At 50.3% G+C, this 71,392-nt stretch overlaps 2 protein-coding genes and 1 non-coding gene across 3 annotated transcripts in view; 2 read left to right on the top strand and 1 right to left on the bottom strand.

The window, feature by feature from the left end:
• The first annotated feature begins 11,103 nt into the window (after positions 1 to 11,103).
• On the top strand, positions 11,104 to 42,106 carry scyl1 (SCY1-like, kinase-like 1). Its single transcript, XM_080184025.1, has 17 exons — positions 11,104 to 11,235; positions 15,988 to 16,128; positions 18,434 to 18,556; positions 20,021 to 20,247; positions 24,142 to 24,232; positions 25,654 to 25,809; positions 26,347 to 26,505; positions 28,067 to 28,174; positions 30,031 to 30,144; positions 31,050 to 31,205; positions 31,938 to 32,126; positions 32,940 to 33,015; positions 35,758 to 35,949; positions 36,494 to 36,606; positions 37,796 to 38,104; positions 39,667 to 39,748; positions 41,764 to 42,106. The coding sequence occupies exons 1-17, from the start codon at positions 11,119 to 11,121 to the stop codon at positions 41,886 to 41,888; spliced, it is 2,478 nt and encodes an 825-aa protein (XP_080040151.1). The 5' UTR covers positions 11,104 to 11,118; the 3' UTR covers positions 41,889 to 42,106.
• Positions 39,946 to 40,019, top strand: trnat-agu (transfer RNA threonine (anticodon AGU)). The gene has a single exon. It is a non-coding gene; the product is annotated as a tRNA-Thr (tRNA).
• A 26,012-nt stretch (positions 42,107 to 68,118) lies between the features above and the next one.
• The window catches only part of LOC145339548 (uncharacterized), a 13,865-nt gene continuing 10,591 nt past the window's right edge, over positions 68,119 to 71,392 (bottom strand). Inside the window, exon 6 of the mRNA XM_080184028.1 lies at positions 68,119 to 69,216. Within this exon, the coding sequence (XP_080040154.1) occupies positions 68,119 to 69,216 (1,098 nt within the window). The remainder of the gene's footprint in view (positions 69,217 to 71,392) is intronic.

The raw sequence follows: 71,392 nt of genomic DNA, 5'->3' as shown, positions 1-71,392 counted from the left end.
CTAACCCCGTGCTGTTCCTGTCCTGGGAGTGTTTGATGGGGGACAGTGTAGAGGGAGCTTTACTCTGTATCTAACCCCGTGCTGTACCTGTCCTGGGAGTGTTTGATGGGGGACAGTGTAGAGGGAGCTTTACTCTGTATCTAACCCCGTGCTGTACCTGTCCTGGGAGTGTTTGATGGGGGACAGTGTAGAGGGAGCTTTACTCTGTATCTAACCCCGTGCTGTACCTGTCCTGGGAGTGTTTGATGGGGGGGGACAGTGTAGAGGGAGCTTTACTCTGTGTCTAACCCCGTGCTGTACCTGTCCTGGGAGTGTTTGACAAATATCCCAGTTCCAAGGATTGAGATGGGAGGCAGAGCACAGGACATTAAAGCGAGGTTCGGGAGACAATCAATGGACAAATGCCAGATAATTATATTTCTCCCAGCGACCTTACACACCATGTCTGCCTCAAGTCTGGGATTGATTGTTCGAAGGGATAACTACTTAACATCAGGTCAGGGTTGCAAATAAATGCCAGTAACTGTTCCCGGTATTGATAGGAGACAAGAGTTTGTCTCTAATTGCCTTTAAAATGTTGCACCACCTTTAATTGGCACTTTACTGTTCTGGCTTTTAGGTTTTATCAGCTGCGCGTTACGGAGTGGATTTGATTTTCAAATCCCTTAAAGTGACAGCGTAACATCTGGCGACTCTCCCTCATGACTCAGTGGACAGCAAACTTTTCACAATTAAAAAGTGGCACATTAAATTTGATTTGATTTATTATTGCCACAATAGCGAACGGTAGGCTAGTGGTATTATGGCTAGACTATGAATCCAGAAACTCAGCTAATGATCTGGGGGACCCAGGATCGAATCCCCCCCCCACGGTGGAATTTGAATTCAATAAAAAAAAATCTGGGATTAAGAATCTATGGATGACCCATTGTCGGGAAAATCCATCTGGTTCCCTTTAGGGAAGGAAATCTGCCGTCCTCACCCCGGCCTGGCCTACATGTGACTCCAGGGCCACAGTAACGTGGTTGACTCTCAACTGCCCCTCCAAGGGGCAACTAGGGATGGGCAATAAATGCTGGACCAGCCAGCGACGCCCGTGTCCATTGAATTAATAAAAAACATGTATTAACATACAGTGAAAAGTATTCTTGCGTGATATACAAAGCATACTGTTCATCGAGAAGGAAAGGAGAGGGTGCAGAATGTAGTGTTACAGTCACAGCGAGGGTGTAGAAAAAGATTGACTTAATATTTGATTTGATTTATTGTTGTCACATGTATTGGGATTCAGTAAAAAGTATTGTTTCTTGCGCACTATACAGACAAAGCATACCATTCATAGAGAAGGAAAGGAAAGGGTGCAGAATGTAGTGTTCCAGTCACAGTGAGGGTGTAGAGAAAAATCAGCTTAATATTTGATTTGATTTATTATTGTCACATGTATTGGGATACAGTGAAAAGTGTTGTTTCTCGTGTGCTATACAGAGAAAGCATACTGTTCATAGAGTACATAAAGGAGAAGGAAATAAGAGGGTGCAGAGAAAGATCAGCTTAATGCGAGGTAGGTCCATTCAAAAGTCTGACAGCAGCAGGGAAGAAGCTGTTCTTGAGTCGGTCGGTACGTGACCTCAGACTTCTGTATCTCTTTCCCAAAGGAAGAAGGTGGAAGAGAGAATGCCCGGGGTGTGTGGGGGGGGTCCTTGATTATGCCGGCTGCTTTTCCCCGAGGCAGCGGGAAGTGTAGACGGAGTCAATGGATGGGAGGCTGGTTTGTGTGATGGGACTGGGCTACATTCACAACCCTTTGTAGTTCCTTGCGGTCTTGGGCAGAGCAGGAGCCCAGACCAAGCTGTGATACAACCAGAAAGGATGCTTTCTATGGTGCATCTGTAAAAGTTGGTGGGAGTCGTAGCGGACATGCCAAATTTCCTTAGTCTCCTGAGAAAGTAGAGGCGTTGGTGGGGCTTTCTTAACTATAGTGTCGGCATGGGGGGAACCAGGACAGGTTGTTGGTGATCTGGACACCTAAAAACTTGAAGCTCTCTCAACCCTTTCCACTTGGTCCCCGTTGATGTAGACAGGGACATGTTGTCCTTTACACTTCCTGAAGTCGATGACAATCTCCTTTGTTTTGTTGACATTGAGGGAGAGATTATTGTCGCCGCCCCAGTTCACCAGATTCTCTATCTCATTCCTGGACTCTGTCTCGTCACTGTTTGAGATCCAACCCACTACGGTGGGGTCGGCAAACTTGAAAATCGAACTTGGGGGGGGGGGGGTGGAGTTTGGCCGCACGGACAGAAGTGTATAAGGAGTATAGTAAGGGGCAGAGTGGGGGACATACCAGTTTATAAAGTTACAGATTGTGCTTGTATACATCTCCACTGCTACTGGTGGCCTGCACTCGGGAACAATTAAACTCTAATTGCCCTCAGTGAATATCAAAGAACAAGAACAAAGAACAGTACAGCGCAGGAAGAGGCCCTTCGGCTCATGCTGATCATATTGCCCTATCTACACCAACCGCCTGTCCCCCTCTAAACTTTACACTGTATCCCAGTACATGTCACAATAATAAATCAAATCAAAATACACCCCCTCCTTTCCTTCTCCCCTACGTACTCTATGAACAGTATGCTTTGTCTGTGTAGAAACAATACTTTTCACTGTATCCCAACACATGTGACAATAATAAATCAAATCAAATATTAAGTTGATCTTTCTCTACGCCCTCGCTGTGACTGTATCACTACATTCTGCACCCTCTCCTTTCCTTCTCTATGAGCGGTATGCTTTGTCTGTATAGCGCGCAAGAAACAATACTTTTCACTGTTTCCCAGTACATGTGACAATAATAAATCAAATCAAATATTAAGTTGATCTTTCTCTACACCCTAGCTGTGAGTGTAACACTACATTCTGCACCCTCTCCTTTCCTTCTCTATGAATGGTATGCTTTGTCTGTATCGTGCACAAGAACCAATACTTTTCGCTGTATCCCAATACATGTGGCAATAATAAATCAAATCAAATCAAATTCTCAACAAACCTTGGACTCAGTCAGAAAGAGAAAGGCCACACCAGGGACAGCACCAAGCATAGGTGTGTCTCACTCTCTTTTGTGCTGAGTTGTCCTCGGGTTATAGAGAGAGGAAGATACTCCCCCCTACGAGGAGACGGACACAGCTCGAGACAAGCTTAAAGAACAAACACAGGAGGCACAGCAGATGTTCCTGTACTTGCTGCAAATCCCTCCAATGAGAGAGAGAGAGAGTGTGAGAGAGAGAGACAGAGAGAGAGAGAATGAGAGAGACAGAGAGAGAGAGAGACAGAGAGAGAATGGGAGAGATAGAGAGAAAGAGAGACAGCGACAGAGAGACAGGGAGAGGGAGACAGAGAGGGAGAGAAGACAGAGAGAGAGAGACAGAGACAGAGAGACAGGGAGAGGGAGACTGAGAGAGAGAGAGTGAGAGAGAGAGAGAGAGACAGAGAGAGAGAAGTGGAGAGATTCAGCGAGGGAATTCCAGAGCTTAGGGCCCCTCTCAAACCCTCCCAAACACCTACTCCCCCCCCGGCAGCTGAAGGTACGGCCACCAATAGCTGAGCGATCGGAATCGGGGGATGCTCAAAAAGACAGAATTGGAAGAATGCAGAGATCTTGGAGGGGTGTAGGGGCTGGACGAGGTTACAGAGATAGGGAGGGGGGGGTGTAGGGGGCTGGAGGAGGTTACAGAGATAGGGAGGGGGTGTAGGGGCTGGAGGGGGTTACAGACATAGGGAGGGGGGTGTAGGGACTGGAGGAGGTTACAGAGATAGGGAGGGGGTGTAGGGGCTGGAGGGGGTTACAGAGATAGGGAGGGGGTGTAGGGGCTGGAGGGGGTTACAGAGATAGGGAGGGGGTGTAGGGGCTGGAGGGGGTTACAGAGATAGGGAGGGGGTGTAGGGGGCTGGAGGGGGTTACGGAGATAGGGAGGGGGGTGTCAGGACTGGAGGAGGTTACAGAGATAGGGAGGGGGTGTAGGGGCTGGAGGGGGTTACAGAGATAGGGAGTGGGGTGTAGGGACTGGAGGAGGTTACAGAGATAGGGAGGGGGTGTAGGGGGCTGGAGGGGGATACAGAGATAGGGAGGGGGTGTAGGGGGCTACAGAGATAGGGAGTGGGGTGTAGGGGCTGGAGGGGGTTACAGAGATAGGGAGGGGGTTGTAGGGGCTGGAGGGGGTTACAGAGATAGGGAGGGGGTGTAGGGGCAGGAGGGGGTTACAGAGATAGGGAGCGGGGTGTAGGGACTGGAGGAGGTTACAGAGATAGAGAGGGGGTGTAGGGGGCTGGAGGGGGTTACGGAGATAGGGAGGGGGTGTAGGGGGCTGGAGGGGGATACAGAGATAGGGAGGGGGGTGTAGGGGCTGGAGGGGGTTACAGAGATAGGGAGGGGGTGTAGGTGCTGGAGGGGGTTACAGAGATAGGGAGGGGGTGTAGGTGCTGGAGGGGGTTACAGAGATAGGGAGGGGGGTGTAGGGGCTGGAGGAGGTTACAGAGATAGGGAGGGGGTGTCAGGGGCTGGAGGGGGTTACAGAGATAGGGAGGGGTCGTAGGGACTGGAGGAGGTTACAGAGATAGGGAGGGGGTGTCGGGGCTGGAGGGGGTTACAGAGATAGGGAGGGGTGTAGGGACTGGAGGAGGTTACAGAGATAGGGAGGGGGTGTAGCAGCTGGAGGAGGTTACAGAGATAGGGAGGGGGTGTAGCAGCTGGAGGGGGTTACAGAGATAGGGAGGGGGTGTAGGGGCTGGAGGGGGTTACAGAGATAGGGAGGGGGCATCGGGGCTGGAGGAGGTTACAGAGATAGGGAGGGGGTGTAGGGGGCTGGAGGTTCTCTGCCCCAACTCTCTCTCTCTCTCCCCCTTCCCCCCAGACAAAGTGTTTGCCCCCCCCCCATCTCTCTCCATGCCTTCTCCCCCCCTCTTCACCTCCCCATCCAACAGCGAGGGATAAATTAAACCCCTCAGCCTGCGATCAGGTCCACCCACCCTGTACCTCTGCTGCCCCCCTGTGTTTGAAGCTGGTTTTGAACAGCCACAGTAAAAAGTCTGACAACACCAGGTTTTAGTCCAACCGATTTATTTGATAATAGAATAAATCGGTTGGACTAAAACCTGGTGTTGTCAGACTTTTTACTGTGTTTACGCCAGTCCAACGCCGGCATACCCACATCTGAACAGCCACACACAGGCCTTTTTTGCATTGCCCTAGCGCCTTCTGGGGACAACCCCCCCCCCACCCCGCCCCACCCCCCACCACCACCGCCGCTGCCGCCAATCTTTCTGGCCACTTTGTGAAGGCTGGTTGCCGTTACAATGTAGGAAATGCTAGTCGGAGCACAGAAAGATCCCACAAAGGAACAGCTCTTTTGCTTTTGCGTGGAAACAGAGAAACTAGAAGCAGGAGGAGGCCATTCAGCCCTTCCAGCCCTGCTCCGCCATTCATTTTGATCATGGCTGATCATCAGATTCAATATCCTGATTCCTCCCTTCCCCCCTCCCCCTATCCTTCACTCTCTCTTTGTCTCTCTGTTTCACTGCACCTGTCTCTCTCTCTTTCTTCCTATCTTTCTCTCTGTCCCTCTGACTCTGTCTGTCTCTCTTTCTATCTGTCTCTCTCTCTGTCTGTCTGTCTTTCTCTCTCTCTCTACCTCTCTCATTTTCTACATCTGTTTCTCTCTGCCTACCTCTCTCTCTCTCTGCCTCTCTGTCTCTCTATCTCTCTCTCTACATCTCTCACTCTTTACATCTGTTTCACTCTGCCTATCTCTCTCTCTGTCTCTCTCTCTCCGTCTCTCTACGTCTATCTCTCTGCCTATCTCTCTCTCTCCCTACATCTGTCTCTCTCTTTCTCTCCCTTTCTCTCTGTACATCTGTCTCTCTGCCTACCTCTCTGTCTCTCTCTCCCTCCGTCTCTCTCTCTCTACATCTATCTCTCTGTCTCTCCCTCTCTCTCTGTCTCTCTCTCTATATCTGTTTCTCTGTGCCTATCTCTCTCTCTGTCTGTCTCTTTGCCTATCTCTCTTTCTGTCTCTCTCTCTGTCTCTCTACATCCGTCTCTCTCTGCCTCTCTCTCTGTCTCTCTTTCTCTGTCCCTCAAAAAGTTAAAGTTTATTCATTAATTTCACAAGTCGGCTTACATTAACACTGCAATGAAGTTACTGTGAAAATCCCCTAGTCACCCACACTCCGGGTACAATGAGGGAGAATTTAGCACAGCCAATCCACTTAACCTGCACGTCTTTCAGACTGTGGGAGGAAACCGGAGCACCCGGAGGAAACCCACGCAGACACAGGAAGAACGTGCAGACTCCACACAGACAGTGACCCGAGCCGGGAATCGAACCCAGGTCCCTGGTGCTGCGAGGTAGTAGTAGTGCTAACCTACTGTGACCCCGTGGCAGTCCCAATTTCATCTTGAAATCACACTACATTTTAGCCTACTTTCTGTGGGAGTGAATCCCACCGCTCTCTGGGTGAAGTAATTTCTCCTCACCTCAGTCCTAAAAGGTTTACCCCTTATCCTCAAACTATGACCCCCTAGTTCTGGACTCCCCCCACCATGGGGGACATTCTTTCTGAATCTACCCTGTCTAACCCTGTTAGAATTTTATGAGTTTCTATCAGATTCCCCTCTCACTCTTCTAAACTCCCATGAATATAATCCTAACTGACTCATTCTCTCCTCATATAACAGACCTGCCATCCCAGGAATCAGCCTGCAAAACCAAAACTGAACTGGACCCAGCCATATAAACACTGTGGCTACCAGAGCAGGTCAGAGGCTGGGAATCCTGCGGGGAGTAACTCACCTCCTGACTCCCCCCTCAAAGCCTGTCCACTGGGAATCCTGCGGAGGGTAACTCACCTCCTGACTCCCCCCAAAGCCTGTCCACTGGGAATCCTGCAGAGAGTAACTCACCTCCTGACTCCCCCCTCAAAGCCTGTCCACTGGGAATCCTGCGGAGAGTAACTCACCTCCTGACTCCCCTCCACAAAGCCTGTCCACCATCTACAAGGACACAAGTCAGGAGTGTTGATGGAATACTCTCCACTTGCCTGGATGAGTGCAGCTCCCAACAACACTCGAGAAGCTCGACACCATCCAGGACAAAGCAGTCCCACTCGATCGACACGCTAACCACAAACATTCACTCCCTCCACCACCAACGCACAGTGGCAGCAGTGTGTACCATCTACAAGATGCACTGCAGCGACTCGCCAAGGCTCCTTCCACAGCACCTTCCAAACCCGCCACCTCTACCACCTAGAAGGACAAGGGGGGGTGGGCAGCAGACACATGGGGAACACCACCCCCTGCAAGGTCCCCCTCTGAGCCACTCACCATCCCGACTTGGAAATATGTCGGCCGTTCCTTCACTGTGGCTGGGGTCAAAATCCTGGAACTCCCTCCCTAACAGCGCTGTGGGTGTACCTACACCACGCGGGGACTGCAGCGATATTTGATAATGTCCCTGTGAATCGGTGGGAGGGTAGGTGGGTCAGGGGCGGTTGTTTTATTACCTACGCTAGGGTGCGGAACACAAAACATGGACTTGATCCCAATGGATCTACTCAACAAATGGACAGGAAAGCAATTGCTCTCAACAAGATCCCTTTAAATGCAACAACAACCTTCATCAACGCGGCACCTCTAAACTCACAAAGGATCGAGGACAAGCTTGCAGGTACACGATGGGAGAAGACACCGGGCTGTACATATAAGGTCTGATGACCAAAAGCTCGGTCAAAGAGGTCGGGTTTAAGGAGCATCTTAAAGAGACCTGAGTGTGGGGGCGACCCAGTTTAGGGAGCAACTTCCAGAACTTGTGGTCGGGACTCACCAAATTATTAAATTTTCTTTCAAATTATTTGTAATCAACACCAATTTTGTAATCAAGATTTAAATTTTGAAATTAAATTTGAATTCTCTTGCTTTTTTAAATTTTCAGTTAAATTATTTGTAATCAACACAAATTTTGAGATTAAATTTAAATATTCTTAATTTCTCATATTTTAAATTAAAATTTCAATTTGATCGAAAGTAATAAAATTTTTAAATTTTAATTTTCTCACTTTTGAATGTTTAATTAAAAGGACAATTGAATTGATTGAAATTAATAAAACTTTTTTAAATTATCTTTTCTCTTTGTGTTTAGGTGTAATTAAAAAATCAATTTAATTAACTAATGGCAATTTTGAATTCAAGTTTTAAATTTTGAAATTAAATTTGAATTGTCTTGCTTTTTTTTAATTTTCAGTTAAATTATTTGTAATCAATTTCAATTTTGCGAATAAATTTAAATATTTTTAAATTCTCAGATTTTAAATTAAAATTTCAATTTGATTGAAATTAATAAATTTTTTAAATTTTAATTTTCTCGCTTTTTGATATTTAATTAAAACGTCAATTTAATTATTGATATAAATCGATACAGCCTTTTTAAAATAATGAATATTAAATGACTTTATTCATGAAGTGAGCAGAAATATATAATGTTTGAATTAATAAATGTGTTAAATGTAAATTATTAAATCCCGCCGGTAGCGGGACGGGGATTCGAACCCAGAGCCATGGAGCAACCTGGAGGAGAGGGGCGGGGCTAGGAAGGGGCGGTGATAGGGGTGGGGGCAGGGACAGGGTGTGGGGGCAGGGTTAGCGTGTGGGGGCGTGGTAAGGGATTCAGGGAGGGGACAGAGAGACGGGGCAGGGTTAAGGGGTGGGGGCGTGGTTAGGAAGTGGGGGCGGGGTTAGAATTAGGGCAGGGTTATGGGGTGAGGGTGGGGATAGGGAGAGGGAGAGGGGGTGGGGCCAAGGAGTACGGGAGGGGCTAGGGAGCGAGGACCGGGCTGAGGATGTGGGGGTGGGGGTGAGTCTGATGGTGGGATGGAATTTGTTGATATCATCTTATAGTTTATGATGATATCAACAAGTTCCATCCCACCATCAGACTCACCATGGACTATTCCGCAGAATCAGTTGCATTCTTGGACACACGCATCTCCATCAAGGACGGTCACCTCAGCACCTCACTGTACCGCGAGCCCACAGACAATCTCACAATGCTCCACTTCTCTAGCTACCACCCTAAACATGTTAAAGAATCCATCCCCTATGGACAAGCCCTCCGAAGACACAGGATTTGCTCAGATGAGGAGGATCGTGACAGACACCTCCAGACCCTGAAAGATGCTCTCATAAGAACAGGATATGGCGGTCGACTCATAGATCGACAGTTCCGATGCGCCGCAGTGAAAAACCGCACCGATCTCCTCAGATTACAAACATGGGACACGGTGGGCAGAGTACCCTTCGTCGTCCAGTACTTCCCCGGAGCGGAGAAGCTACGACATCTTCTCTGGAGTCTTCAACATGTCATTGATGAAGACGAACATCTCGCCAGGGCCATCCCCACACCCCCACTTCTTGCTTTCAGACAACCACACAACCTCAAACAGACCATTGTCCGCAGCAAACTACCCAGCCTTCAGGAGAACAGTGACCACGACACCACACAACCTTGCCACAGCAACCTTTGCAAGACATGCCGGATCATCGACATGGATACCATCATCACACGTGAGAACACCATCCACCAGGTACACGGTAAATACTCTTGCAACTCGGCCAACGTTGCCTACCTGATACGTTGCAGGAAAGGATGTCCCGAAGAACAGTACATTGGGGAGACCGTGCAGACGCTACGGCAGCGGATGAACGAACACCGCTCGACAATCACCAAGGCGAGACTGTTCCCCTTCCTGTTGGCGAACACTTCGGCGGGTCACGGGCACCCGGCCTCTGACCTTCGGGTCAGCGTTCTCCAAGGCGGCCTTCACGAGACACGACAGTCGCTGAGCGGAGACCGGTGGCCGAGTTCCTCGCACGCGTGAGGACGGCCTCACCCGAGACCTTGGGTTCATGTCGCACTGTCTATAACCCCCCGTGACTTGTCTGGGTTGGCCAAACCTCACTCACTGTACTGTCTGGAGACAACACACATCTCTTTAACCTGTGATCAGTGCTCCTTCCACTCACATTGTCAGCCATTTTAGGACTTGAACAGCAGGTTAGGTGTAAGGATTTGCATTCTAATCAGTAATCTGTAAACCGTCTGTGCTTCATATGCTCTGTCTGAGGCCAGAACTCTCCATTCACCTGACAAAGAGGGGAAACCTCGAAAGTTTGTGGGTTTACTATCAAATAAATCTGTTGGACTTTAACCTGGTGTTGTCAGGCTTCTCACTGCGTTTCCCCCAGGCCAAGGCCGGCATCTCCATGGCAATGGGTGGGCTCAGGGGGCGGCACCAAATGGGCGGGGGCTAAGAATGGGCGTGGTTTTGAATGGGCGGGGCTAAGAGTGGGCATGGTTTTTGAATGGGCGGGGCTAAGAGTGGGCATGGTTTTGAATGGGCGGGGACTAATAATGGGCGTGGTTTTGAATGGGCGGGGGGTTAAGAATGAGCGTGGTTTTTTGAATGGGCGGGGCTAAGAATGGGCGTGTTTTTGAATGGGCGGGGCTAAGAATGGGCGTGGTTTTTGAATCGGCACTGCTAAGAATGGGCGTGTTTCTTGAATGGGCGGGGCTAAGAATGGGCACGGTTTTTGAATGGGCGGGGCTAAGAATGGGCACGGTTTTTGAATGGGCGGGGCTAAGAATGGGCAAGGTTTTTGAATGGGCGGGGCTAAGAATGGGCGTGGTTTTTGAATGTGCGCTGCTAAGAATGGGCGTGGTTTTTGAATGGGCGGGGCTAAGGAAGGTCGACTGCGCGGTTTTAACGTACTGGGCGGGGCTAAAGGACGGGGCGTGGCTTCGAAACTGCGCAGAGAATGGTCGGTGCCAAGAATGGAGCGAGTCAAGAGGTAGGCGGAGTCTATGGATGGATGGATGGATGGGCGGGTCCAAGGACAAGTGGGCGGGGTTAGGGTCATGGACTGTCCGCCGGTTTGGGGGGCGGGGCCGAGGGAGTAGGCGGTCCCAGGACCGGAAGCGCGACCGGTTTCCGCTCCACGTGGCGGCGGTCTCCAGGAAGTGAGATCAGTGGGATGGGCGGGGCCAGGGGAATGTGGGAGGGGCCGCGATGTGGGGCTTCTTCAGCCGGGACCCGCTGAGGGATTTCTCCTTCGAGACCAGCGGTGGCGGCGGCGACCCCCAGGCCGGACCGGGCATCTGGCAGCTGCAGCAGGGCCGCAAGAAGGTAACTCAAAACCACCCGCCCCCACACCCTTGTTACTGCCCACTCCGGGGAAAGCCCGGCTGCCGACACCAGGCCCGGACCGCAGCCTCGGCCTCGGGTAGCGGGGCCGGCCGCCTCAGGGAGCCTCCTCCCCGGCAGCCCGCCCCAGGAAAGACCGAGGCTTTGGTGTCAACAATAGGCCTGGGTGGCCACGTACTGCCTCCTGTGCGAGCCTAACCCCAAGAAACCAGGCTCATTCCAATCCTCCCATCAAAAAAAATCCCCCACATATCGACTCAAGTCATAACCCCCCCAGAACTATATCAAAATTATATCATAGAGTTCCCTACAATGCAGAAGGAGGTCATTCAGCCCATGGAGTCTGCACTGACCACTTTCTCCTATCCCTATAACTCCATGCACTTACCTTAGCTAATCCCCTGGCACTATGGGCAATTTAGCATGGCCAATCCACCTAACCTGCACATCTTTGGACACTAAGGGACAGTATAGTATAGCCAGTCCCCCTAACCTACACATATCTGGACACTAAGGGGCAATTTAGCACGGCCAGTCTACCCAACCAGCACATCTTTGGACTGTGGGAGGAAACCGGAGCACCTGAAGGAAACCCATGTAGACACGGGGAGAACATGCAGACTTCACACAGATAGTGACCCAAGCCATGAATTGAACCTGGGTCCCTGGTGCTATGAGGCAGCAGCGCTAACCCACTGTGCCACTGCCTTATCTGTGTTGTTTGAAATTGTTTATTATAAAGTGGAATGGTGCCTCCACCTCTCTCTGTGCCCAGAACGGTGGAGAGAGTGAGGGGTAGTCATAGCTTGAGGATTCCTGGGGGTCTGATCCCTGGGATGGCAGGTCTGTCATGAGGAGGGGTCGCAGGGATGCTCTTGCGGAGGGTCAGTGCAGACTCTATGGGCTGAATGAGCTGTTCCTGCACTGTACGAGTTCTATGATTCCATGTCTCACTCCTGATTTGTCCTTTGTTGATGGTCTACAGGCTTTGCAGGGTGGTAGTCAGGAGGTGGGTTACTTTCTGCAGGATTCCCAGTGGACAGGCTTTGGGGGGAGTCAGGAGGTGAGTTACTCTCTGCAGGATTCCCAGTGGACAGGCTTTGGGGGGGAGTCAGGAGATGAGTTACTTTCTGCAGGATTCCCAGCCTCTGACCTGCTCTGGTAGCCACAGTGTTTATATGGCTGTGTCCAGTTTAGTTATCAGGCTGATTCCTGGGATGGCAGGTCTGTCATCTGAGGAGAGACTAAGTCGGTTAGAATTATATTCACTGGAGTTTAGAAGAGTGAGAGGGGATCTGATAGAAACTTATAAAATTCTAACAGGGTTAGACAGGGTAGATTCAGAAAGAATGTTCCCCATGGTGGGGGGAGTCCAGAGTTTGAGGATAAGGGGTAAACCTTTTAGGACTGAGGTGAGAAATTTCTTCACCCAGAGAGCGGTAGAATTCACTCCCACAGAAAGTAGTTGAGGCCAAAACGTTGTGTGATTTCAGGAAGAAATTAGATGTCGCTCTTGGGGCTAAAGGGATCGAGGGATATTGGGGGAGAATCAGGATATTGAATTTGATGATCAGACGTGATCAAAATGAATGGCGGAGCGGGACTGGAAGGGCCAAATGGCCGCCTCCTGCATCTAGTTTCTATGTTGTCAGTGTAAAATAACACTCACGCCGTAGCACAGAGATGTTTGAAACAACGCACCAATTCTGGTGTCCAAATTTTTTGAGTCACTAATGTCTTACAGTGGCACAGCAGTTAGCACTGCTGCCTCAGAACGCCAGGGACCCGCGTTCAATTCCCAGCTCGAGTGACTGTCTGTGCGGAGTCTGCACACTCTCCCTGTGTCTGCGTGGGTTTCCTCCGGGTGCTCCGGTTTCCTCCCACAGTCCCAAAGACACGCTGCTTAGGTGGATCGGCCATGCTAAATTGCCCCTTAGTGTCAGGGGGTAAATGTGTGGGGTTACGGAGATAGGGCCTGGGTGGGATTGTGGTCGGTGCGGACTCGATGGGCCGAACGGCCTCCTGCACTGTAGGGATTCTTGGATCTGAGGCAGGTGTGGCGGAGGACACCCTTTGCCCATTTCCGTGTTCCACCGGTATCAGTGCTCTGATCCAGATAACCGCAGTCCTGTGGGATAGCTTTAACTCGCCGAGAATTGCATGTCGAGAATTACAAGGTGAGCAAATTACTGGAGCCCTGTTTACAGAATTGCTGATGGAGCGTCTGGGACAATCCAAATCCCCTGTGGTTTCACTGAGCAGTGAGTAGAAAGTAGTATTGATTAGTAAATTTGCGGACGACACACAGGTTGGTGGATTTGCGGATAGTGATGAGGGCCATCGGAGGATACAGCAGGGTATAGATCGGCTGGTGGCTTGGGAGGAGAGATGGCAGATGGAATTTAATCCTGATAAATGCGAGGTAATGCATTTTGGAGGGTCTAATACAGTTAGGAAATACACAATAAATGGCAGAAGCCTTTAAGAGTATTGATAGGCAGGGGGATCTGGGTGTACGGGTACACAGGTCACTGAAAGTGGCAACACAGGTGGAGAAGGTAGTCAAGAAGGCATACGGCATGCTTGCCTTCATCGGCCAGTGCATTGAGTTTAAAAATTGGCAAGTCATGTTGCAGCTTTATAGAACCTCAGTTAGGCCGCACTTGGAATATAGTGTTCAATTCTGGTTGCCACACTACCAGAAGGATGTGGAGACTTTGTAGAGGGTACAGAAAAGATTTACCAGGATGTTGCCCTGGTATGGAGGGTATTAGCTATGAGGAGAGGTTGGAGAATCTTGGTTTGTTCTCACTGGAGTGTCGGAGGTTGAGGGGCGACCTAATAGAAGTCTACAAGATTATGAGAGGCATGGACAGAGTGGATAGTCAGAAGCTTTTTCCCCAGGGTGGAAGAGTCAATTACTAGGGGGGCACAGGCTTAAGGTGCAAGGGACAAGGTTTAAAGGAGATGTGTGAGGCAGTTTTTTTTACATAGAGGGTGGTGGGTGTCTGGAACTCCACCAACGCCTCTACTTTCTCAGAAGACTAAGCAAATTTGGCATGTCCGCTACGACTGTCACCAACTTTTACAGATGCCCCATAGAAAGCATTCTTTCTGGTTGTATCACAGCTTGGTATGGGCTCCTGCTCTGCCCCAGACCACAAGGAACTACAAAAGGTTGTGAATGTAGCCCAATCCATCACACTGTGGCCTCACCAAAGTTCAACACAACTCCATCATGATCTCTCTGCCTTTATAATCTACACCCCGATTGACAAAGGCCAGTGTGCCATATGCCTCTTTCACCACCCTGATAACCTGCCTTTCCACCTTCAGAGATTTGATTTATTATTGTCACATGTATTGGGATGCAGTGAAAAGTATTGTTTCTTGCATGTTATACAGACAAAGCATACTGTTCATAGAGAAGGAAATGAGAGAGTGCAGAATGCAGTGTTACAGTCACAGCTAGGGTGTAGAGAAAGATCAGTTTAATGCGAGGTAGGTCCATTCAAAAGTCTGACAGCAGCAGGGAAGAAGCTGTTCTTGAGTCGGTTGGTACATGACCTTAGACTTTTGTACCTTTTTCCCAATGGAAGAAGGTGGAAGAGAATGTCCGGGGTGCATGGGGTCCTTGATTATGCCGGCTGCTTTTCCTGAGGCAGCGGGAAGTGTAGACAGAGTCGATGGATGGGAGGCTGGTTTGTGTGATGGGACTGGGCTACATTCGCAACCCATTGTAGTTCCTTGCGGTCTTGGGCAGAGCAGGAGCCCAGACCGAGCTGTGATACATCCAGAAAGGATGCTTTCTATGGGGCGTCTGTAAAAGTTGGTGACAGTCGTAGCGGACATGCCAAATTTCCTTAGTCTTCTGAGAAAGTAGAGGCGTTGGTGGGGCTTTCTTAATTATAGTGTCAGTGTGGGGGGGACCAGGACAGGTTGGTGATCTGGACACCTAAAAACTTGAAGATTTCGACCATTTTCACTTCCTCCCCGTTGATGTAGACAGGGGCACGTTCTCCTTTACGCTTGCTGAAGTCGATGACAATCTCCTTCGTTTTGTTGATGTTGAGGGAGAGATTATTGTTGCCAGTATTGTTCACCAGATTCTCAGTCTCATTCCTGTACTCACTGTTTGAGTTGTTTGAGATCCGACCCACTACGGTGGTGTCACCAGCAAACCTGAAAATCAAGTTGGACGGGAATTTGACCACACAGTCATAGGTCTATGGACAAATAGGTGAATTAGACTGCGTGAGTTGGCAAGTATGTATGTTCAGTAAGTGCAGTATCAGAAAATGGTGGAGTGTCGTCATCGTTTTCCCCCCCCACTTCCCCTTTCGCCCTCTGCTCCGTCATCCACCTCCCCACCCCTGGTTCTCCTCCTCACCTTCCTCTGCTCCCCACCACCCCTAGTCCTCCCCCTTCTTACCCTCCTCCCCAATTTTCCTCTGGCTCTACCAACCCCCGGACCTCCTCCTCCTCTCTTCCTCCCTCTCTCTTGCCTCCCTCACAGCCCTCCCTCTCTGGCCCTCCATGGGAGTGAGGGGGGATTTTCACAGCCAATCCTGCCCCTGCGTTGGGTAGATAGCCCTACACATACACTGCTAGCTAGCAGGAGTCACTGGTTAAGGAGCAGGCGCCCTTGGAAAGTTTTAGGAAGCTGGACAGTTCCAACGCTGAGCGGAGCCAGGTCTGTGTCTAACATTCCCCCTCTCTCCCTCCCCTCCACAGGGTACCAATGAGCCCGTCTCGATATTCGTCTATGACATCAAACCGAACTCAGAAGAGCAGACACAAGTGGCAAAAGCAGCCTTTAAGCGACTGAAAACTCTCCGACACCCCAACATCCTGTCCTTCATTGACGGGTTAGAGGTAAGTGGGGCCGTCTGTGTGTATTCTGGAGGGAGAGAAACAAGGGACAAATCTCCAAGTGTCACATTGAATGTATCTCCTGAGGAAGGATTGTCAGACTTAGGACCAGAAGGAGGCCATTCGGCCCTTTGATCCTGCTCCCCATTCACCAACATCATGGCTGATTGTCCGACTCAATAGCCTCATCCTGCTTTCCCCCCTTTGACCCCAAGTGCTATATCCAGCCGCCTATTTAACACATTCAATGTTTTGGCATCAACTACTTCCTGTGGGAATGAATTCCACAGGCTCACCGGGTGAAGAAATGTCTCCTCACCTCCGTCCTAAATGGTCTACCCCCAATCTTCAGACTGTGACCCCCTGGTCCTGGACTCCTCTCGCCATCGGGAACATCCTCCCAGCATCTACCCTGTCTAGTCCTGTGAGAATTTTATAGATCTCTGTGAGATTCCCCCTCATTCGCCTGAACTCCAGCGAAAACAATCCTAACCTAGTCAATCTCTCCTCGTACATCAGTCCCCAGAATTAGCCTGGTAAACCTTCGCTGCACTCCCTCGAGAACCAGAACGTCCCCATAACCTTTGATCCTATTCGCCCCAAGTGCTATATCCAGCCGCCTCTTGAATGCAAATTCAATAAGATCATGGCTGATCTTTTTGTGGACTCAGCTCCACTTATCCACCCGCTCACCATAACCCTTAATTCCTTTACTGTTCAAAAATCTATCTGTCCTTGCCTTAAAAACATTCAATGAGGGACCCTCAACTGGGCAGGGAATTCCACAGATTCACAACCCTTTGGGTGAAGAAGTTCCTCCTCAACTCAGTCCTAAATCTGCTCCCCCTTATTTTGAGGCCATGCCCCCTCGTTCTAGTTTCACCTGCCAGTGGAAACAACCTCCCTGCTTCTATCTTATCTATTCCCTTCATAATCTTATCTGTTTCTCTAAGATCTCCCCCTCGTTCTTCTGAATTCCAATGAATATAGCCCCAGTCTACTCAGTGTCTCCTCAACTCTGGAATCAACCTAGTGAATCTCCTCTGCACCCCCTCCAGTGCCAGTATATCCTTTCTCAAGTAAGGAGACCAAAACTGTACACAGTACTCCAGGTGTGGCCTCACCAGCACCTTAGACAGCTGTAACATAACCTCGCTGTTTTTAAACTCCATCCCTCTCGCAATGAAGGACAAAATTCCATTTGCCTTCTTCGTTACCTGCTGCAAACCAACTCCTTGCGATTCATGCACAAAGACGCCCAGATCCCTCTGCACAGCAGCATGCTGCAATTTTTTACCATTTAAATAATCCATTTTGCTGTTATTCTTGCCAAAATGGATTACCTCACATTTACCAACATTTGTACTCCATCTGCCAGACCCTCGCCCACTCACTTAGATTATCTGTATCCCTTTGCAGACTTTCTGCGTGCTCTGCACACTTTGCTCTGCCGCTCATCTTAGTGTCATCTGTGAATTTTGACACACTACACTTGGTCCCCAACTCCACCCTCATCCAACTATATTTAATGACTCACAGCCCCCACTGTTCTCTGATGGGGAGAGAATTCCACAGGTTAAACCCTCGCGCTCTGAGATGGGAAAAGATCTCGTTCTCTCTTGTCTGAACCCTCTCCCCATCCCAGCATTTGCCCGGTCAAATCTGAGAACTGTCGCCCAGGTTGCTCTCTTAGAATTTCTGGCACTCTGCTTTAATTGGGAAACTTTTTAATTTGGGAGGACAGATTGGATCGGGCAGATTTTGTGCCTGTATTAAAGGAAAGCTGAAATAGGAGGGGTTTACATAGGGGCAGCTCAGTGGTTATCACTGTTGCCTCATGGCGCCGGAGACCCGGGTTCCATTCCCAGCTTGCGTCTGTGTGGAGTCTGCATGTTCTCCCCATATCTGCGTGGGTTTCCTCCGGGTGCTCCAGTTTCCTCCCACAGTCCAAAGATGTGCGGGTTAGGTGGATTGACCGTGCTAAATTGCCAGTCACCTATTCTGCACATCCTTGGACACTAAGGAACAACGTAGCATGGCCAATCCACCTAACACACATCTGCAGGAGGAAGCTGAAGAACCCAGAGGAAACCCACGCAGACACGGGGAGAACATGCAGACTTCACTCAGACGCCGTGCCGGGAAGGGAACCCAGGTCCCTGGCGTTGTGAGGCAGCAGTGTTAACCGCTGTGCCACCGTGCCGTTCTTGAAGAAGAATGTTGGATTTTGGGGGTGGGGTTGGGGGGAATGTTTTTGGTCGTTCTTTATACACGTCAGGAGTAACCCTTTCTTGTTTTCACATCGAAGACCGAGAGATGCATACACATCGTGACAGAGCCGATAACGCCACTCCCTGCCTACCTGAAAACAAGACAGGCAGCGGGAGAACTGAACGAACAAGAGATCTCATGGGGGCTCCATCAGATTGTGGTAAGATTGTACAGCTCTGTGACATTACTGGCTGGACACGACACTGCCTTGTATCATTGAAGGGGTTGGGGAGTGACATTGCAATATGTTAGGATCCCGGGTCCGCACCCCAAAGTATCTTACGAAGCCTAGATGCCAACATTTAAGCTTTTAGCCTCGTTTACTGGTGTCACAAGTCGGCTTGCGTTAACACCGCAATGAAGTTACTGTGAAAATTCCCTAGTCACCACACTCTAGCGCCTGCTCGGGTTACACTGAGGGAGAATTTAGCACGGCCCAAACCAGCACAGCTCTCACACTGGGGGAGGGGAAACCGGAGCACCCAGAGGAAACCCACGCAGACACGGGGAGAACGTGCAGACTCCGCACAGACAGTGACTCGAGCCGGGAATCGAACCCGGGTCCCTAGTGCCGTGAGGCAGAAGTGTTCATCACTCTGCCGCAGACGCGGATAGATTCTTGGTGAGGGGGAGGGAGGTGAAAGGTTATCGGGGTAGGTGGGGTGCAGATTTGAGGTTACCATCAGATCGGCCATAATCTTATTAAATGGCAGAGCAGGCTCGAGGGGCTGAATGGCCTCCTCACTGTTCATACAAGACAACTTGAACCTCTTTGGTTCAGGGCCAGCAAGGTGGCACAATGGGTTAATGCTGCTGCCTCACAGCGCCAGGGACCCCAGTTCGATTCCTGGCTTGGGTCACTGTCTGTGCAGAGTCTGCACATTCTCCCCGTGTCTGTATGGGTTTCCTCCCACAGTCCAAAGATGTGCAGGTTAGGGGGATTGGCCATGCTAAATTGCCCCTTATCCATTATCACCTCGATGGGAGGGGGGGGGGGGTGCGTGATGAAGGAAAAGCGGCGACATTTCGAATGGTCAGACATGACCACTTCCAGTTCAAAGTGACAGATAACGATATCTCTTGCACAGTGGGGGGGGCACGGTGGCCCAGTGATGAGCGCTGCTGCCTCACAGCACCAGGGACCTGGGTTCGCTTCCCGGCTTGGGTCACACTGTACGGAGTCTGCACATTCTCCCTGTGTCTGTGTGGGTTTCCTCTGGGTGCCCCGGTTTCCTCCTGCTGTCCGAAAGATGTACGGGCTAGGTGGATTGGCCGTGCTAAATTGCCCCTTAGTGTCTAAAGATGTGTAGGTTAGGTGGATTGGCCATGCTAAATTGCCCCTTAGTATCTAAAGATGTGCAGGTTAGGTGGATTGGCCATGCTAAATTGCCCCTTAGTATCTAAAGATGTGTAGGTTAGGTGGATTGGCCATGCTAAATTCTAAATAGACGACTAGGGGAATTTCACAGTAACTTCATTGCAGTGTTAATGTAAGCCTTACTTTTGACTAATAAGTCAACTTTAACTCTATTCTCCAACGCCCGACCATTGACTGAAGGTCCTGCCAAGGTGGCAGGTGAACGTGGGTTGATGTGGCCTGACCGTCTTTCTCCTGCCTTCGCAGAAAGCCCTGAGCTTCCTGGTCCACGACTGTGGCCTCGTCCACAACAACGTCTGCACGGCGGCGGTGTTCGTGGACCGCGCCGGCGAGTGGAAGCTCGGTGGCCTCGACTATATGTACGCGGCGCAGGGTGAGACGCCGCGGGCCTCGAAGGGTTTCCCGGAGCTCGACAAGTACGACCCGCCGGAGAAGAACGACCTGAACAGCGGCCGGAGCGGCGCGGAGAAATGGTAACCGCAGGGGGGTGGGGAGGGGGCGCCGCGTCACATTCGTACGGTGCTAGGGGGGAGTTAGCACCAAGAGCAAATGACTCAGGAAAAATCCCTAGCATCTTCGCAGCCCAGCCAAATCGACACTCAGCAGCTAATTGTGGAGCTGGGTACTGGGGTCAGAGCAGCCGAGACCAGGCCAGAGTTCCCTCCTGTCTCTTAACTGGGCCGGCAAGGTGGGTTAGCACTGCTGCCTCACAGCGCCAGGGACCTGAGTTCGATTCCCGGCTTGGGCCACTGTCTGTGCGGAGTTTGCATGTTCTCCCCGTGTCTGCGTGGGTTCTCTCCGGGTGCTCCCGTTTCTTCCCATAGTCCCAAACGTGAGGCTTAGATGGATTGGCCGTGCTAAATTGTCCCTCAGCGTCCAAAGATGTGCAGGTTAGGTGGATTGGCCATGCTAAATTGTCCCTCAGCATCCAAAGATGTGCAGGTTGGGTGGATTGGCCATGCTAAATTGTCCCTCGTGTCAGTGGGATTAGCAGGGTAAATATGAAGGGTTACAGGAATAGAGCCTGGGTGGGATTGTGGTTGGTGCAGTCTCGATGGGCCGAATGGCTGCCTTGTGCACTGTAGGGATTCAATGATTCAATGAATTACTCTACCTGCCCTGGGAGTCCCAGAGTTTTACAGCACAGCGGCCCTTCGGCCCATCCTGTTGGGCATTGATGAGGCTGCGTAGCAAGAAGATTACAGTATAGGGATGTTTTGCTGCAATTGTACAGGACGTTGGTGAGGCCACACCTGGAGTATTGGGAGCAGTTTTGGTCTCCTTATCTGAGGAAGGATGCCCTTGCTATAGAGGGAGAGCAGCGAAAGTTTCCCAGGCTGATTCCTGGGATGGCAGGTCTGTCACACGAGAAGAGACTTTTTTTATTCATTTGTGGGACATGGGTGTCGCTGGCTGGGCCAGCATTTATTGCCCATCCCTAGTTGCCCCTTGGAAAGTCAACCACATTGCTGTGGCTCTGGAGTCACATGTAGGCCAGACCGGGGTAAGGATGGCAGATTTCCTTCCCTAAAGGGAACCAGATGGGTCATCAGTAGATTCTTAATCCCAGTTTTTTTTTGAATGGAGTTCAGATTCCACCATCTGCCGTGGCGGGATTCGAACCCAGGTCCCCCAGAACATTAGCTGAGTTTCTGGATTAATAGTTTAGTGATAATACCACCCCTTACTAAATCTGCTAGGATTATATTTTATGGAGTTTAGAAGAGAGAGAGGGGATCTGATAGAAACTTATAAAATTCTAACAGGGTTAGACAGGGTAGATTCAGAAAGAATGTTCCCCATGGTGGGGGGAGTCCAGAACTAGGGGGTCAGAGTTTGAGGATAAGGGGTAAACCTTTTCGGACTGAGGTGAGGAGAAATTTCTTCACCCAGAGAGCGGTGGAATTCACTCCCACAGGTAGTAGTTGAGGCCAAAACGTTGTGTGATTTCGAGAAATTAGATATCGCTCTTGGGGCTAAAGGGATCAAGGGGGAAGGGAGGGGATCAGGATATTGAATTTAATGATCGTAATGAAGGGTGGAGCAGGTGGGTAGGGACGAATGGCCTCTTCCTGCTTCTAGTTTCTATGTCTGAGCCAGCCTGTCAAGCACAGATCTATTATAATCCCGATTCCCGGCAGTCGGTCCGTACCTGTGTCTACTGTGATGTTTCCAGCGCTCATCTCAATGTTGTGAGGGTTCGCACTTCTCCCAGCCTTTCAGGCAGTGAGCTCCAGATTTCCACCACCCTCTGGGTGAAGAAAATTCCTCCTCAAGTCTCCCGCTAAACCTCCCACCTCCTTACCTTAAATCTGTGCCTCCCCTTCCCAGTTATCGATCCCACTACGAAGGGGAGAAGTTTCTCCCTATCTTCTGTGTCCCTCATGGTTTCGTACACCTCAATCCACCACCACCACCACACCCCAGCCTTCTCTGCTCTAAGGAAAACAACCCCAGCCTAACCAACCCCTCTCCGTAGTTAGGGTTAGGAAATACTCCAGCCCAGGGAAACATAGAAGATAGGAGCAGGAGGAGGCCATTTGGCCCTTCGAGTCTGCTCCACCATCCATCACCGTCATGGCTGCTCATCCAACTCAATAGCCTAATCCTGCTTTCTCCCCATAACCTTTGATCCCGTTCGCCCCAAGCGCTATATCCAGCCGCCTCTTGAATACATTCAATGTTTCAGCATCAACTCCTTCCTGTGGGAGTGAATTCCACAGGCTCACCGGGTGAAGAAATGTCTCCTCATCTCCGTCCTAAATGGTCTACCCCCAATCCTCAGCCTGTGACCCCCTGGTTCTGGACTCCCTCCACCATCGGGAGCATCCTCCCCGCATCTACTGTCTAGTCCTGTTAGAATTTTACAAATCTCCATGAGATTCCCCCCCTCATTCGCCTGAACTCCAGTAACATGGTAGCACAGCGGGTTAGCACTGCTGCTTCACAGCTCCAGGGACCCGGGTTCGATTCCCGGCTCAGGTCACTATCTGTGTGGAGTTTGCACATTCTCCTTGTGTCTGCGTAGGTTTCCTCCGGGTGCTCCGGTTTCCTCCCACAGTCCAAAGATGTGCGGGTTAGGATTGATTGGCCATGCTAAGAAATTGCCCCCTTAGTGTCCAGGGATGTGTAGGTTAGAGGGATTAGCGGGTATAACATGTAGGGATATGGGGGTAGGGCCTGGGTGAGATTGTGTTTGGTGCAGACTCGATGGGCCGAAGGGCCTCTTTCTGCACTGTAGGGTTTCTATGGAAAACAATCCTAACCTCGTCAATCTCTCCTCATACAACAGTCTCGCCATCCCTGGAATCAGCCTGATAAACCTTCACTGCACTCCCTCGAGAGCAAGAACATCCTTCCTCCGAAAAGGAGACCAAAACTGCACACAATACTCTAACCTTTCCCCTGATTTCTGTGGCTATGACTCAGCTTTCATTCTCTCCCCCTTTCTCTGCCATTCAGCTTTGACAAAGGGTCATCTGGACTCGAAACGTCAGCTGTTTTCTGTCCTTACAGATGCTACCAGACCTGCTGAGATTTTCCAGCATTTTCTCTTTTGGTTTCAGATTCCAGCGTCCCCAGTAATTTGCTTTAATACACCGTTCCAGGTGTGGCCTCACCAAGGCCCTATATCATTGCGACAACACATTCCCTGCTCCTGTGCTCGAAACTGTTTAAAGTTTATTAATGATGAGTAAGGCTTACGTTAACATTGCAATGAAGTTACTGTGAAATTTCCCCGCGTTGCCACACTCCAGCATCTGTTTAGGTTATACTGAGGGGGAATTTAGCATGGTCAATGCACCTTAACCAGCACGTCTTTCAGACTGTGGGAGGAAACCCACGCAGACATGGGGAGAACGTGCAGATTCCACACAGACAGTGACCCAAGTAGGGAATCGAACCTGGGTCCCTAGTGCTGTGAAGCAGCAGTGCTAACCCACTGTGCCACCCCAAAACTGCACACAATACTCTAGGTGTGGCCTCACCAAGGCTCTGTATAATTGCAACAACGCAGCCCTGCTCCTGTTCTGGAAACATCTCGCAATGAAGACCAACATCCTGGTGCACCTCCTCCACGCCCCCTCCAGTGCGATCAGTTCCTATAATGTGGTGACCAGAACTGCACGCAGTACTCCAGCTGTGGCCTCACCAATGTTTTATACAACACCTTATTGTCCTTACATTCCCTGTCTTAGCTAATAAAGGCAAGTCTCCCATATTACCTTCTCGACCACCTCTCGCTGTTTGCCAAGATCTTCCCATTGGTGTCGTGCAGCGTTCCCCGAGCGTCGAATCCGAGGCGCGGGCAGGTTTGCGGGCGTGAGGGAAACTAGCCGAGACTTGACGCCTTTCCCCTGTTGCAGGTCAGCGGATATGTGGCGTCTAGGTTGCCTGATCTGGGAAGTGTTCAACGGAACAATGCAGAGATCCGCCAACCTCCGCTCCCTGGGCAAGGTTTGTTCCTGTCCTCCTAACACGGGTGTGGCTGGGGATCGAGTGGACCTCCTCTGACTGGAGGGTTTTGTTGAATTGATTTGATTTATTATTGTCACATGTACTGAGATACAGTGAAAAGTATTGTTTCTTGCATGCTATACAGACAAAGGATACTGTTCATAGAGAAGGAAAGGAGAGGGTGCAGAATGTAGTGTTACAGTCACAGCGAGGGTGTAGAGAAAGATCAACTTAATATTTGGTTTGATTTATTATTGTCACGTACTGGGATACAGTGAAAAGTATTGTTTCTTGCGCGCTACACAGACAAAGCATACTGTTCATAGAGTACATAGGGGAGAAGGAAAGGAGAGGGTGCAGAATGTAGTGTTACAGTCACAGCTAGGGTATAGAGAAAGATCAGCTTAATACAAGGTAGGTCCATTCAAAAGTCTGACGGCAGCAGGGAAGAAGCTGTTCTTGAGTCGGTCGGTACATGACCTCAGATTTTTGTATCTTTTCCCCGACGGAAGAAAGTGGAAGAGAGAATGTCTGGGGTGTGTGGGGGGGGTCCTTGATTATGCCGGCTGCTTTTCCCAAGGCAGCGGGAAGTGTAGACAGAGTCAATGGATGAGAGGCTGGTTTGTGTGATGGGACTGGGCTACATTCACAACCCTTTGTAGTTCCTTGCGGTCTTGGGCAGAGCAGGAGCCCAGACCAAGCTGTGATACAACCAGAAAGGATGCTTTCTATGGGGCATCTGTAAAAGTTGGTGAGAGTCGTAGTGAACATGTCAAATTTCCTTAGTCTTCTGAGAAAGTAGAGGTGGGGCTTTCTTAACTATAGTGTCAGCATGGGGGGGGGGGGGACCAGGACAGGTTGTTGGTGATCTGGACACCTAGAAATTTGAAGCTCTCAGCCCTTTCTACTTCATCCCCGTTGATGTAGAGCAGTCTGTGCTCAAACAGATGCTAAAGAATCCCGTGACACCTGTCGGTGGAAGAACAGAGCAGGATTCTCCTGGCTGTCAGTCTGGCCCAGTGGGTTAGCACTGCTGCTTCTCAGCGCCAGGGATCTCGGTTCGATTCCCAGCCTCGGGTCACTGTCTGTGCAGAGTCTGCATGTTCTATCCATGTCTGTGCAGGTTTCCTCCCACAGTCCAAAAGTCATGCTGGTTAGGGTACATTGGTCATGCTAAATTGTCCCTTAGTATCTAAAGATGTGCAGGTTAGGTGGATTGGCCATGCTAAATTGCCCCTTAGTATCAGGGGGACTAGCAGGGGTAAATGCATGGGGTGATGGGAGTAAGGACTAGGTGGGATTGTGGTCGGTGCAGTCTCGATGGGCCGAATGGTCGACTTCTGCGCTGCAGGGATGCTATGAAATAGAATTGCTCTCTGTCTGTTCTCAGATGCTATCACTCACCACGTTCTGTCTTTCAGATCCCTAAATCTCTCGTGCCTCATTACTGTGAGCTTGTCGGAGCCAATCCCAAAGCTCGGCCAAACCCGTCCAAGTTTCTGGAGAATTGCCGAGGCCCCAATGGCTTCATGAACAACCGGTTTATCGAGACCAACCTCTTCCTGGAGGAGATCCAGGTCAGTGCGCCAGGCGCTCGCCGCAAACCTCCCCGATCCCTGCCTGCGAGTCGCTTGGGGTTTGAGGGGTGCCCAGCCTGGGCCTCTGCCCACCTCGCTCCCATCCTGTCCCTCAATGAGAGCTCCTCTGTCTATCCCCCTTGCTGCGAATCCGTGCGAGTGTGCGCCGGGGGGGGTGGGGGGGGGTGGCGATATGGGGAACTGGGGTGTGCGTGCGCCCAGGGGGGTGAGTGTGCACGAAGGGACCCGCGGCGCTAACCTGAAGCAGCGCAGAGGTATTCTGTAGCCAGTGTTTATCCCGTCCGCTTCCCACGCTGAAAACTGTGAATGTGGTCTCTGCCCACCGCGTTTCGTTCGAGCGCCAGCGGAGGCTGTGAAGTGTTTTGGACACACTGGGATTAGACAAGGTGCTATCGGAATGCAGGTTCCAGTTCAAATAATCCCTGGGCGCTTCCCTTCTCCCCCTCCTTCTCCCCTCGCACTTCTCCCCCCTCCCTCCTCTCCCTCTTCCCTCCCCCTCCCCTCTTATATCTACAGATCAAGGAGCCACAGGAACGTCAGAACTTCTTTCTGGAGCTGAGCTCACAGTTGGACACCTTCCCGGAGAACTTTTGCAAGCACAAGATCCTGCCGCAGCTCCTGACAGCGTTCGAGTTTGGCAACGCGGGAGCTGTCATCCTGACTCCACTCTTTAAAGTAGGTTCCCCGGTGTCAGCATGTTCGTACGGTGCTGTGTGTGTGTCTGTGTGTGTGTGTCTGTGTGTGTGTGTCTGTGTGTGTGTGTCTGTGTGTGTGTGTCTGTGTGTGTGTGTCTGTGTGTGTGTGTCTGTGTGTGTGTGTCTGTGTGTGTGTGTCTGTGTGTGTGTGTCTGTGTGTGTGTGTCTGTGTGTGTGTGTCTGTCTGTGTGTGTCGCAGAGAACCAAGTGCTGGGGGGGTTTAGTATGGGAGTGTGGGGAATGTGCGGAGTTACTCTGACTTGCCTTCCTTTTGTGTGGGGGGGCAACGGAGGGGGAGCTGTCAGACATAGGAGCAGAATGAGGCCACTCGGCCCATCGAGTCTGCTCCACCATTCGATCACGGCTGATACTTTTCTCGCCCCCTCATTCTCCTGCCTTTTCCCCTGGTCCCCTTATTAATCAGGAACCTCTCTATCTCTGTCTCAGTGACCCGGCCTCCTCTGTGGCAAAGACTTCCACAGATTCCCCACTCTCTGGCTGAAGAAATTCCTCCTCATCTCTCTGTTTTAAAGGATCGTCCCTTTAGCCTGAGGTTGTGCCCTCTCTGGTTCTAGTTTTTCCCACTAGTGGAAACATCCTCTCCACGTCCACTCTATCCAGGGCCTCTCAGTATCCTGTAAGTTTCAATAAGATTCCCCCCTCAGCCTTCTAAACTCCAACGAGTACAGACCCAGAGTCCTCAACCTGTTCCTCATACGACAAGCTCCCCATTCCAGGGATCATTCTTGTGAACCTCTGGACCCTTTCCAAAGCCCGGCACATCCTTCCATAGAACATAGAAAAACTACAGCACAAACAGGCCCTTCAGCCCACAAGTTGTGCCGATGATATCCCTAACTACTATGCTTACCCATAACCCTCAATTCTATTAAATCCCATGTACTCATCCAGAAGTCTCTTAAAAGACCCCAACGAGTTTGCCTCCACCACCACCGACGGCAGCCGATTCCACTCACTCGCCACCCTCTGAGTGAAAAACTTACCCCTGACATCTCCTCTGTACCTGCTCCCCAGCACCTTAAACCTGTGTCCCTCTCGTAGCGACCATTCCAGCCCTGGGAAATAGCCTCCGAGAATCCACCTGATTTATGGGTAGACACGGGGCCCAAAACTGCTCACAATGCTCCAAATGGGGGTCTGACCAGAGCCTGATCCAGCCTCAGAAGTCCATCCCTGCTCTTGTATTCTAGCCCCTCTCGACATGAATGCTAACGTTGCATTTACCTTCCTAACTGCCGACGGAACCTGCACGTTAACCTTCAGAGAATCCTGAATCCCAACTCCCTTTGTGTTTCCAATTTCTGACGCGTTTCCCCATTTAGAAAGTAGTCTCTGCCTCCATTTCCTCCTTTGAAAGTGCGTAACCTCCCACTTTTCCACACTGTATTCCACCTGCCACTTTGCCCACTCTCCTGACCTCTCCTTCCTCAATACTACCCGCCACTCTACATACCTTTGTCGATAGGTAGATAACCGGATGAGGAGTGCTGACTTCGAGGGTTTCGCTGTTTCTCCCGCAGGTGGGGAAGTTCCTCAGCGCAGAGGAATACCAACAGAAGATTATTCCTGTTGTGGTGAAGATGTTCTCCTCCACAGACCGAGCGATGCGGATCCGCCTTCTTCAGCAGGTCTGTGCTTTCGCCTCGGTTTTGTATTTGTAGAGCTGCGCCTGTTCAAATCCCCACCGCGCCTCTGTGGCCCCCCTCCCCCCCCCCCCCCCCCTTCCAAATCTCTGCCACCCCCTGGATTTCGCTTCGCTCCCCTCCCCCCCGGTCTCTGTGCCCGCCTTCCCCTGGGGTCTCCGTGCCCCACCCTTCGCCAGGTCTCTGTGCGTCCACCATTGCCCCAGGCCTCTGCCCCTCTGTGCCCCCTTCCCCCTCTCCCCCTGGGGGTCTCTGTGCCCTCCTCCTCCTGGGGATCTGTGTCTCCCCCCCCCCCCCCCCCGGGGATCCCTGTGTCTCCCCCCGCCCCCTCCTCCTCCTCCTGGGGATCTCTGGATTTTCAAAATGAAAGCCTAATGCTGAAACTAGCCTGAAACTTATCATCAGGGTGGCACAGTGGGTTAGCACTGCTGCCTCACAGCGCCATGGACCTGGGTTCGACTCCTGGCTCAGGTCACTGTCTGTGTTGAGTTTGCACGTTCTCCCCGTGTCTGCGTGGGTTTCCTCCGGGTGCTCCGGTTTCCTCCCACAGTCTGAAAGACATGCTGGTTAGGTGGAATAGAACATAGAACATTACAGCGTGGAACAGGCCCTTCGGCCCACAATGTTGCGCCGACCAGTCTTATTTTTAAAAAAAAACATTGACCCACTAATCTAAACCAATCCCTTTTCGTCCATAAACCTATCCACCAATCTCTTAAACGCCCCCAAACTAGGCGCATTTACAACTGCAGCAGGCAGGGCATTCCAATCCCTCACCACCCTCTGGGTAAAGAACCTGCCCCTGACATCCGTCCTATAACTAACCCCCCTTAATTTAAAGCCATGCCCCCTCGTGCTAGATTTCTCCATCCGAGGAAACAGGCTATCACCATCCACCCTATCTAAACCTCTAATCATCTTATATGTTTCTATAAGATCCCCTCTTAGCCGCCTTCTTTCCAGTGAAAACAACCCCAAATCCCTCAGTCTCTCCTCATAGGACCTCCCCTGCATACCAGGCAACATCCTGGTAAACCTCCTCTGCACCCTCTCCAAAGCCTCCACATCCTTCCTGTAATGTGGGGACCAGAACTGCACACAGTACTCCAAGTGCGGCCGCACCAGAGTTGTGTACAGTTGCAACATGACGCTGCGACTCCGAAATTCAATCCCCCTACCAATCAACGCCAAGACACCGTACGCCTTCTTAACAACCTTATGTACTTGATTCCCAACTTTCAGGGATCTATGTACACATACACCTAGATCCCTCTGCTCCTCCACTCTATTCAAAGTCCTCCCGTTAGCCCTATACTCAACACATCTGTTATTCCTACCGAAATGGATTACCTCACACTTCTCCGCATTAAACTCCATCCGCCACCTCGCGGCCCAGCTCTGCAACCTGTCCAAGTCACCCTGCAAACTTCGACACCCTTCCTCACAATCTACCACACCTCCGACTTTGGTGTCATCATGGCCGTGCTAAATTGCTCCTGCGTATTGGGGGATTTATCCGAGTAAAAACGTGGGGTTAGGGGGATCGGGCCTGGGTGGGATTGTGGTCGGTGCAGACTCGATGGGCCGAATGGCCTCCTTCTGCAGTTCGGGGATTCAGTAAATGAAAATAAACCCCTGCCGACACGCGTGTGCCACACCCACGGGGAACCACGTCGGAATATAGTGTCCACAGAGGAGCCGGAATGAGGTGCCGAGTCCGTGACCCTTCGGGAATCGAGCGGCTGCTGTCTGTCAATCGGAAGATCGTCGCGGGTGGGGGGGGGGCAGCATTTTGATGCACGCACAGTGCGATCCCGCCAGTTTGACCTTTTGTTTTGTAGATGGAGCAGTTCATCCAGTACCTGAACGAGGCGACAGTCAATGCCCAGATCTTTCCTCACGTGGTCCAGGGCTTCCTGGACACCAATCCGGCCATCAGGGAGCAAACGGTCAAGGTTAGCGTCGGCGGCCATTTTGTTGACCGGGGGCAGCGGCAGTGAGTTGGGGGGGGGAGTGGGTGAGGGGGCGTGGATTTGGTAGCAGAATCTCGGAATCGTGCCACCCCTGGATGGGGGCGGGGGGGCACTTTGTCGGGGACTGCCATCAAAAATGGCTTAAAGGTTGTCATCACTGGGTGTGTGATCTCTCTACCTCATTCCCCACACTCCTTGGAGGGAACTGTGGACCTGAACGCCCAGATCCCTCTGCATAGAGCCTTCGTTTTGTGCACCTCATCAGGTTCTCCCTCTGCTCCAGGGAGAACAACCCCAATCTAACCAGCCTCTCTCCATAGCTGTAAACTTGAGAGTTTCTTCTTTCTCACCCCCCCCCCCCCCACCCCACACACACCATGGGGATGGGGTTGGGGGCCCCTTGGAACTTTATTTCGGTATCAACATAGCAGGAAGGGGTGGCAGGGAACGATACCGCACCTTTTGGCCTGCCAGACCTGCACTCGTTCCTTATTTACACCTATATTGCTCAACTTCTCCTCATCGCCAACACCCTCGAGACCGAGGCCAACATCTTGGTCAACCTTCTTTGCAATCTCTCCAAAGCTTCCTCCTGTGGAACTTCTCTTTACCTTGCTGCCCCTTCTGGAACTCAAACCAGCAGCTCCAAACAGAAAATGACAGGGAAAAGCTGTCCAAAAACGCTCTCCTAACAATGTCGGACGGTAAAACTAACCCCAGAGTAAACCACCTTAAGTAGCAATTAAAGGATGCATCATTGTCAGCCGGGCAATGTAACGATATCAGCTAAAGCGGGGAGCTGAGAAACTCTGACCGTGCAGAGATCATGATTTAAAAAATACATCTCTTTTAAAGGTACATTAACGCCTTTGCTCCTTTTCTTGCAGTCGATGCTACTGCTCGCCCCCAAGCTGAACGACAGTAACCTCAACCTTGAGTTGATGAAGCACTTTGCCCGACTCCAAGCCAAGGACGACCAGGGCCCCATTCGCTGTAACACCACCGTCTGCCTGGGCAAGATCTCCTCCTATCTCAATGCCAACGTGAGTTCCTCCGAGGGGGGGGGAAACAAACTGGTTTGCCTTTTGGTCGCGCCTCTGTTGGGGAACGCAGGGTTCCGTGTGGGGGTACTGGGGGATGCCGCTATTTGTCACATGGAGGTCAAGATAGTATCACTGGGGTGTGCAAACCCCCAGCCCCGGGGTTGGCTCATGGAAGATTAATGCTGGGATCTGGTCTCAACTCCGATGGGGCTGGAGTGCAGTACAGTCACAGGGCTGCAGTATCTGTAGGGGGATTCCCCCACACCCTGGGGAGCGTGTCAGTATCTGTAGAGGGATTCTGCCCCCCCACCCCACCCCAGGGAGTGTGTGATTTAACATTGATCCAACCACAAATTCAAATTAAATAAAGGTGCTCTCTTTTTTTTCTCCCCACCGTTTTCTCCCCTCCCCTCCTCTCCCTCTCTGTCTCCCCGCCCCCCCCGACCACTCCCTCCACCCCCGTCTTTCTCTGTCCTCCTGCTCCTCCTCCACACTCTCCCCTCTGTCCCCCTCCTCCTCCTCCACACTATCCCCCCCCCCCCACCTCTATCCCCCCCCCCTTCCCTCCTCTGTCTCTGACCCTCCCCTCCTCTCTTCTCTCCCCCCTCCACACTCGCCCCCGCCACCTGTCTGTCTTTCTCTCTGTCCTTCCCTCCCCCTCCTACACTCTCGGCCCCTCCCCTCTCCTCTCTCCCCTTCCGTCTGTGTCTGTGTCTGTGTCTCCCCCTCCAGACCCGGCACAGAGTTCTCATCTCCGCCTTCTCCCGAGCGACGAAGGATCCCTTTGCCCCCTCCAGGGCGGCCGGCATCCTGGGTTTTGCTGCCACCCACAATTACTATTCGGTCACCGACTGCGCGTACAAAATCCTCCAGGTGCTCTGTCCGCTCACAGCAGATCCTGACAAGAACGTCCGAGATCAGGTATGCGGGACGTCCGAGAGAGAGAGAGAGAGAGAGAGAGTGTCCAGCTGCCTTCTGTATTCTCCGGAGTTTAGAAGCATGAGAATGTGATCTTATTAAAAGGTTAACTTGTGCTCGATGGGGAAGCAGCTGAGTGGACCTTGCTCCTGTTTTCGGGAGTCTTGACCCTGGGAGGGGGTGGTCACAATCTCACAGTGAGGGAGTCGGCCATTTTGGGACTGGGATGGGGAGGCATTTCTTCACCTGGGGAGGGAGTCGGCCATTTTTGGGACTGGGATGGGGAGACATTTCTTCACCCGGGGAGGGAGTCGGCCATTTTTGGGACTGGGATGGGGAGGCATTTCTTCACCCGGGGAGGGAGTTGGCCATTTTGGGACTGGGATGGGGAGGCATTTCTTCACCCGGGGAGGGAGTCGGCCATTTTGGGACTGGGATGGGGAGGCATTTCTTCACCCGGGGAGGGAGTTGGCCATTTTGGGACTGAGAGGGGGAGAGATTGCTTCATTCAGAAGTCCAGCCTGACTAACATTTGAATTCAATTTTTTTTAAAAGTCTGGAATTAAAAATCGACCCATCAAACGATCATCATAAAAACCCTTCTGGGTTCACTGATGTCCCCTTTAGGGAAGGAAATCTGCCGTCCTTACCCAGTCCGGCCTACGCCCGTGACTCCAGACCCGAGGTGGGGAACCGGGAGTGTGGCGGCCACCAGCACCATCCCACGTGGCCCCCCGCCCCCCAAATCCGGCTTCCTCCTCCTCCTCCCTCCCCACAACCCAGCCATGGTTCACTTTCTCTCCCGTCTCCCCTCAGGCGTTCAAGGCCGTGCGGAGCTTCCTGACAAAGCTGGAGATGGTGTCGGAGGATCCGTCCAAACTCCCAGACGTGGGTAAGTCGGGAAGGGGGCTTTGGATTGGACTCCGGGGCCTGTACTCCATGGAGTTTCATTAGAATCATTGAACCCCTTACAGTGAAAGAGGCGACCATTCGGCCCATCGAGTCCGCACCGACCACAATCCCACCCAGACTCTATCTCCCTGACACTAAGGGGCAATTTTGCATGGCCAACCCACCTAACCTGCACATCTTTGGACACTAAGTGTCCAAAGTGTATTTGCATACACTTCCTGCAGTACAGAAGGAGGCCATTCGGCCCATCACGTCTGCACTGACCACAATCCCACCCAGGCCCTATTCCCGTAACCCCACCTATTCACACTGCTAGTCCCCCTAACTCGAGGGTCAATTTAGCGTGGCCAATCCACCTAACCCACGCATCTTTCGGACTGTGGGAGGAAACCGGAGCACCCGGAGGAAACCCACGCAGACATGGGGAGAATGTGCAGACTCCGCACAGACAGTGACCCAGGGCGGGAATCGAACCCAGGTCTCTGGCACTGAGACAACAATGCTAACCCACCGTGCCACCCTAAACTTTTATTTATTAATATCACATGTAAGGCTTACATTAACACTGCAATGAAGTTACTGTGAAAATCCCCCTAGTCGCTACACTCTGCCGCCTGATCGGGTACATGCTGAGGGAGAATTTAGCACCACCAATGCACCCTAACCTGCATGTCTTTCGGACAGTGGGAGGAAACCGGAACACCCGAAGGAAACCCATGCAGACACGGGGAGAACATGCAGACTCCACACACAACGACCCAAGCTGGGAATCGAACCCAGGTCCCTGGCAGTGAGAGGCAGCAGTGCAAACCCACTGTACCACCGCGCTGGCCAGAAGGACGAGGGGGTCCGGTGGGGGGGGGGGGGGGGGGGGGTGGTAGGAATCTCATTGAAACTTCCAGAACGCTAAAACGCCCCGGATAGAGTGGACGCGGGGAAGATGTTTCCATGAGTCGGAGAGACTGGGATCCGAGGGCACGGCCTCAGAGTGAAGGGACAACCCTTGGTGAATCTGTGGAACTCGTTGCCACAGAGGAGACCGGGTCACTGAGTGTATCGGAGACAGAGATAGAAAGGGTCCCGACTGGTGAGGGGGTCGTGGGGAAAAGGCAGGAGAATGGGGGTGAGAAACTAATCATCAGTGGTGGAGCAGATGGGCCGAATGGCCTAATTCTGCTCCGATATCTTATGGTATTGAACCCGGATCCCTGGAGCTGAGAGGCAGCAGCGTAACCTCTGTGCCACTATGCTGTCTGTAGGATTTAATACCTTTTACAAACTAGATGGTGCTTTCTCATAGATGAAGCTACGAGAACCAGTGATTATCGAGAGAGAGAAAGAGCTGAGACTGTTATTTCTGACGAGTGCTCTCCCTCTCTTGTCCCCCACCCCCTTTTTTTTATATACCCATGATGACATATCAATATCTCCCACTATACAATTGGCTCAAGGTTGTCAAAACCATCAGACTTAAATTTAGTAGGTTCTTGGTATCTCAGTGCCTGATTCAAATCGATTGGCTAAATTCAAAATCCTGTTGTCTTGGTAACACTGCTGCTTGGCCTTTCGATATAAATGTTTCAGTTTGGGCTCTCTGTCTACTTTTTTTTGTAACTCTAAGCACAGAAAAGACATCATCCCTTGCAGGGACTGTAGACAGGCATTTCCTCTCGAGGCTAAGTATTTACTGAAGCCACAACGCAGACTCAAAAGGCAGTGTACTGATCTCGGAGACGTGACTTTAAAGTTTATTTATCGGTGTCACAAGTAAGGCTAACATTAACACCGCAATGAAGTTGCTGTGAAATTCCCCCCAAGTGGCCACACTCCGGCGGCTGTTCGGGTCAATGCGTCCTAACCAGCGCGCCTTTCGGACTGTGGAAGGACACCCACGCAGACACGGAGAGAATGTGCAGGCTTCTGTTGCCCCAGCACACGTGGGACGCTGGACAGTGAAACGAACCCACGTGGCTCTCCCGTCCGACCCCGAGAAGTTCTTCCTGTTCTGCCCGGCTGCCTGAGCTATCTCCCGGAGCTGTACCACCCTGTTCGTAAGGCTGGCATTGGTAGGCGTCTGATTCCCGACCACTGCCCAACAGCATTTCACTGCTTTCCCGTGGAAGTGTATATCGTTCCTTCCCTCCCCCGCCAGGGCCTTGCCCTGTTGTGCCACTGACCCAAGTTTCACCACGTGTAGCCAAAAGCGAAACCCGTCCATCTTGTGAATTCAAAGTGCGTGTTTTAAATGAGAAATGTTTGTTAATTGCACAGAGCTGTTTTCTGTGGCAACAGGCTTAGGTCCCCGTAAGTCCAAGATCATTCGTTCTGAAGTTAGTGTTGCTAAATTGTGTTAATTAGTCCGCCCCCCCCCCCCCCCCCCACCCCCTTACCAGGACCACGCAATGCCCCCCCACTTAACATTTTAAAAATTTTACCATTCTTACAAGCACTAAGTCCTAACTTCTGACCTCCCCAATCTACAGTTACCCTACCCCAACCACACAACACTCCCAGTGGACGCCGCAATGTGGGGAGCACTGCCTTGTCTGAGGGATGGTCTTCCAGACGAGACTCTCAGTACAGGCCAGACTCTCTCGCGCCCCCCCCCCCTTCCCCCACCGCCACACGTCGATGATTCATTGTGGGACCTTTGCCCACAGTTCCAGGGTTGCTTTGCTGCCTCGTCTCAGCCTTTGTCGTCCTGTTTTGTTTCTTCCTGCAGAGAGAGATGTGAATTCAGCTTCCTCCGGGCCCGGCGGGGCTCTGTCCGGCGGCTGGGCTGGCTGGGCCGTCACGGGGGTCTCGAGCCTCACGTCCAAGTTGATGCGAGGGAGCCCGGCCCCCGGGGGGCAGCCGGCAGGAGGACAGGCCGCTGAGGGAACCGTCTCCGGAGCCAGCCCGGAGAGCAGAGAAGGTGCTGCGCTCGCTGCCTGCGTTTCCTGTCTGGTTCGGCTCTCGGTGTTTGTTCAGCTGCTTTTATATAGCCGTGTACACATAACACACATGTATGGGGAGCGGCACGTGGAGAGGCGTGTGTACACGGGGAAAGGGCATGGGGGGGGGGTTGGTGGGGAGTGGTCACGTGCAGGGGAGCAGGCGCGTGGGAGGGGGGTGCATGTGTGCAGGGGGAGGGGAGAGGGCATGGTTGGGGAGGGGGCATGGTGGCGCGCACAGGGGAGGGTGCGGGGGGGGTGCGTTTGAGTGAAGGGACGGAGTTGCGCACACGTGTTTTAAGTTTTTTGGTTTATTTATCAATGTCACAAGTAGTCGCGAGCCACGGTGGGGGCAGAGACAGAGTTGTGTGCATGACTCTCCCACGTTTAGTGGTCAAGGGGATAGCATCAGTACGTTTTAAGGGGGTGAGGGAGGGTTATGTTGACGGCGTTGTGTGAAGCAGGGTGGGAGGGCATCTCCGGGCCCGTGTGTGTCTGACCCGCTGTGCTGCCTCTATCCGACAGGTGACCAACACAGCCCCGCGGCCTTACCCATCGCAGCGACCCCCACAGAGGAGCCGGCGGAGACGGACGACGCGACAGACCGGTGGGACGATGAGGACTGGGGCAGTCTGGAGGTGGGTAGGCTGCTGGGGTCACCCAGGCACCCGCGGGGTGAGCAACAGCACTTGGGAGGGTCAGGTGGCGGGACCCTGCCCAGAGCTGGGACCTCGGGGCTGTTAGGGGTATGGGAATACCCCGTGATGGCTGTTTAACCGCAGTGTGATCTGCACTGAGGGGGTGGCCTGGCTGTGAGGCAGGGGTAAGGGGGGGGAGAGCAGGATGTGGAGTTGGCGGGGAGTTGTGGGGGGGGGGTCGCTGCTACTGACACTGACGGGAGAGTCAGCCAACGGGTGCAGAAGTATCGAACCGTCCATCTCTGGATTGAGGACGGCACAGTGGGTTAGCCCTGCTGTCTCTCAGCGCCAGGGATCCAGGTTCGATTCCTGGCTCGGGTCACTGTCTGTGTGGAGTCTGCACATTCTCCCCGTGTCTGCATGGGTTTCCTCCCACAGTCCAAAGATGTGCAGGTTAGGTGGATTGGCCATTGCTAAATTGCCCCCTTAGTGTCCAAAGATGTGCCGTTTAGGTAGATTGGCCATGCTAAATTGCCCCTGAGTGTCCAAAGATGTGTAGGTTAGGGTGGATTGGCCATGCTAAATTGCCCCTGAGTGTCCAAAGATGTGCAGGTTAGGTGGATTGGCCATGCTAAATTGCCCCTGAGTGTCCAAAGATGTGTGGGTTAGGTGGATTGGCCATGCTAAATTGTCCCTTAGTGTCCAAAGATGTGTGGGTTAGGTGGATTGGCCATGCTAAATTGCCCCCGAGTGTCGGGGGATTTGTGGGGTAAATGTGTGAGGTGACGGTGGCACAGTGGGTTAGCACTGCTGCCTCACAGCGCCAGGGATGTGGGTTCGATTTCCGGCCTCAGGTCACTGTCTGTGTGGAGCTTGCACGTAATCCCCGTGTCTGCATGGGTTTCCTCCCACAGTCCATAGTTGTGTGGGTTAGGGGGATTGGCCATGCTAAATTACCCCTTCGTGTCAGGGGCATTAGCAGGGTAAGTATGTGGGGTCATGGAGGCAGGGCCTGAGTGGGATTGTGGTCGGAGCAGATTTGATGGGCCGAACGGCCTCCTTCTGCACTGTAGGGATTCTGAATTTGGTTTGGAAAGACAGACTCTCTCTGTGTTTTAATGTGAGCCTGCCTGTGACATGAATGTACAAACTCTAAAAACAAAACTTTATTTTTAATGCACGATTTCAGAATATCTCCGGGACTGAGAACAAGGAGGCCAGCCCCGTGGCTTCGGAGTGGGACAGTGCAGGCTGGGGACTGGAAGACAGCTGGGAACCCAGGGAGAAGGCAACTTCAGCCGCCCCGGAACAGGACAACTGGAACATGGAATGGGGCAACGAACTCTCAATCGGTCAGAGCAAGACCCTGAAAGTGAAGGCATCAGTTAGCGGGCCGGAGGTACGGCCAGCCAGCGATTACAACTGGGATAGCGCAGCAGGCACCAAGAAACACGACGATTTCTTCAGCACTGTCACTCAGACACCCGCAGCAAAACAGGTACAGCACGCTGTTGGATACAGAGTAAAGCTCCCTCTACACTGTCCCCCCATCAAACACTCCCAGGACAGGTACAGCACGGGGTTAGATACAGAGTAAAGCTCCCTCTACACTGTCCCCCCCATCAAACACTCCCAGGACAGGTACAGCACAGGGTTAGATACAGAGTAAAGCTCCCTCTACACTGTCCCCCCCCCATCAAACACTCCCAGGACAGGTACAGCACGGGGTTAGATACAGAGTAAAGCTCCCTCTACACTGTCCCCCCATCAAACACGCCCAGGACAGGTACAGCACGGGGTTAGATACAGAGTAAAGCTCCCTCTACACTGTCCCCCCATCAAACACGCCCAGGACAGGTACAGCACAGGGTTAGATACAGAGTAAAGCTCCCTCTACACTGTCCCCCCCCCGCATCAAACACGCCCAGGACAGGTACAGCACAAGGTGATAGAGTAAAGGGCACTGGTGAGGCCGCAGCTGGAGTACTGTGTGCAGTTTTGGTCGCCGCACTTACGCAAGGATATTTTGGCCTTGGAGGGAGTGCAGAGGAGGTTTACTAGGCTGATACCGGAGTTGAGGGGGTTGAACTATGAGGAGAGGCTGAATAAACTAGGCTTGTACTCGTTAGAGTTTAGAAGAATGAGGGGAGATCTCATTGCGACATATAAGATGATGAATGGGATGGATAGGATAGAGGTGGAGAGGCTCTGCCCGCTCAAAGGACAGTAGGACTAGGGGGCACAGCCTCAAGATAAAGGGGGGACGGTTTAGAACGGAGTTGAGGAGGAACTTCTTCACTCAAAGGGTGGTGAATCTCTGGAATTCTCTGCCCGTTGAAGTGGTGGAGGCTACCTCGCTAAATATATTTAAGTCGCGGGTAGATAGGTTTTTGATAGGTGAGGGGATTAAGGGTTATGGGGAGGAAGTGGGAAAGTGGAACTGATCCACTATCAGATCAGCCATGATCTTATTGAATGGCAGGGCAGGCTCGAGGGGCTAGATGGCCTACTCCTGCTCCTATTTCTTATGTTCTTATTAAAGCTCCCTCTACACTGTCCCCTATCAAATACTCCCAGGACAGGTACAGCACGGGGTTAGATGGTGTTTATCGGGGTTAATGGAATTTAAATCTCGCCATATCCTGTGCTGCGCTCTCCAAGGTGCCGTCTTTCAGATGGGTCCGGAGAGGTTCTTTACCCACCCCAAGCCCCATCGATCCACCCGCAGCAGTGCAGGGAAGTTACACCAGAGGCCAGTTGTGCACCATCTTGTGCATGTCAGCCCAAGGACATTCAGCCGGGTGGGTGGGGGGCAGTGGGGTGGGGGAGGGAAGTTGCTCCATTCAATCTCTCCTTTTACCCAACGTCCGTTTCAAAAGAAACACAAAAATCCCCGTGATTACGAGTGTCGCTGTCTGTGGGGATCTTGCTGTGCACAAACCTTTTTACCACCCCACCAAGGCGGGAACCCCCTGAAAAAATCCACCTGCGTACATCAGTAGAGATTTATTCACACGGGTTTGTGGTGAGTTGTCTAATTGTCTGTGACTCTTTCCCTAGAAAAGCGAGGATGCGTGGGATGCGGACAGCACAGCTGGCTGGGACACGGAGGATAACTGGGAGTCGGTAGAGGCTGAGCGAGGTGAGTCGTCCCCTCTGGAGCAGGGAAGGCGCAAGGCAGATGGTTTTACGGATGTAGAGAGACGCGCGCTCAGTCACGCCCTGAGCTCCTGTGTCTGTCGGTGGAACGCCTTGTTCGCAAAGTCTCAAACTGCAGGCATCCAGCTCCGGGGAATTCCCCACTCACCAAACCCCCCCCCCCCCCCCCCCAGAGTAGCAGGCTCTGTGGCTTAGTTGGTTAAAGCGGCTGCCTAGTAAACAGGAGATTCTGGGTTCAAATCCCAGCGGAGCTTTGATTTCTTTCCAATGATGTTGGCAGCTGCACCAGTCACAGTGTCCAAAGCTCCCAGATAATGGGGCCCACACCTCCCTATCCAGTACCCACAGGAGAATGGGGACTGCACCCCCACCCCCACAGGAAAAGGGGGGGGGTCACTGAATGAAATCTATGAATGAAATCGGGGTCTCGTCTTATCTGGTCTCAGGCTCCCAGTTGTTCCTCCACGTCCAGTCCATGCAGTGTGTGGGACGGGATGGGGTGGAGGTAAGGGGGAGGGGGACGGTGCAGCAGACACACGGGGAACACCACCACCTGCAAGTCCCCCCCCTCCGAGCCACTCACCATCCCGACTTGGAAATATATCGGCCGTTCCTTCACTGTGGCTGGGGTCAAAACCTTGGAACTCCCTCCCTAACAGCGCTGTGGGTGTACCTACACCACACACGGGGACTGACTGATGTCCAATCACAATCCTGGAACTCCCTCCCTAACAGCGCTGTGGGTGTACCTACACCACACACGGGGGGCTGACTGATGTCCAATCACAATCCTGGAACTCCCTCCCTAACAGCGCTGTGGGTGTACCTATACCCCACACGGGGACTGCATCAGGTTCAGGCTCACCCACGCCTTCTCGAGGGGTTATAAATGTTGGGCTCAGCCAGTGAGGCCCAAAATCCTGGGAATTAATTTTTGAAAAGTGTCAGTCAGGTTGCAGTCTCTGCCAGGGCAGGGGTGACACAGTGGGTTAGCACTGCTGCCTCACAGCTCCTGGGACCCGGGTTCGATTCCCAGCTCGGGTCACTGTCTGTGTGGAGACTGCACATTCTCCCCATGTCTGCATGGGTTTCCTCCAGGTGCTCTGGTTTCCCCCCACAATCTGAAAGATGTGCAGGTTAGGTGGATTGGCCGTGCTAAATTCTGTGTACCCAAACAGGTGCCGGAGTGTGGCGACTAGGGGGATTTTCACAGTAACTTCACTGCAGTATCAATCAATGTAAGTCTTACTTGTGACACCAATAAATAAACTTTAACTCAAAACTTAAATTTAAAGCAGTGCTGCTGTAATATAGTTGAAGTTTGTTTATTGGTGTCACAAGTAAGGCTCACATTGATACCGCAATGAAGCTATTGTGAAAATCCCCCTAGTTGCCACACTCCGGTGCCTGTTCAGGTACACTGAGGGAGAATTTAGCACCCTAACCTACACATCTCTGGACACTAAGGGGCAATTTAGCATGACCAATCCACCTAACCTACACATCTTTGGATACAAAGGGACAATTTAGCATGGCCAATCCACCTAACCTGCACATCTTTGGATACAAAGGGACAATTTAGCATGGCCAATCCACCTAACCTACACATCTTTGGATACAAAGGGACAATTTAGCATGGCCAATCCACCTAACCTGCACATCTTTGGATTCAAAGGGACAATTTAGCATGGCCAATCCACCTAACCTACACATCTTTGGACACTAAGGGGCAATGTAGCACGGCCAATCCACCGAACCTACACATCTTTCAGAGTGTTGGAGAAAACCAGTATTTCTGTGCCCTCTGCCTTGGCTGAGGACAGGGTGGGATCACCGTGTGGTGGCTTTGCAGATGGGATCGGCCTTAAGAATAGTGGATGGTGGGTGGTTAAAGACTCTCCAAACCTTCAGGGAGTTGGCGAATGTTTTTTTTTCTCCTAGCTTTGTCGGTTTCCCGAGATTAACCCCGACTTCCCCCTTCCCCCACTTCCTCTGCAGGGTTAAGCAAGCTGGACTTGGCGCGGAAAAAGCGGGAGGAACGCAAGAGAGAGATGGAGGCTAAACGGGCGGAGAGGAAGGCCGCCAAGGGACCGCTGAAACTGGGCGCCCGGAAATTTGACTGAGGGAAGCCACAGGGTTTCCGACAGTGCAATTGGTGTACATTCCCCGAGCAGGTGACCACCCCCCCACCACCACCACCCACCGGGGACACCGTGAGGACGTTTCCACCAAAACTGTTTTATTTCTCTTTCTCTCTCCGCCAAGGGTCGTTTCGATCTTGTTTGCTTCCCAACCTCCTTTAAGCGTCCTGCCACGCGTAAGGACAGGGGGAATATTGGAGTGGTGGTGCACAGGGAAGGAGAAGAATTGCACCCACCGGGCGACTTGCTAGTCTTGGGATTACCGGAGGGGTTGGTGGTGGAAGCAGAAATAAACCTGGGACCTTAAATGGCAATATTGTCCCGTCTCCCCAGTGTCAGAATGTGTGTCCTGAGATGATACGGCGGTTGTTGCGCCACTTATTGGGGAGGTTAGGCGGGGGGTGGTGAGATGTTACATGGGTTGGGGGCTAGGTGTGTAATTGCTACAAAAAATATGTGTTCCTGTACAGAAGATGTCAAATTACATTGAAATGTTCAAGCCACGGGTTCAGGTTGTGTGTTAATTCTGACGGGGAGTAACGTGGCTCTCGCAGCCCCCCCTGACACCGGAGCGACCAAAAAGGGGGTCTGCAGCACCCTGACGTGCCTCCCCCCCCCCCCCCCCCCCCACACAACGTACAAGTCTAAAGGCCCTCCCGAGGCGTCGAGGGAGAATACACTTTGGTATCTTATCGGCTGCCGTTTGGATGGAGAAAATGTGGTAAGCGCGCTTAAAGGGGTGGGCTTTTTCACCTTTAAATTATATAAAGGCTCATGCAGGGGCGCTACGGCGGTTAGCACTGCTGTCTCTCAGGGCCAGGGACCTGGCTCGGGTCACCGTCTGTGTGGAGTCTGCAGGTTCTCCCTGTGTCTGCGTGGGTTTCCTTCGGGTGCTCCAGTTCCTTCCACAATCCAAAGATGTGCAGGTTAGGGGGAATTGGCTGTGATAAATTGCCCCTTAGTGTCAGGGGAACTAGCTGGGGTAAATGCATGGGGTTATGGGGACAGGGCCTGGGTGGGATTGTGGTCGGTGCATATTTGATGGGCCAAATGGCCTCCTCCTGTACTGTAGGGATTCTATGATGTTTTGGATCGAAAGTTGTGTTCTATCTGCAGAAGCTGGCACATTTAAAGGTATCCTGGGAACTGTGTACACCCAGACCCTGCCATATTCCCCAGAAGCATATCTGCATTCAGCCCAGACGTTGTGGTCTGAGTGTGGGAATTCATAGAATAGAATCCTTACTGCAGGAGGCCATTTGGCCCACTGAGTGTGCACTGGCAGCATACATTTACCCTAGCTGATCCATCTAGTCCCACAGCGTTGGACTGGGGGAGTTAACAGTCGCAGGGGGTTTATACAACAGTCACCCAAGGCTGCAATTTGTTTTATTAATCTGTGGGACACGGGTGTTGCTGGCTTGGCCAGCATTTATTGCCCATCCCTAATTGTCCTTGGAGGGGCAGTTGAGAGTCAACCACATTGCTGTGGCTCTGGAGTCACATATAGGCCAGACTGGGGTAAGGATGGCAGATTCCCTTCCTTAAAGGGAACCAGATGGGTTTTTCTGACAATGGGTCATCAGTAGATTCTTAATCCCAGATTTTTTTATTTAATTCAAATTCCACTTTCTGCTGTGGTGGGATTCAAACACAAGTCCCCCAGAATGGGGCAGCATGGTGGTTAGCACTGTTGCCTCATGGCACCAGGGGCCCAGGTTCAATTCCTGGCTTGGATTACTGTGTAGAGTTTGCATGTTCTCCTCATGTCTGCGTGTTTCTTCCAGGTGCTCCAGTTTCCTCTGTCTGAAAGATGTGCAGGTTAAATGGATTGGCTATGCTAAATCACCCCTCAGTGTTAGGGGAACTTTCAGGATAAATGCATGGGGTTATGGGAATAGGGCCTGGGTAGGATTATGGATAGTGCAGACATGATGGCCTGAATGGCCTCCTGCTCTCTAGGGATTTTATGATTAGCTGAGTTTCTGGATTAATAGTCTTGAGATAATACCACTCAGCCATCACCTCTCTGGCTCTGAGAGGCGGCGGTAGCACTAACCACTGTGCTACCCATGTTGCATCCCTTCTAGTGTAAAGAATTGATCTCAAAAATAAGTGACCACAGTAGCAATTATCAATGATAGGATTTATTTATCTGTACATTTTACATGCTGGGGATTTCATTTGAATTCAATTAGAAAGTAGAGTAACAAGAAAAGGTTGCAGTCATTGAGGGTCCAGCCTCTGAAAAAGAAGCAGTTAACACTACAGATCTGTGACTCTTTAATTCAGACAAGGTATTTCCAACACTCACTTGACAGCAAATGGGGTGAATTGTGCTCAAGAAACAACACTTGAAAACCAGGTGGAATTGTAGAAGTTTTAAGTTCATTTATTAGTGTTGCAAGTCAGCTTACATTAACACTGCAATGAAGTTACTGTGAAAATCCCCTAGTCGCCACACTCCAGCATTTGTTTAGGTACACTGAGGGAGAATTTAGCAAGGCCGATGCAGTCTAACCCGTACATCTTTTGGACTGTGGGAGGAAACACATGCAGACCTGAGTATGGTTTCACTTGCTTTTTTCTATGCAGCACGGACTTGAATCCTGAAAAACTAAAATGGAACGTTGCCCACCCCGGAAATGGTTGAGAATGAGAGCCAGCACCTTCCGGGAGACTGTCCAACGCAGTACATCCACACAGACCCACAGCTGGAATTGAACCTGGGACTCTGGTGCTGTGAGGTACTGATACTGGAGATGAGGGGGTTGGCCTATGAAGAGATATTGAGTAGACTGGGTGTGTACATGTTAGAGTTTAGAAGGCTGAGGGGGGAGAATCTTAGAGACTTAAGATTAGTGAAGGGGCTAGATAGGGTAGAGGTAGAGAGATTCTTCCTGCTTAGAAAGAACTAGAGGGAACTAGAGGGCACAGCCTCAAAATAAGTGGGGGGGGGGGGGTGCAGTTTAGATCAAAGTTGAGGAACTTCTTCACTCAAAGGGTGGTGAATCTCTGGAATTCTCTGCCCATTGAAGTGGTGGTTACCTTGCTGAATATATTTAAATCACAGGTATACAGGGGAATTAAGGGTTATGGGGAAAAAGCAGGAAAGTGGAACTGATCCACTTCAGATCAGCCATGATCTTATTGAATGGCAGGGCAGGCTCAAAGGGCTAGATGGCCTACTCCTGCTTATGTTCATGGTAACTGCTATGCTGCCATGCCACCCTGGACAAGGACACTGTGGAAGAGTGCAGAAATTCACCAGCCCTAATCCAGCTGCCAGAGGACTGGTGAATCAAAGGGTGCAGTTGGGTTTAACCTCTGGTCAGGGAAACTTCCCAATTGGTTACTAAAAGAGGAAATGCTGGAAAACCTCAGCAGGTCTGGCAGCATCTGTCAGGAGAGAGAAGAGCTGCTTCAAAGCAGGATATTGAGAAGTTTCAAAGCAGGATATTTATAATGCAGGGGAAAGGGAATGAAAGATGAGTCATAGCCATGGAAATGAGAAAATTCACAGGGACTAGCCAATGCCAGTCCATAGAGGTGAGTATATACAGTTCCAGTCACCCTATTATAGAAAGATTATTATTAAACTAGAAAGAATGCAGATTTACTAGGATGCTACCAGGACTTGATGGTTTGAGGCTGGATAGACTGGGACTTTTTCTCTGAAGCATAGAAGGCTGAGGGGTGACCTTCTAGAGGTCTCTAAAATAATGAAGGGGCACAGATCAGATAGATAGTATTTTCCCCAAAGGTAGGTAGGGGAGTCTAAAACTAGAGGGCATAGGTTTAAGGTGAGAGGGAAGAGATACAAAAGGATCCAGAGGAGCAACTTTTTCCACACAGTGTTGAGTGTCTGGAATGAGCTGCCAGAGGCAATAATAGAGGCTGGTACAATTATCTTTTAGAAAGTTATATGGATAAGATGGGAATAGAGAGATATGGGATTAGCTTAGGGGTTTAAAAAGGGTGGCATGGACAAGTTGGGCCAAAGGGCCTGTTTCCATACTGTAAACTTCTAACTATGAATGGCCAAATGGCAGAGAAGCTGCAGTTAGCATGACAGATGAAGATGGAGGAGGTGGGAGGAACAGTTGGGAGGGGTAACATTAAGGGTGAGAAAAGATAAAGAGAAAGTGGTGGGGAAGAACAAAGTAAAAAAAGTCAAGAACAGTAACAAAAATAAAAGGGGGTCAAGATGAAGAGCAAATCTAAAGTTGAATTCAATATGGAGGCTGTAAAGTGTCTTGCCTGAAGAGCTGTTCCTCCAGTTTGTGTTGAGCTTCACTGAAACATTGCAGTAGCAAGAAGTCTCAACACCAGGTTAAAGTCCCACAGGTTTATTTAGAACTGTTCCTTCATCAGGTGGGAGAACTCTGATGAAGGAACAGCCAGTTCTGAAAGCTAGTGGCATTTGCTACTAAATAAACCTGTTGGACTTAAACAGGGTGTTAAGACCTTTTACTGTGTTTACCCTAGTCCAATGCCAGTATCATTGCAGCAGGAATGGGAGCAGAATCATGTTAAAATGGCAAGCAACCAGAAGGTCAGGGTCCTCATTGCATACAGACTAAAGGTGCTCAGTAAAGCTGTCACCCAGTCTATGCTTGGTCTCTCAGACCACATTGGGAACATTGAATGCAACAGACCAAATTAAAGAAAAGAGGTGCAAGTGAAACACTGCTTCACCTGGAACTGTGTTTTGGACACTTGGATAGAGGTAAAGGGCCAGCTGGTTATTTTTCAGGCCAGAGGAAGGTTTGTAATGGGAGATCAGTGTTGGCACACTTACACATGTGCCCAGCACAATGAGGGCAAATGGCCAAATTATGCAGAGGAATGGGGTTCATTGTGGTAGTAAGAGTCTAAAGTAGCAGGTACAATTCTAAAATTTATTTATTGTCAAGGCAGCTTACATTAACAAAGTTGCTGTGAAAATCCCCTAGTTGCTGCATTCCAGCATCTGTTGAACAAGATTGGAGGAACCTCTGATCCTGAATTCAGGAATCCCCTATCTACCTGACTTATGGTCACACACCCTGCTGTTTCTGACCACTTTATCTGGATGGTGTGACTGCCTCCTGAAACAATGCATCCAGGTACTCCCCTGCCCCTGATGTGCCACAGCATCTGAAGCTTTGATTCCAGCTCATTGATTCTGAGCACAAGTTCCTTGCAAAACTGACACTTGCTGCAAAGTCTGTTATTAGTAATCCTTTGTGACATTAACACTGAAATGAAGTTAGTGTTGGCACCTGTTCAGGTCAATGCACCCTAACCAGCATGTCTTTTGGATTGTGGGAGAAAACCCATGCAGAGAATGTGCAGCTTCTGAACAGATCCAAGCCAGGAATCAAACCTGGGTCCCTGGTGCTGAGACTAGTGCTAACTGCAGTTCCCACATCATACAACTACAACACATCTGCCCAGACATCTAAGTTTTTGGGGGCAGGGGGAGAAAAAAAAACAGCAGATTTAGTACAGATTTCCAACAATCAGATCACAGCTTTGTGATTTGACCATAACCTTTAAACTACAATTACCTGTGAAATGACAAGCAATACCTGACCTTACTACTGTTACAAAGCAGAGGTGGATTCCCTCCTCCAAGGAGGAACATCCAACCACTCAGGAATATCTTGCCTCAGTGTGTTAGAAGTGGTGCAAAATCAGCTCTTGAGCTGTTAGATAAACTTATGATTTTTAGAGTGTGAGGGAGTTATATTGATCTAATAGTGAACTATTAAACCAGAAACACTATTCTGATGCAACTGTTCCAATAAATTCTATTTTAATCAGTGGGAATTTCAGTCACTAAATTATAACCAGGTTTTGTCCCTTCTGGAATATTCTTGAGCCTTCTGTTGATTTTGTCTGGAACTGTTCTTTGGTAGCTCAAAATCTCATCTCTAGGAAAGATAACAGCTATGAGCTGTGGCAGTTGCTCTCCTGTTGGACTGCACCTTTCCTTTTATACCTATGACACATCAATATTCCCCAGAATAGGATTTAAATTTAATAGGTCTTGATATCCAAGTGTTCAATTCAAAAGCCTGTTGCCTTGGCAACCCTGCTGCTTGGACTTCCAAAACATTTCATTTTGAGTACTCCGTACTTGCATTTGTTGTAACTTTAAGCACAAAGAAAACACCCTAAAGAGAATTTTGTAAACACCAGCTTCATAACACCACTTACTAATAAGCTCTTCCCTTGGTGTTCTTTACTATTGCCACTCAGTACCAAATTCCTAATAGCCATACCCTCACTCAGGCTGAATCTCACTGCAGATTTAAGTCTCTCCCACTGGTTGCACGCTTGCAAACAAATTACCATCTTAAATACAGTCAAGATGAGCTCTCCTATCAACATAGGATGAAGAGTCCTTTGAGTTTCATGTGTCCATTCCCACACAAGTTGAGATTTATAACATCTAAACTAACACTCCCTACAATCTAAGGGTTACTGAACAAGTTACCAAAAAAAGCAACTGCCGCAGGGATTCGAACCCCATCCTGGGAACCAGGAGTGCCGGCCACCAGCATGTTTTGCTTTTTTTTTTGGTAAGGTTAAGGCAAAAGCAAAACCTGAGAAAACAATTATTTGTTCTCTCAGTAAAAGAAAACCCAGCAGCTGTCTAAAGGAACTGTGTCCAGGAGGTTCCGGCCCAACTCACTGCATTCACACAAATACAATTCTCTGCCTTGGAGAACCTGAAAAATCTCAAACAGTTCCAATCCCAAAATCCAGGCCTTCCAAGAAGCCAATCACTAAACAGGTCTGTGATGGAACACCACTTGTATAATCCATTCATTGTCTCAATTTGAATCTTAATTATCTTTGATGCTTGTCATATGTCCTAAATTAAACAGAAACAGAAACACCACACCAAAACAAAACACAAAACAGAACAGACCTCACAGCAAGTTCCCTCATACATATAAGCAGAATGATTATTTCAGAACCCTCATGTTAGTTACTGCTGCCTTATTTCATACACAATATGCTTACACATACACAGGCTGTGTGCAAAGGGGCTTGAGTTCATGAAGAATTTTATCTTGCTGGGCTTGAGCATCAGGATTCAAGGATCTGCAAAAACTAAAGACAAACTGTTGCCCTTCCCAGAAAACCCCACTGAATTGTTTTTCCAAAAAATCACAATGTTTCAGCACTTGCCAAGAAAGGTCATTTCCACTTCAGCACTTGAGACCTGGAAAAACTAAAGAAGAGGGTTTTCCCCACCCTGAACCCTTTCCGAAAAGGCGATTTCAACCAGAATGAGATGGAGCACCTGTGTACAGGTGTGATCCACGTGTCTTAACACATTCATATTTATTGTTCCAGATATGCTATATCCATTTGAAATGTTTGAAATTGAGCACCTGCATGTGTTCCGTTTCTTACAACAGCAAGGACTGCAGACCTGAAAAACTAAGAACAGTGTTGTTGCCCACCCCAAACCCTTTGAAATGGTTGACATTAATGAGAATTAGCACCTATGTACAGTACGTTCCATCTGTCTAAGCAGAACAAGCTTGAAGCCTGAAAAAAAAACAAGGATGTTCCCCATCCTAAACCCATCTAAAATGCTTTGAAGAAATGGAAATAATTCAGCACCTGTGCAGGATACTGGTGTGGTCCACGCTTCTAAACTGAAGACCTGAAAAAACTAAGAACAACATTGTTTCCCACCCCAAACCCTTTTTAAAAAATGTTTACAAGTTTAAATTCAGCACCTGCCTTGGGAAATAGTCCATCTCTCTCAGGGAACAAGGCCTGGAGACCTGAAAAACTAAAAACAATGTTGTTCCCCACCCCAAACCCCCTTTTAAAATGTTTACGAGTTAAAATTCAGCACCTGCTTTGGGGGAAATAGTCCATCTCTCTCAGGGAACAAGGCCTGGGGACCTGAAAAACTAAGAACAATAAAATTGTCCCACCCTAAACCCTTCTTGAATTTGTTTTTACATTATGGAAACAGTTGTGCACCTGTCTGATGGGTCCAGTGTACAGGTTATGTTCCACTTGTCTTAAGCAGCAACTGGAAACCTGAAAAAACTAAAGAACATGTTGTTCCCACCCTAAACCCCTTTGAAATGCTTCTGAATAATGAGATTCTGCACCTGTCCAGCACACTTTTGTTCCACTTGTCTAAGCAGAGATCTGAAAAAAACTAAGCACAAGATTTTCCCACCCTAAACCCCTTTGAAATTTTTGAAATAATGTAAATTCAGCACCTGAGTATGGTTTCCCTTGCTTTTTTCTATGCAGCACGGACTTGAATCCTGAAAAACTAAAATGGAACAACATTGCCCACCCCGGAAATGGTTGAGAATGAGAGCCAGCACCTTCCGGGAGACTGTCCAACGCAGTACATCCACAGAGCAAAGGTTGGATACCCGAGAACACTAAGACTGCTTCCCATCCTAAACCTCATCGTTTTCTAGAATGCATTGCAGCAATCAGATCAAGTGTGCACTTCCACTTGAGCAGCAAAAGCTTGGGTATCTGAAAGATAAAGGAGACCATTTCACAACCCTAACACCATGCCCGTTATAGCAACGAGCATGGCTATTTAGTTCACCCCCTCAATCATGTAGTTAAATTATTTAAATATGCATTAGATATTACAGACATTAATATTTAGTGGATTACAAGAGCTAATTTTGGAAAATTTAATCTCAATTTATAGTTAACAGGTTGGATTTTATTAAAACTGACAAATGATTTTCAGTTTGCTTACCAGATTGATTCTTGGGTTCATTACTTTGGTAGTTCAAACTCAAATTCCTATTAGCATCTCTATGGTAGATCTGTATTAACACTGCTTGCATATATGACCTACTGTATTTAGTCAGTGTACCTGGATCAGATGTATGCACTAGGTTCCATTTCTAATGTATTTCTGTATGTATCTGGAAAAGAAAAGCTCAAAAAAGGACAGACATCTCTCCCCCCACCCCAATCTGGAAATGAATTTAATAGACAAATAGCACAAGGCAACTTATCTGTACCTACACAGACTTCCCACCCAATGTTTGAAAGAATCAAGGGCTTACTGAAGAATCCAAGAAGTATTTAATCATACTAACATTCCCTGCTGCAAGATCCTTTTACTGGCTCAATCTTGGAGCATATATACCTGCAGAAGTCTGCAGTTGTCTGACTCCCTGCCCTCCTGGTATCATTTCAGCATAGTAATATCAATATAAAATTGATCTTGAAGTTAATGCTCATTAAAATACATCATTTTAACTGATTAAATATATTTTAATCATGCAAGGTGACTTGACTAGTCTCCAATTTATAGCCCCATTCATCTGTTAAAGCAGCTTTCCAGCTAGCGAGTAAATTAAAATGCAAAATTCATACAAGTGGGAAAACCCAGCCTATAAAAGGTAGCGAAGTTCACCACAGTAAATAGGGGGCAGTAGTACAGCTAATCCCAGTGTTATCAACACTATTCTAAGTGGAATTAAAGTGACTTTCCGCAGCCAAGTAAATTTAACAGTTAATGACTACTCAACTAGTCTTCCAGACAGGACACCATCTTCAAAAGCACATGCCACTTCTCAACTGAGTATCAGAAATCCAACTCCACAGCATCCTGGGGCACACAGCCAAGAATAAACCCTTCTGTATTTATAGTATAGTTTTTAAGTAAGGAAAGTTGTGCTGTGTTTTACTTGCCGATTCTGTAGACACCTTTAGAAGAGCGCACCTGGAAAATAAAAATCTGGGACAAGTTTCCTGCTCTGCCCCCTCCCCCCAAAAAACAAAATATGAAAAGAAATGCCTCCAAATGAGCACAGGGTATTTATTAAGTATAATTACAGGTTATTACATACATTACCCTACCAAGCATCCCACAAGTACTATTGCAATCTACATTAAGCAGCATTAATCAATGCACTCGCATACCAGACAGTCCTACAGACTTGTCTGACGAGCTGGAATTCAAGCTTGTGAATGACACAAGACAGAATACCAACTCCATTGGAATTTGTTCATGCAAATTTACTATTTCTGTGACTCAAGCAAGAGCAACCCAGGCAGTAATCATGTACTGCTTTAGTTTTGCAAAGGAGGGAGCTACGCACTACCACAAAGTACATTCCAAAAAGAGGAAACATTGCTTTGTTGACTTATCTCCACGCAGCACTGCAACAAGATGCCATCATTCCTAGGTAGTTCTGGTCCTATCATGACACTGAAAGCATTTATTGACTCTGGGCGGAGGTCTGCGCTTGCCACTGATCTTTTTTTTGGTCCCATGTGGAAGTTATACATTTCATTGAAGGATTGTAGTGTTCGTTGTCTGGATGCCTGCAAAAAGTCTCAACAGCACGTGTTGCACCCTAACAATTCACTCAAACTCAATATTGCAATTAATTATTGCTCCAACTGCTGACACAGTCAGTACTTAAATTGCTTTAAAAATTGATCTCTAATCTAGAAATCTGGGAAAGGGATCAGACATGCAAAGCTTTAGTGAAGCTAACTTGTTGAGCTTAAAGCAGATGTTACCTGAGCTAGACAGATTTAATCTGATGAGACATGATTAACAACGTAACAGCAACTTTAGCCACAAAGGGAACAGTGGGCTCCTGCTAGATAAGGCTCCAATACTGACGTTCCAATGGCTTTAACTGGACATTCAAGATCAACTGTCATCTCCAAGTTCCTTAAGGTTAGACTTCTTGCAGCCATGGTCTGTTAGTGGCCTATAGGATCTGTAAGAAAAGTCTAGGAAAGCTTGTTGTACCCTACCCAGCAGACAATGGAATTATTTACATCAATGGATGTGATCATTAAGTTAATTAAATGGGAATAACCAATGGGAGAACAGGATGCGTTACGATTCTCAACATTTTACATGTTTAGCATTTACAGATTATGGATTGAGACTGATGTTTAGAAATATTGCTGACACTTAGCTGTCAATCAGTCCTGGTGTCTTGATGGAAAGGAGGAAGTGCTCAAGGGACTAGAAGCTGCCTAAGCAAAGTTCCTGCAAGTAATCAAATGATAGAGACGACGGCACAAGCCGGAATGAATCTTCATTCGTGATCCTTGTCAGTGACAATGTGCTGTGTTTAGCCTGTAAAATAAGAACTAGAAACCATTTTGCCAACCCTAAAGCCCACGCACCACGAACTCTAGGCATAAAGCCCAAATTCCAGTCCCCGACCCTAGGCATAAAGACAAATTCCAGTTGCCCACAGGCATAAAGCCCAGTCTGGTCCTGTGATCCCATAAGGCATAAAGCCCCCAAATTCCAGTCCCCCAAAGGCATAAAGCCCTTTCCAGTCCAGTCCCATGGCTGTAGGCATAAAGCCTAAATTCCAGTCCCCCGACCCTAGGCATAAAGCCCAATCCAGTCTTGTGCCCTCACACCCTCCCACCATTTTCTGTTTTTTAACTTTGTCAAAGAGTTACCTGGAATTAAAACATCAGCTTCTCTCTCCCTACAGATGCTGTTATCCCCTTAAGTCCAAATTCCAGTCTGCGCCCCCATAGGCATAAAGCCCATTAAATCTTTCACTGCAGCCCCACCCTAGAATGAGAATGCTCTCGTCAATACAGGCATAAAGCCCAGGTAATAATGGCAGTCAGTACGCAATCCCACCCTCACTTCCCCTCAAGTCCAGCTATAAGCATCAAGTGCAGATTACCAGCATGAAGCTGTGCCTAACACCATCTGAAATGTACTGCATCTCTTTTCCACCCCCCCCCCCCCCCCCCCACATCTGAATGTAGGCATAAAGCCCCAGACAGGCCAATAGATGTAGACTTAAAGCCTAAAATAGCATTAATTCTTCAAGTGTGAACTAGTCATCCCATCCACAGGCTCAAAGGTAATAAATCTGACTTGGTCCACCGTCATTATTAATAATTAATGTAGATTCAACCCCAAGACCCAGATGATTTGTTGTTTAAATCTTGTGAAATTCAAGCACTTAGCTGTTGAAGTGAGCTGGGTGTCTCGGCCTCCTGAATACAGCATGTAAGGATATTGAACCTCAACCTATTTGAGTGAGACAGAAAATACGAAGAGCAAAGCAACAAATTTTCCAGTGTTAGGCTGCATATCAGCACGCTCTAGAAATACGGTATAGCCATGTCATCTTGCTGCAGAATTCTCATGTTATGGGAACTGCTTACACAGATTCCTGAAAAATAAAAACTAGACAGCATTGCCCACCCAGTAAACCCTCAAAATTACAACCACAGCCAGTTAACCAATGGTTCAAAATTCACAAGTTTAGCATCAAGTTACTGGCCTCTCAACATACAAACCAGCCTCGCTGTTCCTCTGACTTGTTCCAGTGACCGCAACCCTCAAAAAGCAGGCTTCTCGTCATCCACACCGTAACTCTGCCTCATCAGCCCCCTGCTCTCAACTTCCGCCTCTGTGCTCCTTCAGGGACTCTTCATCTGTACTGGCTATAGCTCACTCTGCCGCTGCTTTCTTGATTTCTTCCTATCCAAACCCCTTCCTCCTGAAGATCTTCAATCTTAACCTGCCTGTTAAGATAGCCGCGTCGCTTCATCTTGTTTATTCTGGTCGACTTCCGCTACAGGTCATAGTCCTTCACAACTTCACTCTAAACCAAAGTTTCTCAGTCTCCATTTACATTCTAATGATCTTAGTCCAATGCCAGCAGCTTTTTATTCTGCATCTAATTATGATAATTAGCTTGCAGAGATAAAAATACATGTTGATCACTCCTCTCCATGCAGACATCTTCAGCCTTCCACATTATCACAGCATACAATTTAAAACCTTGACATCTTCGGGGGTTTTTTTTTAAACGAGACACGTTAAGCAAACCCTCAAACTTAACACACACGACGTTACCGAAAGTGGTTCAAAATTTTCACACCCAACAGCACATAGGAGGGAAACTTCACAAAAACGTCTGCTCTGCCACACCTCATCCCACCCTTTTCACTCCTGAATTGTACGTTAAAGCTTTTGAAAAGGCTACCAATCTCAAATACAGCCAAAGTTATTGACTACGCCAAGCCTTCAAAACAAAGCAAGGTCCCCAACCCGATATCTAACTCCCCCCAAAAAGGCACTTTATTTTTAAGCCCTTATCTCAGATTCCAGTATCTGTACTCTGCTTTTTTTTAAAACATCTCTTCTCCCTTAAAGAGCATGCAAAAATGCTCCTATTCCCCAGCCATAGCTGCATAAAGCAGCAGCCTCCTTGACAATCTTTGCAAGGATGACCACCCAAAAAGTGGTGGTGGGGACACGACAAAATGGCGGCCAACCACGCCCTTCACAAAATGGCTGACTTTACTAAAGCGCCCTTCACAAAATGGCGACCCGGCCGGCTTCGGCCTACCCTAACAAAATGGCCGCCTTATTCCCGTCAAACCGACCTGCCCAAGATGGCGTCCGAGTCCGCAAACCCGGACCTCCACAAAATGGCCGCCCAATCCTCAACCCCGGACCTGCACACAATAGCCACGCCGGACGAACGACTCTGCACTCCCCAAAATGGCCACCCTACTTCCCAACCTCTGACTGCCCTTCACAAAATGGTGGACGATCTCCCCTCTTTCTCTCTCCGCGACCCGATCGCTCTAACGGCCCTCCCCGCCCTTAACCGAACGCTCGTCTCCTACCAACCCGCCCGCGAACGAATCCCAACGCCCGCCCGTTAAACCGCGACGCCCAACCCCCATCTTTAGACCCAAAATTCAATTTAAAAAATTCCTCCTCGTCCGCACAAAATAATAAACCCCGACTTCTCCCCTCACTGGCCAACAAATCTACCATAAAAACATTCCCCTTCATTCTAGATACTATATAGCGTCTTTCCCCCTTCACTAACTCGCTCTTAAATCCCCTCAGAATCGAGTAAACACCCGCTGACTACCCCTGTCCCCGGCCTGCATTCTCCTCCCTCACCGCCCGCCGCTCAGCCGCAAACTGCGCAACAAAGCCCGGGCGGCGCCTTTTATACCCTCCGCGTCGCCGCCCTCCCCGCGGGGGGGGGGGGGGGAGCGGGGTAACACTCCGCCCCAAATAGTTCCGCCACTCCAACCCCATTTTTCCCCCTCCAGAAACCGGCCAAACCGCCCGGAGCCCGGCTCGGGAGGACACTTTCGCCGTCCCCCACTTTATCCCCCCTCCCTTTATTCCCTCGCCGATCCACGAAGAGCTCTGTCCTCGCGGCGGAAGGGGTGATGAGGCTCCCTGATGGGGAGGGAAACGGTCCCTCCCCACTGCGGCTGCGCGGGATTCAAATGCCGCAGCGGGCCAGCGCGCATGCGTGGGTTCTTCGCCTGTGACGTAATGGTGCTGAGATGATTGACAGGTGGAGCTGGCCCAGATCTGTCTGAGTTTGCAAAAATGGCCAAGCAGCCCAGCAATACTAAATTTACAGCACAGGAATTTGTACCTTCAGAATACAAATGGGATTTTAAGCTGTGGAGAGGTGCATAGTGTGTGCTCTGCACATGAATTGACTAGAGTTGTCAGGTTAAATTTATGCTTTTGCCTGTTTCAGCCTAGCCCAGCCAACTACACCACCCTGCCATAGAGCAGAGCTGCTTCCACACGTACCACACTGTGCAATGACAATTAAAAGTCAAAAGCTGATGACTCAGCCCCTCACATGACTCCAATGCATTGATATTTATTTAGACATGGCCCTGTCACACCTCCCCCCAGGCTTGTTTGTCCTGGAGAGCTGCCAATGGGCTAAGGAAGGCAATTATTTTATAGGCAAGGTAAACATGACTGCAGTGGCCCAAAGTACTGCTGCTGGAGGTGTGAGATTGAGAACAGAAAGTACTGGAAAAATGGAGACTCTGAAATATGCACCCTGCCTCTCACACTCACTACCCCCTCCCTCACATTTATACATACTCCCCCCCCTCACACTCATTCCCTCACCCTCACACACTTCCCCCCCCCCACATACACACTCACTCCCCCACCCTCACACTCACACACACATTCCCCCACCCTCACATACTCCCCTACACACTCATACAGACACACTCCACCCTCCCACCCACACACTCATACACACTCACCCCCCCCACCCACACACACACACTCATTCCCCCACCCTCACACTCCCCTACACACTCATACAGACACACTGCCCCACTCACACACTCCCCTACACACTCATACACACTCACTCCCCCCACCCACACATGCACGCACACACACACACAAACAACCAGTACCCACCCACCATCTTAAACATTCACTCTTTCACATCTCTCACTCACACACACTCTGTCACACTCCCTCACTCACACACTCCCTCAGACACACCCTTGCCCTGTACTCACACACTCATGATGTGGGTATGCCGGCGTTGGACTGGCGTAAACACAGTAAAAAGTCTGACAACACCAGGTTTTAATCCAACCGATTTATTTGATAATAGACTCACAAGCTTTTGGGTTAGTCCCTTCGTCAGCATTCACCTGACGAAGGGACTAGCCCGAAAGCTTGTGAGCCTATTATCAAATAAATCGGTTGGATTAAAACCTGGTGTTGTCAGACTTTTTACTTTGCTCACACACTCATACAACCACCCATCCACCATCTTAAACACACACACACACATTCTCTGGAACTCTCTCTCTCTCTCTCTCTCACACACACGCTCACTCACTCCCTGACTCCCACATTTTCTGGAAACTTTCTCTCTCTCACACACACACTCTCTCTCTCACACCAGAACGCGCACACACACACACACACACACACACACACTCACATTCGTAACAACTAAGCTGGGGGCCAGTGCATGGAGACAGAAACAGGGTTAAACATTTTGAGTCTAATATGGTAAATATTTAAAAAATCACAGCTTGCTGCTGTGCAGAGGGATCTGGGCGTCCTTGCGCAGGAATCTCAAGGAGTTGGTTTGCAGCAGGTAATGAAGAAGGCAAATGGAATTTTGTCCTTCATTGCTAGAGGGATGGAGTCTAAAAACAGCGAGGTTATGTTGCGTCTATATAAGGTGCTGGTGAGGCCACACCTGGAGTTACTGTGTACAGTTTTGGTCTCCTTACTTGAGAAAGGATATACTGGCACTGGAGGGGGTGCAGAGGAGATTCTCTAGGTTGATTCCAGAGTTGAGAGGGTTGGCTTATGAGGAGAGACTGGGGGCTATACTCATTGGGATTCAGAAGAATGAGGGGAGATCCTACAGAAACATATAAGATTATGAAGGGAATCGATGAGATAGAAGCAGGGAAGTTGTTTGCACTGGCGGGTGAAACTAGAACTAGGGGGAATAGCCTCAAAATAAGGGGAAGCAGATTTAGGACTGAGTTGAGGAGGAACTTCTTCACACAAAGGGTTGTGAATCTGTGTAATTCCCCTGCCCAGTTGAGGCTCCTTCATTGAATGTTTTTAAGACAGGGATAGATAGATTATTGAACAGTAAAGGGATTAAGGGCGGGTAAGTGGAGCTGAGTCCACAAAAAGATCGGCCATGATAAGGGGTGACACAGTGGGTTAGCACCGCTGCCTCATAGCACCAGGAACCCAGGTTCGATTCCCGGCTCGGGTCACTGTCTGTGCGGAGTCTGCACATTCTCCCCGTGTCTGCGTGGGTTTCCTCCCACAGTCCCAAAGATGTGCAGGTTAGGCTGGATTGGCCACGCTAAATTAACTATTTACGTCAGAGGGGGATTAGCAGGGTAAATACACAGGGCGAGGGGGAATAGGGCTTGTTTAAAGTAAAGTTTATTTATTAGTCACAAGTCGGCTCACGTTAACACCTCAATGAAGTTACTGCCAGAGTCCCCCTAGTCGCCACACTCCGGCGCCTGCTCAAGTAACACTGAGGGAGAACGTAGCACCTAACCGGTGTGTCTTCCGGACTGTGGGAGGACACCCACGCAGACACGGGGAGAATGTGCAGACTCCACACAGACAGTGACCCGAGGCCGGGAATCGGACCCGGGTCCCTGGAGCCGTGAGGCAGCAGTGCTAACCCACTGTGCCACACACCTCCCCCATTTGTCAGGGCAGGCTGAATGGCCTCCACATTGTGGGGATTGTGTGATCCTATCTGAACGGTGGAGCAGGCTCGAGGGGCCTACTCTTGCCCCCTCGTTCTTAAGCCTTTACGTTAAGGGCCGTATCGAACCCGTTAATTCTGTTTCTCTCTCGACACAATGGACTCGATTAAAAAGTCAACTTTGTTCCTCCCTGCAGCAGATATGCTATCAGTCCCCCTGAGTCCTTCCGGAACGTTCTGTTAACATTTCGCCCTGGGGTGGGGGGGGGGAAGCCTTGAAGGTTCTTTTTATAACAATTTGACGCATGCCGAGTTGTCACGGTGGCTCCCATGGCAACAGGGTCAAAGTTCACACCTTGATTTAGTTTTGTTCTCTAGTCCCCCGCTGTGTTTTTCTGGTACGGAGGACGTTCCGTGGAAAGTGTGGGCTTGAGGGGCGGGGGGGTGGGCGTTGCGGGTACAATTTTACCTCCCCTCCTCTTAGGGATAAGCTGCTTTTATTTCCACTTAACGTAGCAAAGCACATACCTTCCGGTGAAAACGTTTTTGGGTCTCTCAGTGTCCAGAACTTTCTACACGTCCAGTCTCACAATGCCGGGGATCCGGGTTCGATTCCCGGCTTGGTCTGTGCGGAGACTGCACATTCTCCCCGTGTCTGCGTGGGTTTCCTCCTGGGTGCTCCGGTTTCCTCCCACAGTCCAAAGACGTGCTGGTTAGGGTGCTAAATTCTCCCTCAGTGTAACCCGAACAGGAGTGTGGCAGCTAGGGGATTCTCACAGTAACTTCATTGCAGTGTTAATGTAAGCCTTATTTTTGACTAATAAATAAACTTAACTTTATTTTTACTTTGACACTGGCAACAAAATTCTTTGGGGTGGCACAGTGGGTTAGCACTGCTGTCTCAGAGATCTGGGTTCGACTCCCAGCTCGGGTCACTCTCTGTGTGGAGTCTGCACATTCTCCCCGTGTCTGTGTGGGTTTCCTCCGGGTGCTCCGGTTTCCTCCCACAGTCCAAAAGACGTGCTGGTTAGGGTGCTAAATTCTCCCTCAGTGTAACCCGAACAGGTGTGGCGACTAAGGGATTTTCACAGTAACTTCACTGCAGTGTTAACATAAGCCTTACTTGTGACTAATAAATAAACGTTAAAACTTTGGAGTATAGGGGTTGGGATGTTTTGCTACAATTGTACAGGGCGTTGGTGAGGACACACCTGGAGTATTGCGAGCAGTTTTGGTCTCCTTATCTGGGGAAGGATGTTCCTTGCGAGAGAGGGAGCACAGCGAAGGTTTCCCAGGCTAATTCCTGGGATGAGGAGAGACTGAGTGGGTTAGGATTATATTCACTGGAGTTTAGAAGAGTGAGAGGGGGAAATCTGATAGAAACTTATAAAATTCTAACAGGGTTAGACAGGGTAGATTCAGAAAGAATGTTCCCCCATGGTGGTGGGGGGAGTCCAGTGGGTCAGAGTTTGAGGATAAGGGGGTAAACCCTTTTAGGACTGAGGTGGGGAGAGATTCCGTCACCCAGAGAGCGGCGGGATTCACTCCCACAGAAAGTAGTTGGGGCCAAAACGTTGTGTGATTTCAGGAAGGAATTAGATATCGGTCTTGGGGGCTAAAGGGATCGAGGGATATTGGTGGGGGGGGGGTATCAGGATATTAAGTTTGATGATTAGCCCTGATCGTAATGAATGGTGGAGCGGGGCTAGAAGGCCGAATGGCCTTCTCCTGCTTCTAGTTTCTATGTTTCAATCCCTATCTGACTCCTTGAACTGAGAGTCCTCTTAGGGGGCAGCAGTTAAGATCACTTTTTAAAATATTCATCCCTGGGACATGGCCATCGTTCGCTGGTCCAACATTTATTACCCGTCCCTAGTTGCCCCTTGGAGGGGCAGTTGAGAGTCAACCACATTGGCTGTGGCTCTGGGAGTCACATGTAGGCCAGACCGGGGTAAGGACGGCAGATTTCCTTCCCTAAAGGGAACCGGATGGGTTTTTCCCACAATGGGTCACCAGTAGATTCTTAATCCCAGATATTTTTTATTGAATTCAAATTCCACCGTCTGCCGTGGCGGGATTCGAACCCGGGTCCCCCAGAACTTGAGTGCTTGTGCGCATGTGCGTGAGTTTGTGTTTTCGCATGTGTGTGCGTGTTTGTGTGTGTGTGAAAGAGTGCAGATTATAGTGTTATAAGAACATAAGAACATAAGAAATAGGAGCAGGAGTAGGCCATCCAGCCCTTTGAGCCTGCCCCGCCATTCAATAAGATCATGGCTGATCTGTCGCTGCTCAGTTCCACTTTCCCGCCCTCTATATATTATATATTATAGTTATAGTTACAGCTAGGGTGTAGAGAAAGATTAACTTAATATTTGATTTGATTTATTATTGTCACATGTCCTGGGATACAGTGAAAAGTATTGTTTCTTGCACGCTATACAGACAAAGCATACTGTTCATAGAGAAGGAAAGGAGAATGTAGTGCAGAATGTAGTGTTACAGTCACAGCGAGGGTGTAGAGAAAGATTAACTTAATATTTGATTTGATTTGTTATTGTCACATGTCCTGGGATACAGTGAAAAGTATTGTTTCTTGCATGCTATACAAACAAAACATACCATTCATAGAGAAGGAAAGGAGAGGGTGCAGAATGTAGTGTTACAGTCACAGCGAGGGTGTAGAGAAAGGTTAACTTAATATTTGATTTGATTTATTATTGTCACATGTATTGGGATACAGTGAAAAGTATTGTTCCTTGCGCACTATAGAGACAAAGCATACCATTCATAGAGAAGGAAAGGAGAATGTAGTGCAGACTGTAGTGTTACAGTCACAGCTAGGGTTAGAGAAAGATCAGCTTAGTATTTGATTTGATTTATTATTGTCACATGTACTGGGATACAGTGAAAAGTATTGTTTCTTGCGCGCTATACAGACAAAGCATACCGTTCATAGAGAAGGAAAGGAGACGGTGCAGAACGTAGTGTTACAGTCACAGCGAGGGTGTAGAGAAAGATCAACTTGATGCGAGGTAGGTCCATTCAAAAGTCTGACGGCAGCAGGGAAGAAGCTGTTCCTGAGTCAGTTGGTACCCTTTCACACTCACTACTGTGGACCTGGGTTCAAATCACATCACGGCAGATGGTGGAATTTGAATTCAGTAAAAAAAATCTGGAATTAAGAATCTACAGACTTTTGTATCTTTTTCCCGACGGAAGAAGGTGGAAGAGAGAATGTCCGGAGTGTGTGTGGGGGGGTCCTTGATTATGCCGGCTGCTTTTCCCCGAGGCAGCGGGAAGTGTAGACAGAGTCAATGGATGGGAGGCTGGTTTGTGTGATGGATTGGGCTACATTCACCACCCTTTTGTCGTTCCTTGTGGTCTTGGGCAGAGCAGAAGCCCAGACCAAGCTGTGATACAACCAGAAAGGATGCTTTCTATGGGGCATCTGTAAAAGTTGGTGAGGGTCGTAGCGGACATGCCAAATTTCCTTAGCCTCCTGAGAAAGTAGGAGGTGGGGCTTTCTCAATGATAGTGTCGTCATGGGGAGAAGTCCAGGGCAGTCATGTGATCTGACATCATTATTACACAGATTCAAGTCTGTTCCAGCCCACCTAGCACCTATCTATCCTAACCCCCGTTTCCCAGCACTCGGTCTGTAGCTCCCTACGCTTAGGCCTTTCGAGCGTTGAACTAAAAGTTTCAAAAATGTTGCAGGTCATCGAGAAACCTCAGCACATCCAAATTGGGAAAACAAAACTCAAGGTCTCTCCGGGCGAAATGGTAACAAAACGTTCCGGAAGTGGGCCTGATAGCATATCTCGCAGAGGGAGAAACAAAGTTGATATTTAAGAACGTAAGAAACAGGAGCAGGACGAGGCCATCTACCCCTTCGAGCCTGCCCCGCCATTCAATAAGATCATGGCTGATCTGAAGTGGATCAGTTCCACTTTCCTGCCCTCTCCCCATAACCCTTAATTCCCCTGTCTGTCAAAAACCTATCTACCCGCGTCTTAAATATATTTAGCGAGGTAGCCTCCACCACTTCAACGGGCAGAGAATTCCAGAGATTCACCACCCTTTGAGTGAAGAAGTTCCTCCTCAACTCCGATCTAAACTGCCTCCCCCTTATCTTGAGGCTGTGCCCTCTAGTCCTGCTGTCCTTTCTAAGCGGGAAGAATCTCTCTACCTCTACCCTATCCATCCCCTTCCTTATCTTATACGTCTCTATAAGATCCCCCCTCATCCTTCTAAACTCGAACGAGTACAGACCCAGTCTATTCAGTCTCTCTTCATAGTCCAACCCCCTCATCTCCGGTATCAGCCTAGTGAACCTCCTCTGCACTCCCTCCAAGGCCAATATATCCTTACGCAAGTACGGCGACCAAAACTGCGCACAGTACTCCAGCTGCGGCCTCACCAGTGCCCTGTACAGTTGCAGCAAGACCTCCCTACTTTTATATTCTATCCCCCTCGCTATAAAGGCCAGCATCCCATTCGCCTTCTTGATCACCTGCTGCACCTGCAGACTGGGTTTTTGCGATTCATGCACAAGGACCCCCAGATCCCTCTGCACCGTAGCACGCTGCAGCTTTTCACCCTTTAAATAATAATCCCTCCTACTATTATTTCTACCAAAGTGGATAACCTCATACTTGCTAACATTATACTCCAGTTCCTTCCGTAGAGAGAAACAGAATTTGTGAATCCAATAGGATTCTTAAGCCACATCGGACTCAACGTTTAACTCTGTTTCTCTCTTCACTTGCTAACCCCCACCCCATGACATTTTTAGAAATATTATTTTGCAGGATGTGGGCATCGTTGGACAGGACCAAAATTTATCCCCCTAATTGCCCCCTTGAGAAGGTGGTGGGCGAGCCACCATCTTGCCAGGATCTGAGAGATTGTTCTCTTCGTGAACCCAACTGGGATAAAGGTGAGGTTTGGAAGCAAAAACAAGGGGGCAGATTACTACCCGAATGGCTGTAAGCTGGGAGAGGGGAGTGTGTAGAGGGATCTGGGCGCACCGGTCGCTGGAGGGTAAGCATGCAGGTGCAGCAGGCGGGTAAAGATGGCAAATGGTACGTTGGCCTTCGTGGCGAGAGGTTTCGCGTACAGGGATGTGTTGTTGCGCTTATACAAGGGCCTTGGTGAGGCCACACCTAGAGTATTGTGAGCAGTTTTGGTCTCCTCATCTGAGGGAGGGTGTTCTTGCTCTCGAGGGAGTGCAGCGGAGGTTTACCAGGCTGATTCCCCGGGGACTGATGGACGAGGAGAGATTGACGAGGTTAGGATTATTTTCGCTGGAGTTCAGAGAGGGGGGGGATCTCATGGAGATTTATAAAATTCTACCAGGACTAGACAGGGGAGATGCAGGGAGGATGTTCCTGATGGTGAGGGGAGTCCAGAACCATCTGTAACCCCCACAACTTGCCTGGGCTTGCAAAATCTCACTGTCTTGCCTGGAGGCAACACACATCTCTTTAACCTGTGCTTAACCCTCTCTCCGCTCACATTGTCTGCACCCGTAAAGACTTGATCACCCCGCTTTTCAATCATTATCTTGCAAATTGTGTCTGTGTCGATCTATGTCCACCACTCACCTGATGAAGGGGCAGCGCCCCTCAAGCTTGTGCTACCAAATAAACCTTGTTGGACTTTAACGTGGTGTGGTGAGACTTCTTACTGTGCTTACTACCCCAGTCCAACGCCGGCATCTCCACATCCGAACCAGCAGGGGGCGGTCACAGTCTGAGGGTTGGGGGTAGACCATTTAGGACGGAGGTGAGGAGACCCGGTGGAATTCATCCCCACGGGAAGTAGCTGATGCCGAAACATTGAATGTATTTCAAGAGGCGACTTGGGATCAAAGGGGAGAAAGCAGGATGAGGCTGTTGAGTTGGACGATCAGCCATGATGGCGATGAATGGACAGGCAAACTCGAAGGGCCAAATGGCCTCCTCCTGTTTCACAAGCCCTCCGCCTTGAAATAATTTGCCCCCAGGGCGAGTTTTTGGTACAAAAACGTCTTAACGAGAGTGGCAGGAATAACAACAGGTATGTCAATGGCAAACTGAACCATTATAACACTCCCAAGATGCCTCATTGCAATATTATAAAACAATATGTCAAGCTATGGGCGGAATTTTCCCAAAACACTCACCCCAAAACTGGACAATCCCGCCCCAGGTCAGTGGATCTTTGCATAGTCTACCAGACCCCACCATCTCCCCCTCCCCCAACCCCACCCACTACGATTACCATGGTGGGTGAGAGAAAAACATTGCCTCATGGGATCAATTAGTGACATTAGCCGCACACTGGGTTTTAAGGAGTGTTTTTAAGGGGAAGAGAGAAAGGGCTGGAGAGCTAGAGAGAGGGGATTCCAGAGTTCCAAAGCCCCCCCCCGTTCCCCTGCCAGAGACAGCTGAAGGCACGGCTGCCAATGGTGGAGTGATGGGAATTGGGGGATGCCCAAGAGGCTGGAATTGGAGGAGCGCAGAGATCTCGGAGGGTCAAAAGGGCTAAATTGTCTCTTAGTATCCAAAGATGTGCAGATTACCTGGATTGGCCATGCTAAATTACCCCTTAGTGTCCAAAGATGTGTAGGTTAGGTGGATTGGCCATGCTAAATTGCCCCTTAGTGTCCAAAGATGTGTAGGTTAGGTGGATTGGCCATGCTAAATTGCCCCTTAGTGTCCAAAGATGTGCAGGTTAGGGGGATTGGCCATGCTAAGTTCCCCCTTAGTGTCCAAAGATATGCAGGTTAGGTGGATTGGCCATGCTAAATTGCCCCTTAGTGTCCAAAGATATGCAGGTTAGGGTGGATTGGCCATGCTAAGTTGCCCCTTAGTGTCCAAAGATGTGTAGGTTAGGGGGATTGGCCATGCTAAATTGCCCCTTAGTGTCCAAAGATATGCAGGTTAGGTGGATTGGCCATGCTAAATTGTCCCTTAGTGTCCAAAGATGTACAGGTTAGATGGATTGGCCATGCTAAATTGCCCCCTAGTGTCCAAAGATGTGTGGGTTGGGTGGATTGGCCATGCTAACTGCGTGGTGTTTTGGGGGGTTGGGTGGGGGAGAGGGCCTGGGTGAGATACACACTTGAGTTTTCCCAATCCCATTTATATGAGTGGGCCAGTTCAGCGATTTGAAGGTTTTCTTATTAAGTTTATTAAGAAACAATTTTATATATGGTACATCAGCTACACGATAGAGACAGATAACCCATGACAGTTGAGAGAGTTGATTGATCCTAAAGTACAAATGGACAGTCGGGAGCATAGTTAGTTTTCAGCTCTTTTACTTGGGCAATGTTCCGAGTTTTGGTCACAGTGTTTAATAAAACTCTTCCCGCCACCCATTCCCCCCTCATCCCAGTCTTCCTTGCATTCACAGGATGCGGGGCCTCGTTGGCCAGGCCCAGTATTTACCCCCCCAATCCCTAATTACCCCCCTGGAGAAGGTGGTGGGTGAGCCGCCATCTTGAATCTGTAGCAGTCCCCGTGTGGTGTAAGTACACCCACCGTGCTGTTAGGGAGGGAGTTCCAGGATTGTGATTGGACATCAGTCCGTCCCCGTGTGTGTGGTGTAGGTACACCCACAGTGCTGTTAGGGAGGGAGTTCCAGGATTGTGATTGGACATCAGTCAGTCCCCGTGTGTGGTGTAGGTACACCCACAGTGCTGTTAGGGAGGGAGTTCCAGGATTTTGACCCCAGCCACAGTGAAGGAACGGCCGATATATTTCCAAGTCGGGATGGTGAGTGGCTCGGAGGGGGGGAACTTGCAGGGGGTGGTGTTCCCCATGTGTCTGCTGTCCCACCCCGCCTTGTCCTTCTAGGTGGTAGAGGTGGCGGAGGTTGAGGGGCGACCTGATAGGAGTCTCCAAGTTTATGAGAGGCATTAGACATTCAGGAGTGTGATGGAATACTCTCCACTTGCCTGGATGAGTGCGGCTCCCAACAACACTCGAGAAGCTCGACACCATCCAGGACAAAGCAGCCCCGCTCGATCGACACGCTAACCACAAACATTCACTCCCTCCACCACCGATGCACAGTGACAGCAGTGTGTACCATCTACAAGATGCACTGCAGCGACTCACCAAGGCTCCTTCCACAGCACCTTCCAAACCCACCACCTCTACCACCTAGAAGGACAAGGGGGGGGGGGGCAGCAGACACATGGGGAACACCACCCCCTGCAAGTTCCCCCCCTCCGAGCCACTCACCATCCCGACTTGGAAATATATCGGCCGTTCCTTCACTGTGGCTGGGGTCAAAATCCTGGAACTCCCTCCCTAACAGCACTGTGGGTGTACCTACACCACACACACGGGGGACTGACTGATGTCCAATCACAATCCTGGAACTCCCTCCCTAACAGCACTGTGGGTGTACCTACACCACACACACACACGGGGGGACTGACTGATGTCCAATCACAATCCTGGAACTCCCTCCCTAACAGCACTGTGGGTGTACCTACACCACACACACGGGGACTGACTGATGGCCAATCACAATCCTGGAACTCCCTCCCTAACAGCACTGTGGGTGTACCTACACCACACACACACGGGGGACTGACTGATGTCCAATCACAATCCTGGAACTCCCTCCCTAACAGCACTGTGGGTGTACCTACACCACACACACGGGGGACTGACTGATGTCCAATCACAATCCTGGAACTCCCTCCCTAACAGCACTGTGGGTGTACCTACACCACACACACGGGGGAGCTGACTGATGTCCAATCACAATCCTGGAATTCCTTCCCCAACGGCATTGTGGGTCAACCCACAGGACGTGGACTGCAGCGATTCAAGATGGCAGCTCACCACCACCTTCTCAAGGGGCAACTAGGGATGGGGGATAAATATTAGCCAGCCAGCGACACCCATGTCCCAGGAATGAATAACATGGGCAAATCCGCCATCAATCTTAAAGTCATAGAAAGGAAATGGTGGTTGGCACAAGATGGAGGCAGCATGGAGAGCACTGAATGTCATTCCCAGCATCTGACTGGTCCCATTCAATCTTTTTCTCACGCATTTGGGCCTATTGTACGTCGGTCCTCCTCCTCCTCCAATCAGGGGCGGGTCAGGTCATCTGTATTTACAAGATGGGGGAGGTCGTGTGTTGTTCAGAGGTCGCGGTTACGCCTAACCACTTGGCAAGGCCTACTCCCTGGTGGCAGCCTGGTTCCGGTGTTTTCTGGGCGCCGTGGCTGGAGGGTGCTCGGGAGAAGGCCGTGCCCTCGCTGTTGGCTCCAGGCCACCCCTCGCCGCGCCCTCCCCGCCTCCGCTGGTCCTCCCGGCGGCTGCCCGGGGCCTGCGCGCTGTGGCTTCCTCCTCCTCCTCCTCATCACGGCCCCACCCGGAGAGCTGGCGGCCGATTTCCTCGCCCCAACGGTGGGCCCAGCTCCTCGCCAGGCCGGGTGGGGTTGTCGGGCCGCGGCTGGCTCCCAGCGGCCCCGGGGAGAGGGGGAAGTCGCCCTTTCCCTCCAGGCCAGGCGGAGGGGGGCACTGGGACAACTTGGCGGGGCCGCTTCGGCCTAGTTGGTAGTTGAAGCCCTTTGGGGCGCCGGCTGGGGCCTTGCCCGCCGACGTCTTGCCCCAGCCCTCCGCAGCCTCGTCCTCCGAGCCCGCGGAACTGCTGACCTCCCCCTGCAGGTGGCGCGACTCCCGATTCCGGTCTCTCCGGAACGTTCCCTTCAGGCTCAGCTCCCTCGGGGCTACTTCGCTCGTGGCGCGAAGGGCCGCCGTCAGCCGCTCCCCCGGGTCGATGGGCCCGAACGGATCGTCGGGGGAGACGGCAAGGAGGCCCTCCGAGGGCGGGCACCCCTCCTCCGGCTTCCCCTCGGCCGCTCGGGCCTGGCCCCCTTTCCCCGGGCTCGGCCACCCCAGGAGAGGCTCGGCCTCGAGGCACTGGCTCCACGGGGTGAAGGCCGTCTGCCTGCGAGGGCCCAAAGACAGACGTGCCCTCGGCGGCCTGGTGGGCTCCTCGTGGCCCGACCGGGAGGTTTGCCCTTCCGGGCGGTGCAGCCCGTCGCTTGCTCGGCGCTGCGGCTTATCGGCTGCTGGCGGCGTTGCCGGGACCTTGGCCATCGGGTGGTTGGGGCCCTCGGCCCCCGATCCGGGCACCTCGTCCATGAAGGGGGCGGGCGGGGTGTAGACAGGAACGTCGAGAAAGGGTGAGCGGTCAACACCGGCGTGCAGGAGGTCATGCCCGTGTTGGGTGGCGGCCGTCGGCAGGAGGGTAGCAACCCGGTGAGGCGGCTAAACAGAAACAAACACAGGCACAAGAGTCACAAAGGTGCACCACAAACGGGGGCAAGCTGACATCACTATCTTTGCCCATTAAACTTACAAAAGGTTCATTTTGCAAACGTAATGGCAGATCCAAAATGGCCGACAATTTGTGGCCATGCAGTCAAAACCCATCGGCACCGGCTCCAACTGACACAAAATGGCCGACACACAAAAAATGGCCCAAACAAAATGGCTGCCACACAAAATGGCCACCACACAAAATGGCCACCACACAAAAATATGGCCCACACACAAAAATATGGCTCACACACAAAAATATGGCTCACACACAAAAATATGGCCCACACACAAAAATATGGCCCACACACAAAAATATGGCTCACACACAAAAATATGGCTCACACACAAAAATATGGCCCACACACAAAAAAAAGGTACCTGTGCAGGCGCGCTGGTCTGCGTAGACATCACTCTGCCCAAGTGTGAAGACCATTATTATCTTAATTTGCACATGGGATATAATTCCACCATTGTATGTTTCAGGCAGAGGGGGTAAAGGGAACGGGATGGGGGAGTGGTGGGTCGGGTTCTCTAATCTCGCCCGCCCCGGTGAACCGGGATTATGGGGAGAGCGCGGGGCAGTGGGATTTGATTGGGGATTGATACAGGGCGATGGAGAGAGAGCGGGGCTGTGGGATTAGTTTGGGGATTGATACAGGGCTATGGGGAGAGAGCGGGGCAGTGGGATTAGTTTGGGGATTGATACAGGGCTATGGAGAGAGAGCGGGGCAGTGGGATTAGTTTGGGGATTGATACAGGGCGATGGAGGGAGAGCGGGGCAGTGGGATTAGTTTGGGGATTGATACAGGGCTATGGGGAGAGAGCGGGGGGCAGTGGGATTAGATTGGGATTGATACAGGGCTATGGGGAGAGAGCGGGGGGCAGTGGGATTAGTTTGGGATTGATACAGGGCTATGGGGAGAGAGCGGGGGGCAGTGGGATTAGATTAGGGATTGATACAGGGCGATGGAGAGAGAGCGGGGGCAGTGGGATTAGTTTGGGGATTGATACAGGGCTATGGGGAGAGAGCGGGACAGTGGGATTAGTTTGGGGATTGATACAGGGCTATGGGGAGAGTGTGGGGCAGTGGGATTAGTTTAGGGATTGATACAGGACGATGGAGAGAGAGCGGGGCAGTGGGATTAGTTTGGGGATTGATACAGGGCGATGGAGAGAGAGCGGGGCAGTGGGATTAGTTTGGGGATTGATACAGGGCTATGGGGAGAGTGTGGGGCAGTGGGATTAGTTTGGGGATTGATACAGGGCGATGGAGAGAGAGCGGGGCAGTGGGATTAGTTTGGGGATTGATACAGGGCTATGGGGAGAGAGCGGGGGCAGAGGGTTTAGTTTGGGGATTGATACAGGGCTATGGGGAGAGAGCGGGGCAGTGGGATTAGTTTGGGGATTGATACAGGGCGATGGAGAGAGAGCGGGGCAGTGGGATTAGTTTGGGGATTGATACAGGGCTATGGGGAGAGTGTGGGGCTGTGGGATTAGTTTGGGGATTGATACAGGGCGATGGAGAGAGAGCGGGGCAGTGGGATTAGTTTGGGGATTGATACAGGGCTATGGGGAGAGAGCGGGGCAGTGGGATTAGTTTGGGGATTGATACAGGGCTATGGGGAGAGAGTGGGGCAGAGGGATTAGTTTGGGGATTGATACAGGGCTATGGGGAGAGAGCAGGACAGTGGGATTAGTTTGGGGATTGATACAGGGCTATGGGGAGAGTGTGGGGCAGTGGGATTAGTTTGGGGATTGATACAGGGCGATGGAGAGAGAGCGGGGCAGTGGGATTAGTTTGGGGATTGATACAGGGCTATGGGGAGAGAGCGGGGGCAGAGGGTTTAGTTTGGGGATTGATACAGGGCGATGGAGAGAGAGCGGGGCAGTGGGATTAGTTTGGGGATTGATACAGGGCTATGGAGAGAGAGCGGGGCAGTGGGATTAGTTTGGGGATTGATACAGGGCGATGGAGAGAGAGCGGGGCAGTGGGATTAGTTTGGGGATTGATACAGGGCTATGGGGAGAGTGTGGGGCAGTGGGATTAGTTTGGGGATTGATACAGGGCGATGGAGAGAGAGCGGGGCAGTGGGATTAGTTTGGGGATTGATACAGGGCTATG

This window comes from Carcharhinus amblyrhynchos, unplaced genomic scaffold, assembly GCF_965287045.1.
Source record: "Carcharhinus amblyrhynchos unplaced genomic scaffold, sCarAmb.v2.hapA scaffold_531, whole genome shotgun sequence".
Classification (NCBI taxonomy): Eukaryota; Metazoa; Chordata; class Chondrichthyes; order Carcharhiniformes; family Carcharhinidae; genus Carcharhinus; species Carcharhinus amblyrhynchos.
This window is presented reverse-complemented; position numbering and strand designations above follow the sequence as displayed.

Bases quoted from the DNA above. Each gene is read 5' to 3' on its own strand.
- scyl1 (XM_080184025.1), top strand. From the start codon at position 11,119: ATGTGGGGCTTCTTCAGCCGGGACCCGCTGAGGGATTTCTCCTTCGAG. The intron at 32,127-32,939 runs GTATGCGGGACG...GTCTCCCCTCAG, and splicing joins ACAAGAACGTCCGAGATCAG to GCGTTCAAGGCCGTGCGGAG. The intron at 38,105-39,666 runs GTACAGCACGCT...CTCTTTCCCTAG, and splicing joins AGACACCCGCAGCAAAACAG to AAAAGCGAGGATGCGTGGGA.